Source organism: Rhinopithecus roxellana, chromosome 7 (genome assembly GCF_007565055.1).
Source record: "Rhinopithecus roxellana isolate Shanxi Qingling chromosome 7, ASM756505v1, whole genome shotgun sequence".
NCBI classification, from domain to species: domain Eukaryota; kingdom Metazoa; phylum Chordata; class Mammalia; order Primates; family Cercopithecidae; genus Rhinopithecus; species Rhinopithecus roxellana.
In genome coordinates this window covers 109,418,548-109,490,636 of record NC_044555.1, presented here as the reverse complement: position 1 = coordinate 109,490,636, position 72,089 = coordinate 109,418,548, and positions in this window count along the sequence as shown.

The following is a 72,089-nucleotide window of genomic DNA, read 5'->3' as shown; positions in this document are numbered from 1 at the left end:
TTAATATAAATAAATAAGGGATTGACTGCAGGAACAAACAGCCTGCTGGAAAAGCAGTTAAATGACTGAGGGTGTAAAAAAGCTGTCCTATTGGAATGGACTGGTGGCTTGCCATTCCATGTGTTCCAGGTAAAAAATATTTTAAAAAAAGAAAAAATAAATTAAAAAATTAAAACAAAAAAGCTGGCTATTGTTTATGAAATCAGAATACATTATGGTGCCTATTAAAATGCCAAGTCCCACTAGGTTAGAAGGGAAAAATTGCCTGAGAATAAAACTCTCTTTTTAGGTACCAGACAAGATAGAGTTAAATAAATGAAATATGCTGAGGAGAGTCTAATGTGGAGAGGAACCATCTGGCAAAATCTCCACTATACCCACTCTGCTTTCTCTCTCAATGCTCTTCCTTAGGGGGGTTGAAACAGCTGTGTTGAGATACTAGACCCTGAGTTTTTACATTTATATCAAAAGTGAAATCCAAAATGTCTGTGCTGCTGCTGATTAGAGAGCATTTGGGTGGTTCAATATTGAAAAGATTTGTGGCACACTGGACTCCTTTGCTTTGAAACACCCAACTTGTCATGTCATGTTTTTTGTCCACCCCTGCTACTTGGCTGAGCTTTTATTTTCAAATTTCCTTGCTTTACTACTGTGTTGTCTCTACTGGCAATAAATACAGAATTTCAAGTAAATGTCTTTTAGTCATTTTGTTAAGACAGTATTTCAGTGCTGCTCAGTATGGTGAAAAGAAGAAAGGCAGGTGAGTGAGGTCTGTGTGCCAATTCGTCACTTAGATGGGCAAATTAACCTATTTAATTTCTCTGACCCCAGTTTCATTATCTGTAAAATGGGAGTAGTCATAGTTATCTTGCATGGTTGCTGTGAACAATAAATTAATGATGCATGGAAAGTAAAGCACCTGTCATGGTGTCTGATGCATAGTCTTCACTCAATAAATGATCGTTGCTTTTATTGTTATTATTGCTTGCTTCTCCTAATGGAAATACACGCTTCCTAACTTGTTGCACAGATTTGTGTGTGTCTACATATAAAACAAACCTAAGTATTTGATTAGTGATAGTCGTCTGATTATTGTAACAGAATATAATTGAGCCATGAGTGATCTAAAATGCAAATACAGTTCATCACCTAGAACTGTTCTTAGAACATGTTTTCTTATAGTTCACACTTTTTAAACTTCTAGAAGTCTTTGGGGATTATATTGAATTACTATAAGGCCACTCTGGGTAAGGGAAAGTAAGTAGGTAACTCGGGGCAGGATCACTCCTACCTCTGCTTCAACCAAAGAAACTCCTTTTTTGTCACCAGAAAAGCATGGAAATCTTATGCTAGAAGCCAAGGCAAGAGAATTTTTCAAGGAGGAGGGAGTGATCAATCATTTCAAATGCTAGGAGCATTCAAATAGTCTCAAAGAAAAATGTGGAGCTTCAAAAGTTCATTGGCCTTTGTAGAGGAGGTAGGAATCCAAAACAGTGGTGATTTTATAACCTTTGCTCAGAGAATTGGGGCATTGGCCCAAGTGTCTGGTCGATGGGATGCCATGAAACCATCTATCAGGAGACATAGACAGGATCAAGAAACCAGGAACAGAGGAATAGTCTTCCTAGCACCCTGACATCCTATTTGCTGTGGGGATTCAGGCCTTTTGCTTTCTCTTAAATAAGATAAAGGACTAAAAGACGTTTACCTAAAGAAGAAAATGAAATGTTATAAAGTTTCTAAAAGGTATTAATTAAAGGAAAAATCATGGTAGAATGTCATACCAGAGCAACTAAGAAGATTAGGCAAAGTGGTGGAAGATCAGTGGCTGGTAAATCAGATGGGTCAGGAATCAAGTGTGTTCTTCAACATCAGCTAAATTATGCTACTGCAATCCATAGGGGAAAGTGGCTAGGACCAAGGACAATATCAAGGCAGTTATCAAGAAATGAAATTGTTAAAATGTACAAAAGACATCGGATTTTTGGACAAACGGAAAGATTGCCCAGGGAGCAGCTCAGTGGAGAGTGAGAATAGAGATCAAATAATTAGGCTGGACTCCATGATCCTTGAGTATCTCTGTAGTTCTGACATGTTATCATTCTTTGTCTAGTAAACACACTATGAAGCATTGTTTTAAAAATCTTTTTTTGGATGTGATCAGCAAGCATGCAGTCTATTGGAAAGAATAGGACAGGGGCTAAGCAACATTTTAGAAGATTTGCAGAGTTCGCCTTCCAGTGCTCCTTTGTCACCCAAATATGCTGTCATGTGGAAAGAATCTTACATATTTTGGTATAATGGCTGCTGTGGCACTCCAAGGGGGTCCTATGTTTTAGTATTCAAATGACAAAATTTATAGAATCAATGATAGATCAGTGACCATTGTAGAATACTTTAATTACATACCTACTATGCTTGCTTCTATTTTTCAAAGGGTGGCCCACTGACAAGCTACATTGAACTCACTTGAAGATCTGTATTAAAAATGTGGATTTATAGGTTGTCTCAGATTAGCTGATTCAGAATATCTGAGGATAAGACCTCAAAATCTGTACATCTTTGAGACAGGGTCTTACTCTGTGGCCCAGGCTGTAGTGGAGTGGCACAATCACGGCTCATTTCAGCTTCGAACTCCTGGGCTCTAACGATCTTCCCATCTTACCCTCCTGAGTAGCTGGGACAACAGGTATGTGCCACTATGCCCAGCTAATTTTTAATTTTTTGTAGAGACGAGCTCTCCCTATGTTGCTGAGGCTGATCTCAAACTTCTGGGCTCAAGTGATCCACCTGTCTTAGTCTCCCAAAGTGCTGGGATTATAGGTGTGAGCCACCACACCCAGCCACCCAGCATGGAAACCTGTGTTTTAGCGTACCTACCAGGTGATATTTATCCACAAGTTTGAGAACTACTGACACAAGAAGTCATCTACTCAGCTTCTTCATATGAAATGTGATAAATGTGAGATTAAATATAGCCCTTCCCTGTAGTGGATAGTACACATATGTAACATCCTAAATACAGATTTACTTATTTAACCCAAAGTGAATGAATGTAGATTGGCTGCTGTTGAATGACATCCTAGTTTCTAGATGCTTCTTAACAATATTCACATACTGGTGAATCTCATTTTTATTTTTTATTTTTGTTTAAGTGTGCTTTGAGTGCATAGGTCAGGGTGGTGGTTTTACTTTTAATTTTCTGTTTTTAGCAGATCTAAGGTTAATTCACCATAGTTCCTGTGAGCACAGGCAGCATACCAGCTGCACCTTACTTTTGTATGATATGCAACCAGGCAGAAGCTGAGGAAATGCACTCCAAATGTCTTTTTCTCTATAATCATGTTGTTATCTGAAGTTTTTGGAAATATCTGGGAGAAAGCATCTAAACCACACTGAAGTACTAAATAATGAAAACATTGGCCTCTGAATGGGTAGGATTGATCTCAAAATAGTGGAGAAGAACAAAAACTGCCATTATCATAAAGGTGATTTAGTGATAGAAGTCTGACCTTTCTTCCTTCTACAAAAGTTACATTATTAAAGATCCAGTGAATTATGACTCTACCAAAGTGAAATATTGGTATTATGTTCGATGGGTTTTTTTCTCCAAAGAAAAGTCTTGATCCTTTTATTTGCTGCACTATGAAATATAATAGACTAACTAAAAAGTGCAGACATTATGAAATACTAAGTGGCAGAACCCAGGAAGAGACAATAAAATATGTATAGAAAAACAACCAAATACCCAAAAGTTCATTTTACTTTGGCTCTATTCATGGAAATATGACTAAACTTTCCCCCAAAAGTTGCTAGGGTGGGCACTGAAGGTGATGTGAGAGGTTAGGCTACTATTTTGAAGATAATATTTTGGCAGATAAATCAGTCAACAATTATTTACTGAATGACTCTAGCATATCCAGTATTGTGGCAGATACTACATTAAGATCACCACAAGTTTATTCCTTTCTGCTTTTTTTTCTTGATAAGAAAGACAAAATGAAGACATTAGCTTTGCCTATGTGACACTGAATGTGAATCAAGAGGTCAATGTTTAAATAATTGGTCAAATTTGATTTGGGGCATTTATTAAAACTATCTCCAGTCTTTTCCACTCACTGCCTTCAGTTAGTTGAATTCAACCACTCAGTGCTCTGAATCTGGGCAACCTGATTTGTACCTGTAGACATAGCCTTTGATATTTGAAAAAAAAAATCCCTTAACAAAATACTGAGGTACCCAACTTCAATTGAATTGCTTCACCCTCAACAAGCCAAATGGAAACAGAAAAAAACTTCGCCTTGGCTCATTCAGCTCAAGGATTGAACTCCCAGACAATATCAACCCTGATAAAATATGAGGCTAGATAAAACAGAGTGTGAGAGGATCATTTCGAGGACTGATCAAGTGTCGGAAGGCACTCTTTATTGCTATTGAGATTTCAAGGGAGAACAGAAGCTAATAGCCTGGTAGTTATCTTGAGGTAGGTGTGACTTCAGGGTCACAGATAAATAAAGATGATTACCATCTGTATACCCAGACACAATACAGTCTCTCAACTCCGAAAATTCCCATTATGCCCATCCAACAAGATTTTATTACAGGTCAATAAATATGAGGGAAGGAGAGCGATTATAACTGGTGCTCTGAGGCAGAAGAAAAGGAACACAGCTGCATTTAATTGTGCTGTGACTGTTGTGTTTGGCTTCAAGTTTACATTCAGTTAATCATAATTTGTTTCTCAAGCAAGTTTTAGATCTCCTTTCATAACTGACTCTTCAATCTATCTCCTCAAATGGTATTTCAGTGCTTAATGAGCTTGCTACAGTGGTCTCCTGTGAGGTAATAGCAATAAAGTTAAAAGAAGGGAATCATGAATCACAAGCTTTCTTCATGGGCCATGGTTTTTCTTTGGTGTTAGCCTTAAGATGCTAATTAATGGACACCTCATCAATCAGCTAGGTAAGGCAGACACTTGCCTGCTTGCTCAGCACAGAGAAGAATGAAGCCCATTGCTTCTGCAGCCTGATGGCACTTTTGCCTTAATATGAATCTGACCACCATGCATGCCTGCTTCTTTATTTGCTTTGGTGGAATAAAGCAGGGACATGATAAAGTATGAATATACGATGGAGAGGAAGGAGGTATAGAAAAAAATAATGAGGTTGCCTACTGTTAGGGTCAAGGTTATATAGTTGGTAGGTAAGATAGAGACAGTTGGAGAGGTTGTCAACTTGCATGAATGTGGCAAAGAGTCTGAAAACACACATGGCCTATTATCTTGGAATACTGGGTCTCTAAAAATATAATTTTAAAAGAAAAAAAGGAGTCTAGCATAATGACTTCAGCACTATATTTTCTTTTTCTTTTTCTTTTTTGAGATAGAGTCTCACTCTATCGCCCAGGCTGGAGTGCAGTGGCACGATCTTGGCTCACTGCAAACTCCGCCTACTGGGTTCACACTATTCTCCTGCCTCAGTCTCCGGAGTAGCTGGGACTACAGGCGCCCACCACCACGGCCGGCTATTTTTTTTTTTTTTGTATTTTTAGTAGAGACAGGGTTTCACTGTGTTAGCCAGGATGGTCTCGATCTCCTGAGCTTGTGATCTGCCCGCCTCGGCCTCCCAGAGTGCTGGGATTACAGGCGTGAGCCACCATGCCCAGCCCAGCACTATATTTTCAACTCAGATCTTGCCACTACTGCTGGAAATCCCAGAGGGTGGTGTGGTGGCCCAGTTAGCAGTGGCCTTCTTCTAGTGGGAATATTAAAGTGAGGAAATAATTACTGTGCTCTCATTGTAGACCCAGAACTGTGTTATACACAGTAGGGATCTGGTGCATAAAATAATAAGAAAGATAAGATTCTTGCTACAATTAGCTTTTAGTGTAATGAGGTGGGGGGGCTTTATATACATACATAGAGAACAATGCAAAAAATCATTGGTTCTTAGAATTTTAAGGACCCTTAAAAACATCTAATTCAATTTAACACAAATAGTCATTAATACAGAAATGTAGAGAAATAAAAATTGTCAATAAAATTAATTGTCAAGAAATAATGAGGAGATTAAAAAAAGGAAAAATGAGGAGGTAGTACTGGAATTTTGATTTGTTTACCAATATATTTTCTGTCTCTTCTACTAGAACGTAAGCTCCATGAGGGCAAAGGCTTTGACTTTGTGTTATTTATTATTTTGTTCCCAGAATCTAATATCATGCCTGGTAAACAGCAGAAGCTCAATGAAAACGGGATGATTTAGAGAAAATCTACCAAGTAAAGTCTGTGTGGTCTATCTTATCAGAAGATAAACCATAAATTGAAGACCACTCTCTGAAAAGATACTTACTGGTACGGGCTTTCTGTATATAGTGATTAACTGACATAAGTACAACAGCTGAAGTAGCCAAAGTTCCCCAGAAAATGGACACCGACTTATACAGTTTGTAAACTAGTGGCTGTAAAATTTGTTAAAAGGTCTTATCTGCTGGGAGTCTCCAAGGGAGAATACCAAAGCAGTTGCTTTGTTATTCATTTCAATTTCACGTAGATTCTTACTAACTTGGAATTTACAAACGGAGATGAGCAAAGGATATGAAATCAGAATTTGTTCCTTTGGTCAATCTACCAAACTTTGCCCCTCAAACCTTCCCACTTCTAGTTAAAAGCATCATGTCTCTCAACCAAAGACTGCCAGGGTTATACCTGTGTTTGAGTAAGTTAGGTTTAATACTCATTGCGATGAAGGTAAACATAAACTGTGGAGAACCATGGGTAACCTCAGTAGGAGATTGTGAGAAAAGAACTTATTACAGGATTTGGGCTTTGGTTAGGTGATTTGGGGGAGTTTCAAAGAGACAGGGATTTGCTCTAGATTGGGTGCTGTCAGGAAGTGGTGACAATTCTGAGTGGGTGTCTCAATAAATCTTATCTACAGCAGGGTCACACTAAAGTGAGGCCAAAGTTGCAGCTGGTAAAGAAACAGTGGTCTTATTAACCAGGAGAAAGAGATATTTGCTATTTTGTGCTTTGGGTAATATTCATGTTTTTGTTTGTTCTTAGATGTAAATTGTGAAGTGGCCTTGTTTTCTCTCACTTTATTGTGGTCTCAGAGTGACTTTTTCTGACATTGGTGTTCTGTGAGATTGTTTATGTTCAACAGGAAACAATATAGCCAAGCTCTGTGTACCAGGCAAGCTTTTAACACTGAAGCATAGCAGTAAGTGTCAGACCTGTTTCTGATGTCAGAGCTGCCTTCTTTTTTTTTCTTTTTCAGCAGCAAAAACATTATGGACACAGGAAGTGGCTCCCACAGTGGTGATATTTTCTCTTCTCCAAATTAATCATGCACTAGGCACTAATCTTGTACTCGACCAAAGGAGAGTCTTGCTCAGAAGAATTTGCCAATGTATAATCTTGATTTTATTGATGAATTTTTGCACTTTACAAGGTCAATAGATACCCACAGGTGCTACTACCATATTTTGTCACAGTCTGTGTTCTGGAAGATGATATTGAAATGCATTTACATAATAGCTCTAGGTAGTCACTCTGTTCCCACTCGCTGTTCCAATGTTTGCTCTTCTCAATTGATTTTGAATGAAAAGATACAAGTCCTTCTGACTCTGCACACTGGGCTCCCTCCCACTGAGCACAAACTAATTGCTGTATTTACCTAGACATCCTGTGCTGCTGCAGTTATAAAGACTATTAGTGCTCACTGGAAATTCATCCTGAGTAATATATCAGGGCAAATTATACTCCCAGTTCATTCAGAAATGTCCTCACATTTATTGTAGATAATTAATATCATTTGACCACCTGCAAAATATTATAAACCAGCCAGTGAAGAGGCAGAAAGAACAATTAATTTATACTCATGGTAGGTCTTTTGGGTAAGACTTGCTGGGCCTTGGTGTTTGGACAATGATTAAGAGAACAGAAGATGTATCTGGTGGAACAAGATACTCCTCCTGCCTCTTTAATGTTCCATGATTGTGGGAGCATTGGACAATTTCACTGTCTCTCCCATCATGAATGAGCTTTCCAAAGCTAGGACTCAGTCTGTGTTAACAATGGGAATCTCCTGGTTCTCATTCACAAAAGACTGAGATGATAACATAAACAAAGGCCCCACAAACGTAATTGAGCCTTTGGAAGATCTGTAGCAGTGGAAAAAAGATAGCTGAGGTGACAGACTTGCCGGAAGATATGAACTCGTTCTAGGAAAGAAGTTAATTAGCATGAGAGTGGCCAGATTGATTCCATTGTAGCTCCTGAATAGCAAACTAATGTTTCTCAGTCTTTACCTTTCACCAGTCCATAGAAATAAGCCACAGAAAATGTTATTGACTCAATTGTTTGGTCAGCTTTGATCTACCTTGTCATACAACCAAAACAGGTTCAGGAAAAAATGATAAAATAGTACATATCCTTGATTAAGTTTTACTTATCCTTTGGATGTCATTTCTATATTTCATGTGTCTCTTGACTATTGTTGAGTGCCCTCAGTTGCCCTTAAAGTACCTCAGGATCAATTCCCAAAACACATATACACACATACAACCTCTGTGCTCACAACCTAGATCTTTTTATTTCCAAATTTCCCCTTCCCATTTCACATTACAAAGGGACTTTGTTTAAATCACCTTACAATTTATACAAACTATTTCATGTCAATGGTGATAAGGAGTTAGTGTGTTTGCCTTCCATAGATATTTGATAATTGCTTTTTGGTGCATGTCACCCATATTGCATTATCTCATAATAACTCTAATGGTGAAATTTCAGAAACTCTGGTAGGTTAGAAACTCAGGTGTTCAACCAATTGGATGATGTTCACACACACACACACACACACACACACACACACACACACACACACACACACATTGGGGAATATCTTTAGTTTGAGGGGACATCCTGATATGCAATTATACCACAGCGTTTAGGTTGCCACAGACTCCAGCTATAAATGAAGCTAGCTCATATCATATATATATAATACCTTTAAGGAGACAATATCACAGGGCTCCCTTAAAAGTCAAACAGCAGAAAATCAGTCAGGGAGAATATGATGGCTAATTTTACGTGTTGACTTTATTGGGCCATGTAGTGCCCAAACATTTGGTAAAACATTATTGGGTGTATCTGTGAGGGTGTTTCTGGATGAGATTAACATTTGAATCGGTAGGCTGAATAAAGCAGATTGCTCCCTTTAATGTGTGTGTGTATGTGTGTGTGTGTGTGTGTGTGTGTGTGTGTGTGTACCTCAGCCAACTGGTTGAACACCTGAATAATTAAGAAAAAGGTTGATTTATTGGTAAATCCTCCTGCCTTATTGTGTGAGTGAGCACAGACATTTGTCCTTTCTGCCTTTAGACTTGGTCTGAAACATTGGCTCTTCTTGGGTCTTGAGTTTGCCAATTTTAGACTTGAACTTACATAAGTTCTCTGGTTCTCAGGCCTTCAGACTCTGACTTGAACTACACATTGGCTCTCCTTGTTCTCCAGTTTGGCAACTGCAGATCCTGGTACTTCTCAAGCCGATGTAGTTGCATAAGCAAGTTCCTTATATTAAGTATCTATCTCTCTCTACTTCTATTGGCTCTTTTTTCTGTGGAGAACAGTGACTAATATAGAGTTCATTATTTTCTCAATAGATGGTAAGACTATGTGTAATTAGAAGAATTCAGTAAAGACTTTTTTTTTCAGGTTTCCCTAGCTGTTATATTTAAATTTAGACGGAATTGATTGATCAATTTAGGCAAATACTGATTTGTTTGTCCAAATAGCTGAATTGGTGTAGTGCAACAACCAAGAATTTTGGGAAAGCTAGTCATTTTAATCAAACCACTATACATATTAGTGCTTACTAACTAGCTCAAATCTTCCTCAGATGGTCAAGAAAGTCAAAACCAGGAAAAGAAATACAGGCATACCTCATTTTATTCGACTTTGCTTTATTGTGCTTTGCAGATCTTGTGATTTTTACAAATTGATGGTTTGTAGTAACCCTGTGTCAAGCAAGTCTGTTGTTGCTATTTTTCCAACAGCATGTGCTCTCTTCAAGTCTCTGCATCACATTTTGGTAATTTTCTCAATATTTTAAACTTTTAAATTATTATATCTGTTATGGTGATCTGTGATCATTGACCATTGATGTTGCCAATGTAATTGTTTTGAGGTACCAAAAAATGTGTCTATGTAAGATGGAAAACTTAGTTGATAAATATTGTTTATGTTTTGACTATGCCACCAACTGGCTGTTTTCCTGTCCCTCTCCCTCTCCTGGGGGCTATCTATTCCCTGAGATACAATACTATTGAAATTAGGCAATTTAATAAGCATACAATGACCTCTAAGTGTTCAAGGAAAGGGAAGAGTCACATGTCTGCCACTTTAAATCAAAAACTAGAAATGATTAAGCTTAGTGAGGAAGGCATGTCAGAAAGCCAAGACAGACTGAAAATTAGGACACTTGCACCAAACAGCCAAGTTTTAAAGGCAAACAAAAAGTTCTTGAAGGAAATTAAAAGTGCTACTCCAGGGAATACACGAATGATAAGAAAGCAAACCAGCCTTATTGCTGATAGGGAGAAAGTTTTACTGGTTTGGTTAGTAAATCAATCCAGCCAGAACATTCTCTTGAGCCAAAGCCTAATCCAGAGCAAGACTCTAACTTGCTTCAATTCTATGAAGGCTGAGAGAGTTATGGAAGCTGCAGAAGAAAAGTTTGAGGCTAGCAGATGTTGGCTCATGAGGTTTAAGGCAAGAAACCATCTCCATAAGAAAAAAGTGCAAGATGAAACAGCAAGTGCTGATGTCGAAGCTGCAGCAAGTTGTCTGTAAGACCCAGGTAAAATAATTGATGAAGGTGGCTACAGCAAAAACAAATTTTCAGTGTAGATGAAACAGCATGGTATTAGAAGAAGATAACATTTAGGACTTTTATAGCTAGCAAGAAGTCCGTGCCTGGCTTCAGAGCTTCAAAGGGCAGGTCGACTTCATTGTTAGGGGTTAATGCAGCTGGTAACTTTAAATTGAAGCCAGTGTTCACTTACCCTTCTGAAAATTCTAGGGCCCTTAATATTTATGCTAAATCTGCTCTGCCTGTGCTCTATAAATGGAAAGACAAAGCTCAGTTGGCAATATCTATTTATAGCATGGTTTACTGAATATTTTAAGCTTACTGTTGAGATCTACTTCTCATTTAAAAGGATTCATTTCAAAGTGTTACTGCTCATTGACAATGCACCTGGTCACCTGAGAGCTCAAATAACAAGGAGAGTAGTGTTTTGTTCATACCCACTAATACAATATTTATTCTGGCACCCACAGAGCAAGGAGTAAGTTCGACTTTCAAGTCTTACATTTAAGAAATACATTGCATGAGGCAATAGCTGCTATAGATAGTGATTCCTCTGATGGATCTGGGAAAAGTATATTGAAACCCTTCTGGAAAATATTTGCATTAAGAACATTCATGATCCATAGGGGAAGATAAAAATATCAATATTAACAGGAATTTGAAAGAGGTGGATTCCAACCCTTGTGGATGACTTTGAAGGGCTTAAAAATTCAGTGGAGGAGGTAACTGCAGATGTGTAGAAATAGCAAGGGAGCTAAAATTAGAAGTGGAGCCTAAATATGTGACTGAACTGCTGAAATCTCATGATAAAACTTGAATGTGTGAGGCATTCCTTCTTACGGATGAGCAAAGGAAGAGATATCTTAAGATGAAATCTACTCCTGGTGAAGATGCTGTGAGAGAGACCAACCCTTCTCTTAGCCCCTCCTCCTCCCTTAGTCTACTCAATGTGAAAATAACAAAGATGAAGACCTTTATGATGATCTACTTCTACTTAATGAATAGTAAATATACTTTCTCTTTTTTTGTGATTTTCTTAATAACATTTTATTTTCACTAGCTTAATTTATTGTAAGAATAAAATATATAATACATATAGCATTACAAAATATGTTAATCAGCTGTTTATGTTATACTAAAGCTTCTGATCAACAGTAGGCTATTAGTAATTAAGATTTACAGGAGTGAAAATTAGATGCAGATTTTTGACTGCACGAGGAGGGGTACCAGTACTCCTAACCCACAAATTGTTCAAGGGTCCACTAAACCTGTTTGATAAAGCAGTGGCAGAGTTTGAGAGAATTCACTCCAATTTTGAAGGAAGCTTACTGTGGGTACAATGCTATCAAATAGCATTTTATACTACAGAAAAATCTTTTGTGAAAGGAAAAGTCAGTTGATGTGACAAACTTCATTGTCTTATTTTTTTTTTAAATGCCACAGTTACGCCAGCCTTAGCAGCCACCACCCTCATCAATCAGCAGCCATCTGCATTGAGGCAAGACCCTCAGCAGTCAAAAAGATTACATAATTTGCTGAAAGGTTAGATGATTGTCAGGATTTTAAGCAATAATATATATTTAAATTGAAATATGTATATTGCTTGTTTTTAGGTATAACATTACTACACACCTAATATACTAAAGTATAGTGTAAATATAACTTTTATATGCACTGGGAAACCCAAAAATGTCTGTAATCTATTTTATTGAAATGGTGCTTTATTGAGGTGGTCCAAAATTGGACCCAAAATATCTCTGAGATATGCCTGTGGCTTGAATGGTCTATGCTAGGTAGGAGCTGTATAACTAGTTAAGTTAGGATATATAATACGACTTCATCAGGAGGAACAAAGGGCAAGCTTGGCTGATATGACTGATCAAATCTAGCAAAGCAGTTGAAGAGGTTTGTCAATCTGTGCCCATGTTTAATCAAACCCTGTGTAAGTTTAGTCCATTTTTCATTTTGATTGATTTTGAATTATTAGATCATTTTGGTTGGACTAAGTGACTAATACCATAGCTTCATAAGAAAACACATTTAGAATAAACTATAATTGTCAGCTTCTACTTAACAAGGGACCATAGACACAGGTAGCACTTGCATAAGGCGAGAGGTCTATAAATCTCTGAGATGGCCAAGGGAAATTATTACATGATTGAACCAAATGATATAACAGATGTGATCTGGTTCCTTCAGCTCTCCATACTGGAAAAAGACCTGCTGAACTGAATCTACTCAGTAAGGTGGTATTACACAGTCAGGCTGCTTTGTTTGTCATCGCTCACTGCCAGTATAAAGCCAAATATTCAAAGCAACAAATCGGAAAAGGTAATAAAAGAGAAAAATGATTACAACTTCCTACCTGATCTCAAAAGATTTTATTCATAAGAAGAGAATCCCATATCCTGAAGAAACATTAATTCAATTCAGGTTGTACTCCTTTGAGGATTACAGTATAAATTATTTCCCCATTGCCTGGCTCCTGCCCTGAATAAATTTCAAAGATTTTTTTTTTCATCAAAGAAAAGCAAATTAAGATTTTTGCTTCTCTCTCAAAAGTTAACCATGTTACTGCAGTCCAGAATGGTGTCAGAATACAAGTTAAATACTGTAGGTATAACAAAGCAAAATCAGCAAGGTTTTTTTCAAGTATTTGGGGTAGCGTTTCAAAAGCCATTTAGAGTATGATATAGAGAAAAACAATTTAGAGGCAAAGTGTGCAAATGCAATCCTGTAGTTTTCTACTTTGAAAATTCTAATGGCTAATGTTTAAACTCGGGCTGATATCTCTTTTTCATCCTACATTCTGTCCAACTGTATCTGGAAGGGAGAATGGTGGACTACACTATAGTGAACTGTTTTTCAAACTGTGGGTCCTAGCCCAATGATGAGATGTAAAATAATTTAGTAGGAAAATACCAACCTCTTTTTTCTTTTGTTTTTCTTATTTTAAAGTGAAACAGAGTACAGTAGAAAATACTACAGTGTCCACAGTAATGGTAATATTACCTTATAAAACTTATATCAGTTATGTGGTCACATTTTATAAGTCCACATATGGACATATAAATTATCTATCTATCTATCTATCTATCTATCTATCTATCTATCTATCTATCTATCTATCATCCATCTGCTTATCTGTCTATCATCTATATCTGTCTATGTAGAGTATGTGTTGTGTTTGCAATGGATAATGATGTCAAATGTATTTCTTTATTTTTTAAAATCTTTACTTAAATTCTTTTTATTTTATTTTATTATTTTTTATTATACTTTAAGTTCTAGGATACATGTGCACAACGTGCAGGTTTGTTACATATGTATGCATGTGCCATATTGGTGTGCTGCACCGATTAACTCATCACTTACATTAGGTATATCTCCTAATGCTATCCCTCCCCCCACCCCCTGCCCACAATAGGACCTGGTGTGTGATGCTCCCCTTCCTGTGTCCAGGCAATCTCATTGTTCAATTCCCACCTATGAGTGAGAACATACGGTGTTTGGTTTTCTGTTCTTGAGATAGTTTGCTGAGAATGATGGTTTCCAGCTGCATCCATGTCCCTACAAAGGACACAAACTCATCCTTTTTTATGGCTGCATAGTATTCCATGGTGTATATGTGTCACATTTCCTTAATCCAGTCTGTCACTGATGGACATTTGGGTTGATTCCAAGTCTTTGCTATTGTGAATGGTGCCGCAATAAACATACGTGTGCATGTGTCCTTATAGCAGCATGACTTATAATCCTTTGGGTATATCCCCAGTAATGGGATGGCTGGGTCAAATGGTATTTCTAGTTCTAGATCCTTGAGGAATCACCACACTGTTTTTCCACAATGGTTGAACTAGTTTACAGTCCAACCAACAGTGTAAAAGTGTTCCTATTTCTCCACATCCTCTCCAGCGCCTGTTGTTTCCTGACTTTTTTAGTGATTGCCATTCTAACTGGTGTGAGATGGTATCTCATTGTGGTTTTGATTTGCATTTCTCTGGTGGCTAGTGATGATGAACATTTTTTCATGTGTCTATTGGCTGCATAGATGTCTTCTTTTGAGAAATGTCTGTTCATATCCATTGCCCACTTTTGATGGGGTTGTTTGTTTTTTTCTTGTAAATTTAATTGAGTTCTTTATAGGTTCTGGATATTAGCCCTTTGTCAGAAGGGTAGATTGCAAAAATGTTCTCTCATTCTGTAGGTTGCCTGTTCAGTCTGATGGTAGTTTCTTTTGCTGTGCAGAAGCTTTTTAGTTTAATTAGATCCCATTTGTCAATTTTGGCTTTTGTGCCATTGCTATTGGTGTTTTAGACATGAAGTCCTTACTCATGCCTATGACCTGAATGGTATTACCTAGATTTTCTTCTAGGGTTTTTATGGTTTTAGGTCTAACATTTAAGTCTCGCATCCATCTTGAATTAATTTTCGTATAAGGAGTAAGGAAAGGATCCAGTTTCAGCTTTCTACTTATGGCTAGCCAATTTTCCCAGCACCATTTATTAAATAGGGAATCCTTTCCCCATTTCTTGTTTCTCTCAGGTTTGTCAAAGATCAGATGGCTGTAGATGTGTGGTATTATTTCTGAGGACTCTGTTCTGTTCCATTGGTCTGTATCACTGTTTTGGTAACAGTACCATGCCGTTTTGGTTACTGTAGACTTGTAGTATAGTTTGATGGCAGGTAGCGTGATGCCTCCAGCTTTGTTCTTTGGGCTTAGGATTGTCTTGCCTATGTGGGGTCTTTTTTGGTTCCATATGAACTTTAAAGCTGTTTTTTCCAATTCTGTGAAGAAAGTCATTGGTAGCTTGATGGGGATGGCATTGAATCTATAAATGACCTTGGGCAGTATGGCCATTTTCACAATATTGATTCTTCCTATCCATGAGCATGGTATATTCTTCCATTTGTTTGTGTCCTCTTTTATTCCACTGAGCAGTGGTTTGTATTTCTCCTTGAAGAGGTCCTTCACATCCCCTGTAAGTTGGATTCCTAGGTATTTTATTCTCTTTGAAGCAATTGTGAATGGGAGTTCACTCATGATTTGGCTCTCTGTTTGTCTGTTACTGTTGTATAAGAATGCTTGTGATTTTTGCACATTAATTTTGTATCCTGAGACTTTGCTGAAGTTGCTTATCAGCTTAAGGAGATTTTGGGCTGAGACAATGGGGTTTTCTAAATATACAATCATGTCATCTGCAAACAGGGACAATTTGACTTCTTCTTTTCCTATCTGAATACTCTTGATTTCTTTCTCTTGCCTGATTGCCCTAGCCAGAACTTCCAACACTATGTTGAATAGGAGTGGTGAGAGAGGGCATCCCTGTCTTGTGCCAGATTTCAAAGGGAATGCTTCCAGTTTTTGCCCATTCAGTATGGTATTGGCTGTGGGTTTGTCATAAATAGCTCTTATTATTTTGAGGTACATTCCATCAATACCGAATTTATTGAGAGTTTTTAGCATGAAGGCTGTTGAATATTGTCAAAGGCCTTTTCTGCATCTATTGAGATAATCATGGTTTTTGTCTCTGGTTCTGTTTACATACTGGATTACGTTTATTGATTTGCATATGTTGAACCAGCTTTGCATCCCAGGAATGAAGCCCACTTGATCATGGTGGATAGGCTTTTTGATGTGCTGCTGGATTTGGTTTGCCAGTATTTTATTGAGGATTTTTGCGTCGATGTTCATCAGGGATATTGGTCTAAAATTCTGTTTTTTCATTGTGTCTCTGTCAGGCTTTGGTATCAGGGTGATGTTGGCCTCATAAAATGAGTTAGGGAGGATTCCCTCTTTTTCTATTGATTGGAATAGTTTCAGAAGGAATGGTTCCAACTCCTCCTTGTACCTCTGATAGAATTTGGCTGTGAATCTGTCTGATCCTGGACTTTTTTTGGTTGGTAGGCTATTAATTATTGCCTCAATTTCAGAGCCTGTTATTGGTCTATTCAGGGATTCCACTTCTTCCTGGTTTAGTCTTGGGAGAGAGTAAGTGTTCAGGAAATTATCCATTTCTTCTAGGTTTTCTAGTTTATTTGCATGGAGGTGTTTATAGTATTCTCTGATGGTAGTTTTTATTTCTGTCAGTGGTGATATCCCCTTTGCCATTTTTTATTGCGTCTATTTGATTCTTCTCTCTTTTCTTCTTTATTAGTTTTGCTAGTGGTCTATCAATTTTGTTGATCTTTTCAAAAAACCAACTCCTGGATTCATTGATTTTTTGGAGGGTTTTTTGTGTCTCTATCTCCTTCAGTTCTGCTCTGATCTTAGTTATTTCTTGCCTTCTGCTAGCTTTTGATTGTGTTTGCTTTTGGTTCTCTAGTTCTTTTAAGTGTGATGTCAGGGTGTCAATTTTAGATCCTTCCTGCTTTCTCTTGTGGGCATTTAGTGCTATAAAGTTCCCTCTACACACTGCTTTAAATGTGTCCTAGAGATTTTGGTATGTTGTATCTTTGTTCTCATTGGTTTGAAAGAACATCTTTATTTCTGCCTTCATTTCGTTATGTACCCAGTAGTTATTCAGGAGCCCGTTGTTCAGTTTCCATGTAGTTGAGTGGTTTTGAGTGAGTTTCTTAGCCTGAGTTCTAGTTTGATTGCACTGTGGTCTGAGAGACAGTTTGTTATAATTTCTGTTCTTGTACATTTGCTGAGGAGTGGTTTACTTTCAACTATGTAGTCAATTTTGGAATAAGTGTGAAGTGGTGCTGAGAAGAATGTATATTCTGTTGATTTGGGGTGGAGAGTTCTGTAGATGTCTATTAGGTCCACGTGGTACAGAGTTGAGTTCAATTCCTGGACATTCTTGTTAAATTTCTGTCTCGTTGATCTGTGTAATGATGACAGTGGGGTGTTAAAGTCTCCCATTATTATTGTATGGGAGTCTAAGTCTCTTTGTAAGTCTCTAAGGACTTACTTTATGAATCTGGATTCTCCTGTAATGTGTCCATATATATTTAGGATAGTTAGCTCTTCCTGATGAATTGATCCCTTTACTATTATGTAATGGCCTTCTATGTCTCTTTTGATCTTTGATGGTTTAAAGTCTGTTTTATCAGAGAGTAGGATTGCAACCCCTACCTTTTTTTGTTTTCCATTTGCTTGGTAGACCTTCCTCCATCTCTTTATTTTGAGCCTATGTGTGTCTCTGCATGTGAGATCATCTCCCGAATACAGCATACTGATGGGTCTTGACTCTTTCTCCAATTTGCCAGTCTGTGTCTTTTAATTGGACCATTTAGACCATGCACATTTAAGGTTAATATTGTTATGTGTGAACTTGATCCTGTCATTATGATATTAGCTCTTTATTTTACTCGCTAGTTGATGCAGTTTCTTCCTAGCATCGATGGACTTTACATTTTGACATGTTTTTGCAATGGGTGGTACCGGTTGTTCCTTTCCATGTTCAGTGCTTCCTTCAGGATCTCTTGTAGGGCAGGCCTGGTGGTGACAAAATCTCTAAGCATTTTCTTGTCTGTATAGGATTTTATTTCTCCTTCACTTATGAAACTTACTTTGGCTGGATATGAAATTCTGGGTTGAAAATTCTTTTCTTTAAGAATGTTGAATATTGGCCCCCACTCTCTTCTGGCTTGTAGAGTTTCTGCCAAGAGATCTGCTGTTAGTCTGATGGGCTTCCCTTTTTGTGTAACCAGACCTTTCTGGCTGCCCTTAACATTTTTTGCTTCATTTGAAGTTTAGTGAATCTGACAATTATGTGTCTTGGAGTTGCTCTTCTCGAGGAGTATCTTTGTGGCATTCTCTGCATTTCCTGAATTTGAATGTTGTCTTGCCTTACTAGGTTGGGGAAGTTCTCCTGAATGATATTCTGCAGAGTGTTTTCCAACTTGGTTCCATTTTCCCCCTCACTTTCAGGCACACCAATCAAATGTAGATTTGGTCTTTTCACATAATCCCATACTTCTTGGGGGCTTTGTTCATTTGTTTTTACTCTTTTTTCTCCACACTTCTCTTCTCACTGCATTTCATTCATTTGATCTTCAATCGCTGATACTCTTTCTTCCAGTTGATCGAGTCGGTTACTGAAGCTTGTGCATTTGTCACGTATTTCTCATGTTATGGTTTTCATCTCTATCAGTTATTTTAAGATCTTCTCTGCATTGATTATTCTAGTTATCCATTCATCCATTCTTTTTTCGAGGTTTTTAGTTTCTTTGCGCTGGTTACGTAGTTCCTCCTTTAGCTCTGAGAAGTTTGATCAACTGAAGCCTTCTTCTCTCAACTCATCAAAGTCATTCTCCCACCAGCTTTGTTCCATTGCTGGCGATGAGCTGCATTCCTTTGGAGGGGGAGATGTGCTCTGATTTTTTAAATTTCCAGCTTTTCTTCTCTGCTTTTTCCCCATCTTTGTGGTTTTATCTACCTTTGGTCTTTGATGATGGTGACATACTGATGGGGTTTTGGTGTGGGTGTCCTTCCTGTTTGTTAGTTTTCCTTCTAACAGTCAGAACCCTCAGCTCTAGGTCTGTTGGAGTTTGCTTGAGGTCCACTCCAGACCCTGTTTGCCTGAGTATCGGCAGTGGAGGCTGCAGAAGATAGAATATTGCTGAACAGCGAGTGTTGCTGTCTGATTCTTGCTCTGGAAGCTTCATCTCAGAGGTGTACCCCACCATGTGAGGTGTGAGGTGTCGGTCTGCACCTAGTGGGGTATGTCTCCCAGTTAGGGTACTCAGGGGTCAGGGACCCACTTGAGCAGGCAGTCTGTCCATTCTCAGATCTCAACCTTCGTGCTGGGAGATCCACTGCTCTCCTCAAATCTATCAGACAGGGGCATTTACCTCTGCCGAGGTTTCTGCTGCTTTTTGTTTAGCTATGCCCTGTCCCCAGAGGAGGAGTCAACAGAGGCAGGCCGGCCTCCTTGAGCTGCTCTGGGTTCCACCCAATTCGAGCTTCCCAGTGGCTTTGTTTACCCACTTAAGCCTCAACAATGGCGGGCACCCTTCCCCCAGTCTCGCTGCTGCCTTGCAGTTAGAACTCAGACTGCTGTGCTAGCAATGAGGGAGGCTCCGTGGGCGTGGAACCCTCCGGGCCAGGTGTGGCATATAATCTCCTGGCGTGCCATTTGCTAAGACCCTTGGTAAAGCGCAGTATTAGGGTGGGACTTACCCGATTTTCCAGGTGTTGTGTGTCTCAGTTTCCCTTGGCTAGGAAAAGGAATTCCCTTCCCCCTTGCACTTCCCAGGTGAAGTGATGCCTCACCCTGCTTCAGCTCTCACTGGTCGGGCTGCACCCGCGGACCAGCTCCAACTATCCAGCATCCCCCAGTGAGATTAACCTGGTACCTCAGTTGAAAATGCAGAAATCACCCCTCTTCTGTGTCACTCGTGCTGGGAGCTGGAGGCTGGAGCTGTTCCTATTCGGCCATCTTGGGTGCCCAAACCCGTTGTCAAATATATTTCTTACTGAATGCTGTGGTCAAAAAAGTTTGAAAGACACCACTCTAATGAGAAGAACATGAACTTTTTAGTCATACAGTTCTGGAGTCCAGACATGTACTCAGGGTTGGAAGTGGGAGGGAGATTGTGGAGTGATCCTCTTGGGCAGGAAGAGGAATTATTTCTTTGACATGTTTAGAGTTGTCAACTCATGTTAATAAAAAAAAAAGAAGAATGACTAAAGTCAGCATAATTATTATTTTAAAATTCTTTACTGATGATGTACTTTCTTATTGCTTGAACCGAGAATATAGTTCCTGATGCATGGCACGTGTGCGACAAATAGTTTTGAGCAAATAAACCTAAGATTTCTTTAGGGTTTTTGGCAGTCATGTCATAATTTTGGTGCATATGGATACTGTGGTCAACATAGACTTCTAGTCCTTCTAGTCTTTTTATGTGAATCTCTAGAATGTTTTCTCTCATTTTTCCATTGTCCATTTGACTTTTGATTCTATATATTAATTTATCTTATTTTATTTTAATTTTGCTCTTTTGATTTGGGTTATTGTATCTTATTGAGTAACTTGAATTTTAATTCTTACTTTTCCTTTCCAGTTTTATGAACTCTAGGGCAGAAAATGACACAAAACAAAAACAATCACTAACACTAAGAAATCTGAACTATAGTGACAACATGCCCTTTATATCTTTATCCAGACTTAACTCAGAACTATTTAGGCCAAACAAAATCAAGAAATGTGCTGTAAAAATTATTTGCATTAGTAATCAAGTATTCAATGCCTTACTCTGTTTGGGTAACTATAACACAATTACCAGAAACTGAGTGGCTTAGAAACAACAGAAATTTATTTCTCATGCTTCTTTCTGGAGGCTGGAAGTCTAAGATCAAAGAACACAAAGATTCAGTGAATGGTAAGGGTGCACTTTCTAGACTGTGATCTTTGCTGTAACCTCACATTGCAGATTTGGGGAGGGATCTCTCTGGGGCTTCTTTTATAAGAGCACTAATTTTATTTATAAAAACCCCACCCTCATGACCTAATCACAAGGACCCACTTCCCAAAATACCATCACCTTGCAGCCTAGGATTTCAACATTTAGATTAGAGGTGTCCAATCTTTGGCTTCCCTGGGCCACATTGGAAGAAGAATTGTCTTGCACCACACATAAAATATACTAACACTAATGATAGCTGATGAGCAAAAAAAAAAAAAAAAAAAAAAAAAAAATCGCAAAAAAAATCTTATAAATTGTATTTTTTAAGAAAGTTTACGAATTTGTGTTTGGCCACATTCAAAGCTGTCCTGGGCCACATGTGGCCTGTGGGCTGTGAGTTGGACAAGCTTGGTTTAGATTTTGGGGGGATACAACATTCAGATCATAGCAGATATTTTGTATTTAATTCACAAATTTTTGAATTGACAATTCTGTTTTCTGCCTATAAAGTGGATTCTCAAGGGTTCAAGATGGCACCTTTTGCCCTAACTTGTCTCCCAAATGTGCACCCTCAGTTAAAAAGGGTGCCCTAACTTAGCACAGAGTCAGTCTTGCTACGAAGCAATCAATCCTAAACACTGCTGATGAGGATGAAAAGGCCCCAAACTGTGGTTTGCACATCACAGAGTGAATCAGGAGGGGGCTGACTTAGACAGCTGCTGAGCCAGTGGTTCCAAGATGGCCAAATAGGAACAACTCCAGTCTACAGCTCCTAATGTGAGCAACACAGAAGATGGGTGATTTCTGCATTTCCAACTGAGGTACCGGGGTCATCTCACTGGGGCATGTTGGACAGTGCATGCAGGACAGTGGGTGCAGCCCACTGAGCGAGAACTGAAGCAGGGCAAGACATCATCTCACCTGGGAAGTGCAAGCGGTCAGGGAATTCCCTTTCCTAGCCAAGGGAAGCCATGACAGACAGCACCTGGAAAATCAGGTCACTCCCACCCTAATACTGCACTTTTCTAAGGGCCTTAGCAAACGGTACACCAGGAGATCATATCCCATGCCTGGCTTGGAGGGTCCCACACTCACACAGCCTTGCTCGTTGCTGGCACAGCAGTCTGAGATCGAACTGCAAGGCAGCAGCAAGGCTGGGGGAGGGGTGCCCTCCATTGCTGAGGCTTGAGTAGGTAAACAAAGCTGCCAGGAAGCTCGAACTGGGTGGAGCCCACCACAGTACAAGGAGGCCTGCCTGCCTCTGTAGACTCCACCTCTGGGGGCAGGGCATAGCTGAACAAAAGGCAGCAGAAACCTCTGCCGATTTAAATGTTTCTGTCTGACAGCTTTGAAGAAGGCAGTGGTTCTCCCAGCATGAAGTTTGAGATCTGAGAACAAACAAACTCCCTTCTCAAGTGGGTCTCTGACCCCTGAGTAGCCTAACTGGGAGGCGCCCCTCAAGTAGGGGCAGACTGACACCTCACATAGCCGGGTACCCCTCTGAGGCAAAGCCTCCGGAGATATGATCAGGCAGCAACATTTGCTGTTCAGCAATATTTGCTGTTCTGCAGCCTCTGCTGCTGATGCCCAGGCAAACAGGGTTTGAACTGGACCTCCAGCAAACTCCAACAGATCTGCAGCTGAGGGTCCTGACTGTTAGAAGGAAAACTAACAAACAGAAAGGACATCCCCACCAAAACCCCGTCTGTACATCACCATCATCAAAGACCGAAGGTAGATAAAACCACACAGATGGGGAAAAAATAGAGCAGAAAATCTGAAAATTCTAAAAATCAAAGTGCCTCTCCTGCTCCAAAGGAACGCAACTCCTTGCCAGTAACGGAACAAAGCTGGACGGAGAATGACTTTGACGAGTTGAGAAAAGAAGGCTTCCGACAATCAAACTTCTCCCAGCTAAAGGAGGAAGTTCGAATCCATCGCAAAGAAGCTAAAAACCTTGAAAAAATATTAGATGAATGGTTAACTAGAATAACCAGTGTAGAGAAGTCCTTAAATGACCCAATGGAGCTGAAAACCATGGCATGAGAACCACGTGACGAATGCACAAGCTGCAGTAACCAATTCGATCAACTGAAAGAAAGGGTATCAGTGATTGAAGATCAAATGAATGAAATGAAGCAAGAAGAGAAGTTTAGAGAAAAAAGAGTAAAAAGAAAAAAGCAAAGCCTCCAAGAAATATGGGACTGTGTGAAAAGACCAAACCTACGTCTGATTGGTGTACCTTAAAGTGACAGGAGAATGGAACCAAGTTGGAACACTCTTCAGGATATTATCCAGAAGAACTTCCCCAACCTAGCAAGGCAGGCCAACATTCAAATTCAGGAAATACAGAGAATGCCACAAAGATACTCCTCAAGAAGGGCAACTCCAAGACACGTAATTATCAGATTCATCAAAGTTGAAATGAAGGAAAAAAATGTTAAGGGCAGTCAGAGAGAAAGGTCCAGTTACCCACAAAGGGAAGCCCATCAGACTAACAGCGGATTTCTTGGCAGAAACTCTACAAGCCAGAAGAGAGTGCAGGCCAATATTCAACATTCTTAAAGAAAAGAATTTTCTTTTTCTTTCTTTCTTTTTTTTTTTCAGATGGAGTTTCACTCTTGTTGCCCAGGCTGGAGTGCAATGGTGCGATCTCAGCTCACTGCAACATCCGCCTCCCAGGTTCAAGCAATTCTCCTGCCTCAGCCTTCCCAAGTAGCTGGGATTATAGGCATGTGCCACCTGCGCCACCAAGCCTGGCTAATTTTGTATTTTTAGTAGAGATGGGGTTTCTCCATGTGGGTCAGGCTGGTCTCAAACTCCCGACCTCAGATGATCCGCCCACCTCGGCCTCACAAAGTGTTGGGATTACAGGTGTGAGCCACTGTGCCTGGCTGAAGAAAAGAATTTTCAACCCAGAATTTCATATCCAGCCAAACTAAACTTCATAAGTGAAGAAGAAATAAAATCCTTTACAGACAAGCAAATGCTGAGATATTTTGTCACCACCAGGCCTGCCCTACAAGAGCTCCTGAAGGAAGCACTAAACATGGAAAGGAACAACCAGTACCAACATCTGCAAAAACATGCCAAAATGTAAAGACCATTGATGCTAGGAAGAAACTGCATCAATTAATGAGCAAAATACCCAGCTAACATCATAATGCCAGGATCAAATTCACACATAACAATATTAACCTTAAATGTAAATGGGTTAAATGTTCCAATTAAAAGACACGGACTGGCAAATTGGATAAAGAGTCAAGACCCATCAGTGTGATGTATTCAGGAGACCCATCTCACATGCTGAGATACACATAGGCTCAAAATAAAGGGATGGAGGAAGGTCTACCAAGCAAATGGAAAACAAAAAAAGGCAGGGGTTGCAATCCTATTCTCTGATAAAACAGACTTTAAACCAACAAAGATCAAAGATCAAAGAAGATCAAAGGACAAAGAAGGCCATTACATAATGGAAAAGGAATCAACATTAGACAGATCAACGAGACAGAAAGTTAACAAGCATATCCAGGAATTGAACTCAACTCTGCACCAAGCAGAACTAATAGATATCTACAGAACTCTCCACCCCAAATCAACAGAATATACATACTTCTCAGCACCACATCACACTTATTCCAAAATTGACTACATAGTTGAAAGTAAAGCAATCCTCAGCAAATGTAAAAAAACAGAAATTATAACAAACTGTCTCTCAGACCACAGTGCAATCAAACTAGTACTCAGGATTAAGAAACTCAATCAAAACCGCTCAACTACATGGAAACTGAACAACCTGCTCCTGAATGACTCCTGGGTACATAACGAAATGAAGGCAAAAATAAAGATGTAATTTGAAACCAATGAGAACAAAGATACAACATACCAGAATCTCTGGGACACATTTAAAGCAGTGTATAGAGGGAAATTTATAGCACTAAATGCCCACAAGAGAAAGCAGGAAAGATCTAAAATTGACACCCTAACACCACAATGAAAAGAACTAGAGAAGCAAGAGCAAAAACATTCAAAAGCTAGCAGAAGGCAAGAAATAACTAAGATCAGAGCAGAACTGAAGGAGATAGAGACACAAAAAACCCTTCAAAAAAATCAATGATTCCAGAAGCTGGTTTTTTTGAAAAGATCAACAAAATTGATAGACCACTAGCAAGACTAATAAAGAAGAAAAGAGAGAATAATCAAATAGATGCAATAAAAAATGATAAAGGGGATATCACCACTGATCCCACAGAAATATAAACTACCATCAGAGAATACTATAAGCACCTCTACGCAAATAAACTAGAAAATCTAAAAGAAATGGGTAAATTCCTGGACATATACACCCTCCCAAGACTAAACCAGGAAGAAGTTGAATCCCTGAACAGACCAATAACAGGTTCTGAAATTGAGGCAATAATTAACAGCCTACCAACCAAAAAAAAAAGTCTAGGACCAGATGGATTCACAGCTGAATTCTACCAGAAGTACAAGGAGGAGCTGGTACCATTCCTTCTGAAACTATTCCAAGCAATAGAAAAAGAGGGAGTCCTCCCTAACTCATTTTATGAGGCCAACATCATCCTGATACCAAAGCCTGGCAGAGACACAACAAAAAAACAGAATTTTAGACCAATATCCCTGATGAACATCGATGCAAAAATCCTCAATAAAATACTGGCAAACCAAATCCAGGAGCACATCAAAAGGCTTATCCACCATGATCAAGTGGGCTTCATTCCTGGGATGCAAGGCTGGTTCAACATATGCAAATCAATAAACGTAATACAGCATATAAAGAGAGCCGAAGACAAAAACCACATGATTATCTCAATAGATGCAGAAAAGGCCTTTGACAAAATTCAACAGCCCTTCATGCTAAAAGTTCTCAATAAATTCGGTATTGATGGAATGTATCTCAAAATAATAAGAGCTATTTATGACAAACCTGCAGCCAATATCATACTGAATGGGCAAAAACTGGAAGCATTCCCTTTGAAATCTGGCACAAGACAGGGATGCCCTCTCTCACCATTCCTATTCAACTTAGTGTTGGAAGTTCTGCCCAGGGCAGTCAGGCAGGAGAAATAAATAAAGGGTATTCAATTAGGAAAAGAAGAAGTCAAATTGTCCCTGTTTGCAGATGACATAATAGTATATTTAGAAAACCCCATCGTCTCAGCCCAAAATCTCCTTAAGCTGATAAGAAACTTCAGCAAAGTCTCAGGATACAAAATCAATGTGCAAAAATCAAAAGCATTCTTATACACCAATAACTGACAAACAGAGAGCCAAATCATGAGTGAACTCCCATTCACAATTGCTTCAAAGAGAATAAAATACCTAGGAATCCAACTTACAAGGGATGTGAAGGACCTCTTCAAGGAGAACTATAAACCCCTGCTCAACTAAACAAAAGAGGACACAAACAAATGGAAGAATATTCCATGCTCATGGATAGGAAGAATCAATATCGTGAAAATGGCCATACTGCCCAAGGTCATTTATAGATTCAATGCCGTCCCCATTAAGCTACCAATGACTTTCTTCACAGAATTGGAAAAAACTACTTTAAAGTTCATATGGAACCAAAAAGCATCCTGCACTGCCAAGACAATTCTAAGGCAAAAAAACAAAGCTGGAGGCATCACGCTACCTGACTTCAAACTGTACTGCAAGGCTACAGTAACCAAAACAGCATGGTACTGGTATCAAAACAGAGATATAGACCAATGGAGCAGAACAGAGCCCTCATAAATAATACCACACATCTACAGCCATCTGATCTTTGACAAACCTGACCAAAACAAGAAATGGGGAAAGGATTCCCTATTTAATAAATGGTGCTGGGAAAACTGGCTAGCCATACATAGAAAGCTAAAACTGGATTCCTTCCTTACACCTTATACAAAAATTAATTAAAGATAGATTAAAGACTGAAATGTTAGACCTAAAACCATAAAAACCCTAGAAGAGAACCTAGGCAATACCATTCAGGACATAGGCGTTTGCAAGGACTTCATGTCTAAAACACCGAAAGCAATGGCAACAAAAGCCAAAATTGGCAAACAGGATCTAATTAAACTAAAGAGCTTCTGCACAGCAAAAGAAACTACCATCAGACTGAACAGGCAACCTATAGAATGGGAGAAAATTTTTGCAATCTACTCATCTGACAAAGGGCTAATATCCAGAATCTACAAAGAACACAAACAAATTTACAAGAAAAAAAACAAACAACCCCATCAACAAGTGGGCAATGGATATGAACAGACACTTCTCAAAAGAAGACATTTATGCAGCCAACAGACACATGAAAAAATGCTCATCATCCATGGCCATCAGAGAAATGGAAATCAAAACCACGGTGAGATACCATCTCACACCAGTTAGAGTGGCAATCATTAAAAAGTCAGGAAACAGCAAGTGCTGGAGAGGATGTGGAGAAATAGGAACACTTTTACACTGTTGGTTGGACTGTAAACTAGTTCAACCATTTTGGAAGACAGTGTGGAGATTCCTCAAGGATCTAGAACTAGAAATACCATTTGACCCAGCCATCCCATTACTGGGTATATACCCAAAGGATTATAAATCATGCTGCTATAAAGACACATGCACACGTATGTTTATTGCGGCACTATTCACAATAGCAAAGACTTGGAACCAACCCAAACGTCCATCAATGATAGACTGGATTAGGAAAATGTGGCACATATACACCATAGAATACTATGCATCCATAAAAATGGATGAGTTTGTGTCCTTTGTAGGGACATGGATGCAGCCGGAAACCATTATTCTCAGCAAACTACTACAAGGACAGAAAACCAAACACCGCATGTTCTCATTCATAGGTGGGAATTGAACAATGAGATCACTTGGACACAGGAAGGGGAACATGACAGCTGCTGACAATATTACCAGAAGTTTAATAATTATGTAATTTTTAAATACTGATGTTCTAATGCCATATAATTGAGAACTCATTAGGATTCTCTTCTAGCTGTTTACCTTCTCAGCTTACTGGTTTCTGTTAAGTTCAAACTTTCAGTTAACAAACAAACAAACAAACAAAAAACCCCCAAAAACCTTGAAGTTATTCTACCATCTCCTTCATTGTCCCTTACATCTGATCAGAGGAAAAAGAGTTAACTTTGGAGTCAAGCAGAACTAGGTTCAAATTCTGCCTTTGATTCTTACTAGCTCATTTTCCCCAACAATGAAATGAAATGAAGTAGCATGTCGTTAGTATCAGAGAGTTTGGTCAAATGGTACAAACTTTCAGTTATAAGATGAATCAGTTCTGGGGTTCTAATGTAACGTGTGAGTGGTAATGGATGTTTTCACCACTTTAATCATGATGCATTACACAATATATACATATACCAAGTAAATACATTGTACACTTTGAAAAATACAATTTTGTCAATTAAATATTTTAAAATAAAATTAAAAATGTTTCCTGTCTTCTTTTTCATCTTCTGTCATAATGGCTTTCAAATTTGTTCTTTTTTTCCATTGCTGCTGCTACCAATCATCATCTAACCTCATACTCAAAATACTGAAATAAGTTCCTAGATAAATAATATTTTAACCTTTCTACTGCCCCAAAATAACTGAGGGATGTGACTATCAGCTCATCAGTAATGTGGTTCCCTACTGCAGTGATTATCATCTGGCTGTGTATGGAGGAAAGGAGTTTATCAGAATCTAAAGAAGTTGTGTTTTTATTTTTATTTATTTATTTTGCAATTCAATTTTTTTCTTGGAGTAGAGTATGTTACAGAGAATAAAAGAGCTTTTAGCTATTCTGTTTTTATAAACTCCAAGATGTATAGAATTTTAAAGCTCCTTCTTAAAAATAATTCAGCTACTCTTCTTGCCTTGAGGATAAAATCCAAACTTCTAAACATGATTCATATGTTCTTGTTCACCTCTCTGTTTCATCCTCGCATTCTATGCACCAACCACTCTGAATTCCCTTCCATTTATCCAGTGTTCTTTGCCTTCTCTTATCGCCCACCTTTGCACACACAGTTCGCTCTGCCAAGGTGTAGTACCCACCTCCTCCCTCCCTCTCTTTTTTCTTAGCTTACTTCTTTTCTTAAAATTTTATTTTAATTTTCCATAGGTTATTGGGGTACAGGTTGTATTTGGTTACATGAGTGAGTTCTGTAGTAGTGCTTTGTAAGATTTTGGTGCACCCAGTTTACAATAGCAAAATCTTGGAACCAACCCAAATCCCCATCAATCGAGGAGTGGATAAAGAAACTATGGTGTGTATACACACACACACACACACACACACACACACACACACACACACAGAATGGAATACTACTCAGCCATAAAAAGGAATGAATTAATGGCATTTGAAGCAACTTAGATGAGATTGGAGACTATTATTCTAAGTGAAGTAACTCAGAAATGAAAAACCAGATACCATATGTTCTCACTGATATGTGGGAGCTAAGTTATGAGGACTCAGAGGCATAAGAATGATACGATGGACTTTCGGGACCTGGGGGGAAGGGTGGGAGGGGGGCGAGTGATAAAAGACTACAAATAGGGTGCAGTGTATACTGCTCAGGTGATGGGTGCACCAGAAGTTGTATTTTTAAACAAACAATAAGTCCCCAAAAACATTCTTCTTTACTCCTGTAGGCAGCTTCCCATATGTCACATTGAGAATCACTGTAAACCTATCTTGACTTCAAGACCTTCCATGATATGGTCCTGCACTACATGTAACAGCAGCTTGTAATAACTGACACTAACATAGAACTTTATGGTATTAAAATGTTTTCATATATATGGTCTCATTTAATTTCCCAATGATGTAACACATGGTAGGTATTATCTTCATTCCACTGATGAAGAAATTGGCTCAGAAGAGTTCGATAACTTGACCAAGCTTACATAGCTGGTAAGTGGCAAAGTAGAATTCAATCCCAGGTCAGTGTGTTCACAAAACCCATGGCCCTGGGTCTTGGTACCTGCTGGTACTCTCTCATTCTCAATACTTGTTTCTTTTTCTGGTCTTTAGCTTCCAGGCTCCCTAACTTGATTCATGTGTTTAATTAACACATTTGCTTCTCAGATCACATTGGTTGATTTGAGACCCTGGCCTGACATATTTACAGTTTTGGTTCAGGTCCCTGTACCACGCCACTGACCTATAAAACCTGTGTCAGACTCTTCCTTCAGACTAGGCATGCCTTTGCTTCTCTTCTCTCCCATCACTTCAGGTCCTCCATCCTTCAAGGCCTAGTTCAGGTTTGCAGTCTCTGGAAACACTAAACAATTCACTCAGTTCTCTACCTTATCTGACCTCCTGAAGAATTTATTGTTTGTACTGCATAAGTGAGCATTTTATTGTAAAATGCCTTTTCTAATCATTATTTCATGAAATTTCCTTGTCTATTCACTAGATTGTAGATTCTTGTTGATATGGATTGTGTCTTGTGTGTTATTGTATAACTCATAGTGTCTGATACCATGTTAGATGCTCATACATACTTATGGGTTAAATGATTTCAAGTGGGACAAAGTTGATAAAAATAAAATGGAAATAACCATTGCTTGAATACAATGGTCTTAAGTGCTTCTCAACCATGAGAACTTTCATGGGGATCTTAAGGATTTTAGAACCTTCCCAGAGATTCTTTTTGTGACTACATTCATCTTGTGCCATCTTGATAGACTTCAAGATGAAGTTTTGCTGCTGAAACAGAGACCAAGGAGTATTAACTTCATGATATAGCAAATGTCTTTTTCTAGTTTTCCCATGACCTTTTTAGAAGCTTGTATTAAGATCATCTTGAAGACCCTCTAATCTCCAAGATATCTGGAAATCCCTAGCAAACCTCTTCAGTTCTGTGCTTCTCCTTATACTCTCCATGTTCATCATAGTGGTAGACACTGTGCATGTGCTCAATAAAAATTTTTTGAATTGTGTTTTAATATTTACACTTTTGGCCATGAGAGACAGTATAAGAGAGTGGCTAAGAGCATACTGCAGACCCGATTGCCTGAGTTCATGTACCAGCTCTACCACTTATCAATCCTATGACTTTTGGAAAGTCAATGTATTATTCTATGTCTCAGTTTCTTTTTTTTTTTTTATTATTATACTTTAAGTTCTAGGGTACATGTGCATAACGTGCAGGTTTGTTACATATGTATACTTATGCCATGTTGGTGTGCTGCACCCATCAACTCGTCAGCACCCATCAATTCATCATTTATATCATGTATAACTCCCCAGTGCAATCCCTCCCTCCTACCTCCTCCCCATGATAGGCCCCAGTGTGTGATGTTCCCCTTCCCGAGTCCAAGTGATCTCATTGTACAGTTCCCACCTATGAGTGAGAATATGTGGTGTATGGTTTTCTCTTCTTGTGATAGTTTGCTAAGAATGATGGTTTCCAGCTGCATCCATGTCCCTACAAATGATGCAAACTCATCCCTTTTTATGGCTGCGTAGTATTCCATGGTGTATATGTGCCACATTTTCTTAATCCAGTCTGTCACAGATGGACATTTGGGTTGATTCCAAGTCTTTGCTATTGTGAATAGTGCCGCAATAAACATACGTGTGCATGTGTCTTTGTAGTAGAATAATTTATAATCCTTTGGGTATATACCCAGTAGTGGGATGGCTGGGTCATATGGTACATCTAGTTCTAGATCCTTGAGGAATTGCCATACTGTTTTCCATAATGGTTGAACTAGTTTACAATCCCACCAACAGTGTAAAAGTGTTCCTATTTCTCCACATCCTCTCCAACACCTGTTGTTTCCTGACTTCTTAATGATTGCCATTCTAACTGGTGTGAGATGGTATCTCATTGTGGTTTTGATTTGCATTTCTCTGATGGCCAGAGATGATGAGCATTTTTTCATGTGTCTGTTGGCTGTATGAATGTCTTCTTTTGAGAAATGTGTGTTCATATCCTTTGCCCACTTTTTGATGGTGTTGTTTGTTTTTTTCTTGTATTTTTGTTTGAGTTCTTTGTATATTCTGGATATTAGCCCTTTGTCAGATGAGTAGATTGCAAAAATTTTCTCCCATTGTGTAGGTTGCCTGTTCACTCTGATGGTAGTTTCTTTTGCTGTGCAAAAGCTCTTTAGTTTAGTTAGATCCCATTTGTCAATTTTTGCTTTTGCTCCCGTTGCTTTTGGTGTTTTAGACATGAAGTCCTTGCCCATGCCTATGTCCTGAATGGTACTACCTAGATTTTCTTCTAGGGTTTTTATGGTATTAGGTCTAACATTTAAGTCTCTAATCCATCTTGAATTAATCTTCGTATAAGGGGTAAGGAAAGGATCCAGTTTCAGCTTTCTACTTATGGCTAGCCAATTTTCCCAGCACCATTTATTAAATAGGGAATCCTTTCCCCATTTCTTGTTTCTCTCAGGTTTGTCAAAGATCAGATGGCTGTAGATGTGTGGTATTATTTCTGAGGACTCTGTTCTGTTCCATTGGTCTATATCTCTGTTTTGGTACCAGTACCATGCTGTTTTGGTTACTGTAGCCTTGTAGTACAGTTTGAAGTCAGGTAGCGTGACGCCTCCAGCTTTGTCCTTTTGACTTAGGATTGTCTTGGCAATGCGGGCTCTTTTTTGGTTCCACATGAACTTTAAAGCAGTTTTTCCAATTCTGTGAAGAAACTCATTGGTAGCTTGATGGGGATGGCATTGAATCTATAAATAACCTTGGGCAGTATGGCCATTTTCATGATATTGATTCTTCCTATACATGAGCATGGTATGTTCTTCCATTTGTTTGTGTCCTCTTTGATTTCACTGAGCAGTGGTTTGTAGTTCTCCTTGAAGAGGTCCTTTACATCCCTTGTAAGCTGGATTCCTAGGTATTTTATTCTCTTTGAAGCAATTGTGAATGGAAGTTCATTCCTGATTTGGCTCTCTGCTTGTCTGTTACTGGTGTATAAGAATGCTTGTGATTTTTGCACATTAATTTTGTATCCTGAGACTTTGCTGAAGTTGCTTATCAGCTTAAGGAGATTTTGGGCTGAGTCGATGGGGTTTTCTAAATATACAATCATGTCATCTGCAAACAGAGACAATTTGACTTCTTCTTTTCCTAACTAGATATCCTTGATTTCTTTCTCTTGCCTGATTGCCCTAGCAGAACTTCCAACACTATGTTCAATAGGAGTGGTGAGAGAGGGCATCCCTGTCTTGTGCCAGTTTTCAAAGGGAATTTTTCCAGTTTTTGCCCATTCAGAATGATATTAGCTGTGGGTTTGTCATAAATAGCTCTTATTATTTTGAGGTACATTCCATCAATACCGAATTTATTGAGCGTTTTTAGCATGAAGGGCTGTTGAATTTTGTCAAAAGCCTTTTCTGCATCTATTGAGATAATCATGTGGTTCTTGTCTTTGGTTCTGTTTATATGCTGGATTATGTTTATTGATTTGCGAATGTTGAACCAGCCTTGCATCCCAGGGATGAAGCCCACTTGATCATGGTGGATAAGCTTTTTGATGTGCTGCTGAATCCGGTTTGCCAGTATTTTATTGAGGATTTTTGCATCGATGTTCATCAGGGATATTGGTCTAAAATTCTCTCTTTCTTGTTGTGTCTCTGCCAGGCTTTGGTATCAGGATGATGTTGGCCTCATAAAATGAGTTAGGGAGGATTCCCTCTTTTTCTATTGATTGGAATAGTTTCAGAAGGAATGGTACCAGCTCCTCCTTGTACATCTGGTAGAGTTCAGCTGTGAATCCATCTGGTCCTGGACTTTTTTTGGTGGGTAGGCTATTAATTGTTGCCTCAATTTCAGAGCCTGCTATTGGTCTATTCAGGGATTCAACATCTTCCTGGTTTAGCCTTGGGAGAGTGTATGTGTCCAGGAAATTATCCATTTCTTCTAGATTTTCTAGTTGATTTGCGTAGAGGCGTTTATAGTATTCTCTGATGGTTGTTTGTATTTCTGTGGGGTCAGTGGTGATATCCCCTTTATCATTTTTTATTGCGTCTATTTGATTCCTCTCTCTTTTCTTCTTTATTAGTCTTGCTAGCGGTCTGTCAATTTTGTTGATCTTTTCAAAAAACCAACTCCTGGATTCAGTGATTTTTTGGAGGTTTTTTTGTGTCTCTATCTCCTTCAGTTCTGCTCTGATCTTAGTTATTTCTTGCCTTCTGCTAGCCTTTGAATGTGTTTGCTCTTGCCTCTCTAGTTCTTTTAATTGTGATGTTAGAGTGTCAATTTTAGATCTTTCCTGCTTTCTCTTGTGGGCATTTAGTGCTATAAATTTCCCTCTATACACTGCTTTAAATGTGTCCCAGAGATTCTGGTATGTTGTATCTTTGTTCTCATTGGTTTCAAAGAACATCTTTATTTCCGCTTTCATTTCATTATGTACCCAGTAGTCATTCAGGAGCAGGTTGTTCAGTTTCCATGTAGTTGAGCGGTTTTGATTGAGTTTCTTAGTCCTGAGTTCTAGTTTGATTGCACTGTGGTCTGAGAGACAGTTTGTTATAATTTCTGGTACCGGTTGTTCCTTTCCATGTTTAGTGCTTCCTTCAGGGTCTCTTGTAAGGCAGGCCTGGTGGTGACAAAATCTCTAAGCATTTGCTTATCTGTAAAGGATTTTATTTCTCCTTCACTTATGAAACTTAGTTTGGCTGGATATGAAATTCTGGGTTGAAAATTCTTTTCTTTAAGAACGTTGAATATTGGCCCCCACTCTCTTCTGACTTGTAGAGTTTCTGCCGAGAGATCTGCTGTTAGTCTGATGGGCTTCCCTTTGTGGGTAACCCGACCTTTCTCTCTGGCTGCCCTTAAGATGTTTTCCTTCATTTCAACTTTGGTGAATCTGGCAATCATGTGTCTTGGAGTTGCTCTTCTGGAGGAGTATCTTTGTGGTGTTCTCTGTATTTCCTGAATTTGAATGTTGGCCTGCCCTACTAGGTTGGGGAAGTTCTCCTGGATGATATCCTGAAGAGTGTTTTCCAACTTGGTTCCATTTTCCCCCTCACTTTCAGGCACCCCAATTAGACGTAGATTTGGTCTTTTTACATAATCCCATACTTCTTGCAGGCTTTGTTCGTTTCTTTTTCTTCTTTTTTCTTTTGGTTTCTCTTCTTGCTTCATTTCATTCATTTGATCCTCAATCGCTGATACTCTTTCTTCCAGTTGATCGAGTCGGTTACTGAAGCTTGTGCATTTGTCACGTATTTCTCGTGTCATGGTTTTCATCTCTGTCATTTCGTTTATGATCTTCTCTGCATTAATTAGTCTAGCTGTCAATTCTTCCACTCTTTTTTCAAGATTTTTAGTTTCTTTGCGCTGAATGCAGAAATCGGGAGCGGAGCAAGATGGCCGAATAGGAACAGCTCGTCTCCAACTCCCAGCGCGAGCGACACAGAACACCGGTGATTTCTGCATTTTCAACTGAGGTACTGGGGTTATCTCACTAGGGAGTGCCGGACAATCGGTGCTGGTCAGCTGCTGCAGCCTGACCAGCGAGAGCTGAAGCAGGGCAAGGCATCGCTTCACCTGGAAGCCAAGGAGGAAGGGAATCCGTTTTCCTAGCCAGGGGAACAGAGACACACAACACCTGGAAAATCGGGTAACTCCCACCCCAATACTGCGCTTTAAGCAGACAGGCACACCAGGAGAATATATCCCACACCTGGCCGGGAGGGTCCCACGCCCACGGAGCCTCCCTCACTGCTAACACAGCAGTCTGTGGCGATCCATCCGCAAGACAGCAGCGAGGCTGGGGGAGGGGCGCCCGCCATTGCTGAGGCTTAAGTAGGTAAACAAAGCCGCTGGGAAGCTCGATCTGGGTGGAGCTCACAGCAGCTCAAGGAAGCCTGCCTGTCTCTGTAGTCTCCACCTCTGGGGACAGCACACAGCTGAAGACCAACAGGGGAAGCAGCGGGGGCCAGTGCAGACGCGAACGACTGTGTCTGACAGCTTTGGGGAGAGCCGTGGATCTCCCAACACGGAGGTTGAGATCTGAGAACGGACAGACTGCCTGCTCAGGTGGGTCCCTGACCCCTGAGTAGCCTAGCTGGGAGACATCCCCCACTAGGGGCAGTCTGACACCCCACACCTCACAGGGTGGAGGACACCCCTGAGAGGAAACTTCCAAAGGAAGAATCAGACATGTACACTCGCTGTTCAGCAATATTCTATCTTCGGCAACCTCTGCTGCTGATACCCAGGCAAACAGGGTCTGGAGTGGACCTCAAGCAATCTCCAACAGACCAACAGACAGACCTTCTGACTGTCAGGAGGAAAACTATCAAACAGGAAGGACACCTATACCAAAACCCCATCAGTACGTCACCATCATCAAAGACCAGAGACAGATAAAACCACAAAGATGGGGAAGAAGCAGGGCAGAAAAGCTGGAAATTCAAAAAATAAGAGCGCATCTCCCCCTGCAAAGGAGCGCAGCCCATCGCCAGCAACGGATCAAAGCTGGTCAGAGAATGACTTTGACGAGATGAGAGAAGAAGGCTTCAGTCCATCAAACTTCTCAGAGCTAAAGGAGGAATTACGTACCCAGCGCAAAGAAACTAAAAATCTTGAAAAAAGAGTGGAAGAATTGACAGCTAGACTAATTAATGCAGAGAAGATCATAAACGAAATGACAGAGATGAAAACCATGACACGAGAAATACGTGACAAATGCACAAGCTTCAGTAACCGACTCGATCAACTGGAAGAAAGAGTATCAGCGATTGAGGATCAAATGAGTGAAATGAAGCGAGAAGAGAAACCAAAAGAAAAAAGAAGAAAAAGAAATGAACAAAGCCTGCAAGAAGTATGGGATTATGTAAAAAGACCAAATCTACGTCTGATTGGGGTGCCTGAAAGTGAGGGGGAAAATGGAACCAAGTTGGAAAACACTCTTCAGGATATCATCCAGGAGAACTTCCCCAACCTAGTAGGGCAGGCCAACATTCAAATTCAGGAAATACAGAGAACGCCACAAAGATACTCCTCCAGAAGAGCAACTCCAAGACACATCATTGCCAGATTCACCAAAGTTGAAATGAAGGAAAAAATCTTAAGGGCAGCCAGAGAGAAAGGTCGGGTTACCCACAAAGGGAAGCCCATCAGACTAACAGCAGATCTCTCGGCAGAAACTCTACAAGCCAGAAGAGAGTGGGGGCCAATATTCAACGTTCTTAAAGAAAAGAATTTTAAACCCAGGATTTCATATCCAGCCAAACTAAGTTTCATAAGTGAAGGAGAAATAAAATCCTTTACAGATAAGCAAATGCTTAGAGATTTTGTCACCACCAGGCCTGTCTTACAAGAGACCCTGAAAGAAGCCCTAAACATGGAAAGGAACAACCGGTACCAGCCATTGCAAAAACATGCGAAAATGTAAAGACCATAGAGGCTAGGAAGAAACTGCATCAACTAACGAGCAAAATCACCAGTTAATATCATAATGACAGGATCAAGTTCACACATAACAATATTAACCTTAAATGTAAATGGACTAAATGCTCCAATTAAAACACACAGACTGGCAAACTGGATAAAGAGTCAAGACCCATCAGTCTGCTATATTCAGGAGACCCATCTCACATGCAGAGACATACATAGGCTCAAAATAAAGGGATGGAGGAAGATCTACCAAGCAAATGGAGAACAAAAAAAAGCAGGGGTTGCAATCCTAGTCTCTGATAAAACAGACTTTAAACCATCAAAGATCAAAAGAGACAAAGAAGGCCATTACATAATGGTAAAGGGATCAATTCAACAGGAAGAGCTAACTCTCCTAAATATATATGCACCCAATACAGGAGCACCCAGATTCATAAAGCAAGTCCTTAGAGACTTACAAAGAGACGCGGACTCCCATACAATAATAATGGGAGACTTCAACACTCCACTGTCAACATTAGACAGATTAACGAGACAGAAAGTTAACAAGGATATCCAGGGATTGAACTCATCTCTGCACCAAGCGGACCTGATAGACATCTATAGAACTCTCCACCCCAAATCAACAGAATATACATTCTTCTCGCACCACATCCCACTTATTCCAAAATTGAGCACATAATTGGAAGTAAAGCACTCCTCAGCAAATGTAAAAGAACAGAAATTATAACAAACTGTCTCTCAGACCACAGTGCAATCAAACTAGAACTCAGGACTAAGAAACTCAATCAAAACCGCTCAACTACATGGAAACTGAACAACCTGCTCCTGAATGACTACTGGGTACATAACGAAATGAAGGCAGAAATAAAGATGTTCTTTGAAACCAATGAGAACAAAGATACAACATACCAGAATCTCTGGGACACATTTAAAGTAGTGGGTAGAGGGAAATTTATAGCACTAAATGCCCACAAGAGAAAGCAGGAAAGATCTAAAATTGACACTCTAAGATCACAATTAAAAGAACTAGAGAGGCAAGAGCAAACACATTCAAAAGCTAGCAGAAGGCAAGAAATAACTAAGATCAGAGCAGAACTGAAGGAGATAGAGACACAAAAAACCCTCCAAAAAATCAATGAATCCAGGAGTTGGTTTTTTGAAAAGATCAACAAAATTGACAGACCACTAGCAAGACTAATAAAGAAGAAAAGAGAGAGGAATCAAATAGACGCAATAAAAAATGATAAAGGGGATATCACCACCGACCCCACAGGAATACAAACTACCATCAGAGAATACTATAAACGCCTTTACGCAAATCAACTAGAAAATCTAGAAGAAATGGATAATTTCCTGGACACTTACACTCTCCCAAGACTAAACCAGGAAGAAGTTGAATCCCTGAACAGACCAATAGCAGGCTATGAAATTGAGGCAACAATTAATAGCCTACCCACCAAAAAAAGTCCAGGACCAGATGGATTCACAGCTGAATTCTACCAGAGGTACAAGGAGGAGCTGGTACCATTCCTTCTGAAACTATTCCAATCAATAGAAAAAGAGGGAATCCTCCCTAACTCATTTTATGAGGCCAACATCATCCTGATACCAAAGCCTGGCAGAGACACAACAAAAAAAGAGAATTTTAGACCAACATCCCTGATGAACATCGATGCAAAAATTCTCAATAAAATACTGGCAAACCGGATTCAGCAGCACATCAAAAAGCTTATCCACCATGATCAAGTGGGCTTCATCCCTGAGATGCAAGGCTGGTTCAACATTCGCAAATCAATAAACGTAATCCAGCATATAAACAGAACCAAAGACAAGAACCACATGATTATCTCAATAGATGCAGAAAAGGCTTTTGACAAAATTCAACAATGCTTCATGCTAAAAACGCTCAATAAATTCGGTATTGATGGAACGTTCCTCAAAATAATAAGAACTGTTTATGACAAACCCACAGCTAATATCATTCTGAATGGGCAAAAACTGGAGAAATTCCCTTTGAAAACTGGCACAAGACAGGGATGCCCTCTCTCACCACTCCTATTGAACATAGTGTTGGAAGTTCTGCTAGGGCAATCAGGCAAGAGAAAGAAATCGAGGGTATCCAGTTAGGAAAAGAAGAAGTCAAATTGTCCCTGTTTGCAGATGACATGATTGTATATTTAGAAAACCCCATTGTCTCAGCCCAAAATCTCCTTAAGCTGTAAGCAACTTCAGCAAAGTCTCAGGATACAAAATTAATGTGCAGAAATCACAAGCATTCTTATACACCAGTAACAGACAAGCAGAGAGCCAAATCAGGAATGAACTTCCATTCACAATTGCTTCAAAGAGAATAAAATACCTAGGAATCCAGCTTACAAGGGATGTAAAGGACCTCTTCAAGGAGAACTACAAACCACTGCTCAGTGAAATAAAAGAGGACACAAACAAATGGAAGAACATACCATGCTCATGGATAGGAAGAATCAATATCGTGAAAATGGCCATACTGCCCAAGGTTATTTATAGATTCAATGCCATCCCCATCAAGCTACCAATGAGTTTCTTCACAGAATTGGAAAAAACTGCTTTAAAGTTCATATGGAACCAAAAAAGAGCCCGCATTGCCAAGACAATCCTAAGTCAAAAGGACAAAGCTGGAGGCGTCACGCTACCTGACTTCAAACTATACTACAAGACTACAGTAACCAAAACAGCATGGTACTGGTACCAAAACAGAGCTATACACCAATGGAACAGAACAGAGTCCTCAGAAATAACGCCACACATCTACAGCCATCTGATCTTTGAGAAACCTGAGAGAAACAAGAAATGGGGAAAGGATTCCCTATTGAATAAATGGTGCTGGGAAAATTGGCTAGCCATAAGTAGAAAGCTGAAACTGGATCCTTTCCTTACCCCTTATACGAAGATTAATTCAAGATGGATTAGAGACTTAAATGTTAGACCTAATACCATAAAAACCCTAGAAGAATACCTAGGTAGTACCATTCAGAACATAGGCATGGGCAAGGACTTCATGTCTAAAACACCAAAAGCAATGGCAGCAAAAGCCAAAATTGACAAATGGGTCTAATTAAACTAAGGAGCTTTTGCACAGCAAAAGAAACTACCATCAGAGTGAACAGGCAACCTACACAATGGGAGAAAATTTTTGCAATCTACTCATCTGACAAAGGGCTAATATCCAGAATCTACAAAGAACTCAAACAAATATACAAGAAAAAAACAAACAACCCCATCAAAAAGTGGCCAAAGGATATGAACAGTCATTTCTCAAAAGAAGACATTCATACAGCCAACAGACACATGAAAAAATGCTCATCATCACTGGCCATCAGAGAAATGCAAATCAAAACCACAATGAGATACCATCTCACACCAGTTAGAATGGCAATCATTAAGAAGTCAGGAAACAACAGGTGTTGGAGAGGATGTGGAGAAATAGGAACACTTTTCCACTGTTGGTGGGATTGTAAACTAGTTCAACCATTATGGAAAACAGTATGGCAATTCCTCAAGGATCTAGAACTAGATGTACCATATGACCCAGCCATCCCACTACTGGGTATATACCCAAAGGATTATAAATCATGCTGCTATAAAGACACATGCACACGTATGTTTATTGCGGCACTATTCACAATAGCAAAGACTTGGAATCAACCCAAATGTCCATCTGTGACAGACTGGATTAAGAAAATGTGGCACATATACACCATGGAATACTATGCAGCCATAAAAAAGGATGAGTTTGCGTCCTTTGTAGGGACATGGATGCAGCTGGAAACCATCATTCTTAGCAAACTATCACAAGAAGAGAAAACCAAACACCACATGTTCTCACTCATAGGTGGGAACTGAACAATGAGATCACTTGGACTCGGGAAGGGGAACATCACACACTGGGGCCTATCATGGGGAGGGGGGAGGAGGGAGGGATTGCACTGGGGAGTTAAACATGATATAAATGATGAATTGATGGGTGCTGACGAGTTGATGGGTGCAGCACACCAACATGGCATAAGTATACATATGTAACAAACCTGCACGTTATGCACATGTACCCTAGAACTTAAAGTATAATAAAAAAAAAAAAAAAAAAAAGAGAAAAGAGAAAGAAAGTCAAAATCACATTTTCAGAGAAGAAAGCAGGGAAGAATTTAAAGCTCCCTGCCACCTTTACGAGAGTGTTGTGGAAATTATAAAATGTTACTCATAAAAAGTACCTTGCAAATCCAAAAAAAAAAAAAAAAAAAAAGAAAATGCAGAAATCACCGGTCTTCTGTGTCGCTCACGCTGGAAGTTGGAGACTGGAGCTGTTCCTATTCGGCCATCTTGCTCCATTCCCCTGTCTCAGTTTCTTTACCTCTGAAATGTAGATAGTAATAATAAGTATATCCAAGGGTTTTTGTTTATATTAGCTACAATAAATCCATATAATAAATTAATATAATAAATCCAGTACCTGGAACATAGCAAGTGTTTGTTGTTATTAGCTTTTCCCTTTTCTCTGCAGGTGATTTCTCTGTCTTCTTTCACTACTTGTCCATTTCTTCCATATCAGATATAATTTATAAAAATGTGACAAGTGTTTATATATAGTATCTTCTAATCGTGTCCCATGTCTCTCACTGAGATATTTCCTCAGTGTGCTGAATCCTTAATATCTATAATTACTATAGAATCAACTGCTGAAATGCACCCTCATATAGCAGTGTGAATGTGCAGCTGAAAGTTGGTTCATTAGGAGAACAGTACAGAAAAAAACAATAAAGTAATTGATTTGCATTATTCATGCATCATCCTTAATGTCTTTAAACAGTCCCACTTATTTGGTTTAATAAACTATCAGAGCAAGGTTGATATGTTACCTGGATATTTTAGTGATTTTCCAACTTTAAACTAACTGTTCTCTAAATCTTCCTCTGTAGCTGCCAGTGGAAGCCAGTCTAATACATTCATTGATGGATATCAAACTAAATCATTGTCCTGACTGGAGAAGACCCCAAAATTACTGTATTTAAAAAACATGTTTTTTGAGTGAAGCATTTGAGTGATAGATACTACATATGTCCTGACAGTGTATCTTCCCTCCCAATTTTGAAGAGTTAATATGATACTTTTCCCCCTACTTCCCCTTGTGATATTCTTGATAGAAATCTAAGTGATTCTGTGAGCTGGAAGGCAAAGAAGTGTGCTTTAACTACCATTCATACCTCTTCAGTTGCCCTGACAAACCTTATTGTGGCAATACCAATGGAAGATGATTAACTTCTGGCTTCTTGAAGAAACAGTAAAGGTGCTTAGCCCTGTAGTATTTTCCCATTTAAGGATTAAAATTCCATTAAAATGGGATCAGGGATGAGAATAGGTAATGCAAGTAAATATGGGTAGCATAATTGTTAAGCCCATGTGCTTTAGAGTCAGCCTGCCTATAGAAACCCTGGTTCTGCCATTATTTGTGTGGCCTTTGGCAAGCTACTTAACCTCTATGTGCCTCAGTTTCTACATCTGTAACTAATAATGCAAAATATTTGCAAGAATACCTGGTACATAGTGTGCAGTAAATGGAGCTGTTAATACTTATGAAAGTTGTATAAATCCCTGTTGATGAGAAAGAGTTGTATCTAGAACACTTTCTAAGGAAGCTTCTGACAATTTCTTTATTCTCATCTGGTGCTGAATTAGAATTTATCTGTAGGCATAAGCTGGTTGTAATGCATCTATGCAATCTATGCAATTGGGGAGTCCAATTACTCAATAGAATGTGGTGATGAAGATGAGCCTGCAGAGCATTTTCTTTCTGTGGAGATTTTTTCCGGCCTGCCCTCACTGGGGGATAGTTGCTATAGATTGATTTAGGAAAAATACACTCTGGAAATCTCACTGTAACTGTAAACATGAACAATAGCATAGTATAGTGGAAAGGAAATAGATTTGACTTCCATTTCTAGCAATATCGTAGACTAGATAATCTGGAAACTCTTATCCCACTCCCAGCTATAAAAAAATCATAAATGCTGGATAAAATTAACTTATCAATTCACCAAATATTATGGAACACCTTTACCATATGCCAGAGAGTGTTCTAGGTGTTGAAGAAGTGAAAGAGACACAAATGCCTGAACCTGTGCAGTTTCCATTCTGGTGAATAGAACACACAGAGTTTTCAAGGAATAATTAAGTTTTCAAGACAGTAAGGACATTTCCAGGAACCAAAAACAAAATGGAAACTATGAACCAGAGTGGTACCTATGAGATACACTGGTTTTCAAGGGTATGTTGGAAGTTCAGGTATTTGTAACCAAGGCTTGGATTTTAACACTCATGCATAATATGGGAGTTAAGACTACATGTAAGACCTCCCTATAAAACTGGGTCTCTGAAAGTGCTCTATGTACAGTAAAAAAAATTGTACTCAGAAAACTTTTTTCCTTCACAGAAGATGGCAAGGCAGTTTGTCTATCTCAACCTGAGTTCTTGGCAGAGAAAATATGTTTCTCCTGATAATTCATAATCATGGGCCTGCCCTCATATGATTTTGAAGTATGAATTTAAACTTTATGCAGAAGTATAAAAGTAAAATCTATACCACAGACGTGTTGGCATTTGTTGCCAGATGTTCCATGTGAGAAATTCTGATGTCATTTCCAAAGTCAAGCAAGCAGGAATAAGGAAAGAAGGTTGTCAAACTCTTTGCTATGGCAGGAGCTGTAGTGGACATTTTAAATCATGAGGGAGAAGGATAAAGCTGAAAATTATGTAGCAACAAGATAGATCTGGTATCTGGGTTATTGATGATCATGGAGTCACCATACTGGCCCTTTATTGCTCACATTAAAGTAAGAGAAAAATACATTTATATTTTGTTTGCACAATTTTGTGTCTCACAGCTGTACCTAATACTAATACAAATAATGAATAAACCCAATATTTGGGAATAAACACTTCTCAAATAGGATAAAACAAAGGCAGTTTCAAATAGACAGAAACTTAGAGTTTACCTCTACAAGACTCTCACTGAAAGAACTACTAAAGGATCTATTTCAGGAAGAAGGAAATTGTATTGCAAAGGAAGCCATAAGATGCAAAACAGATATTTGAGTAAACAAATATATGTGAGTAAATGTAAAGAGGCATTGATGAAATAAAACAACTGTAATAGTTTTGAATAGACCAGAAATTCTCTGCTTTTAGGGTAACCTGCAAGGGAAAGCAAATAATAATCAGGGTACCAGTGTATTAAATCACAATGAGACATAAATTTTACAGGAACTGGAATGTATAAAGTCGTTTGGACCAACACATCTCTCTTTCTGGACAGATGAATATGAGAAGCCAAGTCAAAATTGTATGACCTTAACCAAGTCACTTAACAGTGATGCTTGATAAGTTTTGCATCAGATTAAGTTGAATCTAGATGAAATGAATATTTAATTATTTAAAACTAAGATAGATTGACACATCTCAAATAAAGGGAGGTCTTGCCAATGGGAATAACACACTTGATATCCATTCTCTCAAACTTCCTATAGTCATTTTCACAATAGAGAAGAATGGTCTTATTAATGGAATCAGAATGCAAAATCCTTTGGCTAAGGTGCTTTTCCCTAGACAGTGCTTGGATGGGCATTGCCAAAAGGCAATATTTGTTCATTGACTATCATTTTTCCCACGTCTGTTTGCCCAGTTTCCCCTTCTCATAGATACATTCTTCCTGTGGATATATTAATACAGTTAATCAGGTTAAGAGTCTAATTCTGCTGGCCTACAAAAAATTTGTTTCTTGAAAACGACTTTGCTTATTCTTATTCTCAAAGCAATCTCGTTGCCTTCATTTTCAAGTTCCTGTGTATGTGTGTGGGAGCTGGAGTAGCTCATTGCAGGCTGCCATGTGAAGTTGATATTACTGATCCACCACTAACTATTCAATTAAAATGTATTTTGGCTTAGTCTCATCACTATGGAAAATACTGGTGGCATATGCTTTGTATTGTTCTTCCAATAGTGGGGAATAATTTTCACTAAGCCATCCATACATCTGTTGCCAAATTTCCAGTTGCTCAATTGCTAGACGTGCATGGTACTTTAGCAGCTCAAACCAGTCGGGAAAGAGAAAAAACATGGGATGAACAATGCCAAAATCTAAGATGACTGATCCATCTGTAGTACTGCACTCTGTGGGAGGGGGCTAGAGGTCCAAAGTTATCTGGTTTGGGGAAAAAAATAGTTATCTGGTTTGGCTCCATTGGTGATCATCATTAATGTCCAAGGATGATCTCATGGGTTATGCTTAGCAGTACTGTAGGTGTTAGTAATATCTCAAGTCATGCAGGAGCCAGGGCCATAGTTTGAAAAATCATTCAGGTTTGTAGCAGGTCTCCAAGATAGAGCTCAAAGCATAGAGATAAAATTTAGCCCTTAAGTAAAAGAAGCTGGCAGTTGTTCAACATAGAATCAGGATCACAGTCAATGGGGTTGAGGTTCATGCAGTGTCTGCAAAGTATTATTTGGTACCCACCTACCCATCACCAGAAGCAGAAAGATGAACTAGATGACTTGAAGGTAACTGTATTAGTCTGTTGTCATACTGTTAATAAAGACATATCCAAGACTGAGTAATTTATAAAGGAATGAGGTTTAATTGACTCACAGTTCCACAGGGCTGGGGAGGGCTCAGGAAACCTACCATCATGGTGGAAGGGTAAGCAAACACATCCTTCTTCACATGGTGGCAGAATGAAGTGGGGGAAAAGCCCCTTATAAAACCATCAGATCTCATGAGAACTCATTCACTCACTATCACAAGAACAGCATGGAAGTAACCACTCCCATGATTCAATTACCTCCCACAGGGTCCCTCCCACAACATGTGAGGATTATGGAAACTAGAGTTCAAGATGAAATTTGGGTGGGGACACAGCTAAACCATATCATTCTTCCCTCCCCCCTCCCAATCTCATGTACTCACAATTCAAAACACAATCATGCCCACAATAAGATTTTTGGGGAAATCTTAACTCTTTCCAGCATTAATTCAAAAGTCCAAGTCAAATGTCTCATCTGAGACAATGCAAGTCTCTTCTGCCTATGAGTCTGTAAAATCAAAAGTGAGTTAGTTACTTCCTAGATGCAATGGTGGTACAGGCTTGGGGTAAATACACCCATTCCAAATGGGAGAAATTGGCCAAAAAAAGGGGGCTACAGACCCCACGCAAGTCCAAATCCAATAGGGCAGTCATTAAATCTTAAAGTTCCAGAATAATCTCCTTTGACTCCATGTCTTACATGTAGGTCATGCTGATGCAAGAGGTGGGCTCCCAAGGCCTTGGGCAGCTCTGCTTCCATGGCTTTTAAGGGTACAGGCCCCCTCCTGGCTGCTTTCATGGGCTAACATGAGTGTCTGTGGCTTTTCCAGGTGCACGGTACAAGCTTTTGGTGGATCTACGATTCTGGGGTCTGGAGGACAGTGGCCTTCGTCTCACAGTTCCACTAGGCAGTGGTCCAGTGGGAACTCTGTGTGAGGGTTACAACACCACATTTCTCTTCTGTACTGCCCAAGCAGAGGTTCTCCATGTGGGCCCCATCCCTGCAGCAAACTTCCTCCTGGACATCCAGGTGTTTCCATACGTCCTCTGAAATCTAGGTGAAGGTTCCCAAACTTCATTTCTTGACTTCTGTGCACCTGCAGCCTCAACACCATGTGGAAGCTGCCAAAGCTTAGGGCTTACACCCTTTGAAGCCATGGCCTGAGCTGGACTTTGGCTTCTTTTAGCCATGGCTGGAGCAGTTGGGATGGAAGGCACCAAGTCCCTAGCTGCACATAGCATGGGGGCCCTGGGCCTGGCCCAGGAAAACATTTTTTCCTCCTAGGCCTCTGGACCTGTGATGGGAGGGGCTGCTATGAAGGTCTGTGACATGCCCTGGATACATTTTCCCCATTGTCTTGGTGATTAACATTCAGTTTCTTGTTACTTATGAAAATTTCTGCAGCAGGCTTGAATTTGTTCCCAGATAAATGGGGTTTTCTTTTCTATTGCTTGTCAGGCTGCAAATTTTCCAAACTTTTATGCTTAGCTTCCTCTTGAACACCTTGCTGCTTACAAATTTCTTTTGCCAGATACCCTAAATCATCTCTCTCAAGTTCAAAGTTTGACAGATCTCTAGTGCTGGGGCAAAATGCCACCAGTCTCTTTGCTAAAATATAACATGTATCACCTTTGCTCCAGTTCCAAACAAGTTCCTCATCTCCATCTGAGACCACCTCATATCACTATTATCCATATCACTATTAACATTTTGGTCAAAGCCATTCAACAAGTCTCTAAAAAGTTTTGAACTTTCTGACATATTCCTGTCTTCTGAGCCCTCCACGTCTCTAGGAAGTTCCAAACTTTCCTTTATTTTCCTGTCTTCTTTTGAGCCCTGCAAGCAGTTCCAACCTCTGCCTGTTATACAGTTCCAAAGTTGTTTCCACATTTTCCAATGTCCTTATAGCAGCATCCCACTCTACTGGTACCAATTTACTGTATTAGTCCTTTTTCACACTGCTAATAAAGACATACCTGAGATTGGGTAATTTATAAAGGGAAGAGGTTTAATTGACTCACAGGTCAGCATGGCTGAGGAGGCCTCAGGAAACTTACAATCATGGCAGAAGGGGAATCAAACATGTCCTTCTTCACATGGTGGCAGGCAGAAGTGCAGAGTGAAGTGGGAGAAAGACCCCCTTATAAAACCATCAGATCTCATGAAAACTCAGTATCATGAGAACAGCATGGAAGTAACTACTCTCATGATTCAATTACCTCTCACCAGGTCCCTCCCATGACGCATGGGGATTATGGGAACTACAGTTCAAGATGAGGTTTGGGTTGGGACACAGCCAAACCATATCAGTAACTCTTTAACCTGATATGCCAGATCTCCCTAAGAATTTAGAGCATATGGTGAGGGTTGAGGGTCTAAGAAGCCCAACTTTATTCACTACTTCTGATTAGAAGAGCTCCCCAATATAAACGGATTTATGGGGAAAAGCTATTACTCTGTGAGAGTATTTTTAAGATGTTTTTTGAGACTTGAATAATTTACAGTAGGATTCAAAAAGCATGAATTAACTGTAGATGATGGTGATAAAAATAAAAATTGTGCATATAATCTGGTGAATGATCTCAATAGAGATGTTTGACTTCTGTGATGGGAGGAAGTACAGGTTTGGGTGGCTAAAAAGAAACAAGATTGCATATTTCTGAAATTGGTGTGGGGAGCTGGTTTCTCCATGGATACAAGAGTATCCTGGAAGAGAAAGCTAATAATGAAAGGACAGCCTGATTTTATTTACTCTTCAAATATATTGAAACGAATGAATCTAAATAGATCCAAATCATTTTTGAACAAATTCCTTTTCCAGATATTGACTTTGAATACTCTTTCTCAAAAAGTGTGGGTTCAACTACCTGTCCTCTGTTTATGACTCCCAAATTACTATTTCTAACCCATCTCCATTTCTTTTTAATTTCCAAAATGTCACTAATATTTACAGGAATCTCCTCTTGAATGTCATATGTGGACCTCAAATTTTACAGACATAATTTTTGTATATTGTACCAATGATTCACAGTCTCCAACAACCAGAGTTTAATAGTTTTCCTTAAGTTACATAGCTGACAAATGGCAGATCTAAGACTAGAATACAGATCTTTGGATTTCAAATCCTGTATGTTGTAGTTCATTGGATCAGGTGTCAGATGATCAAACCCCTGAATCTGACAGTCGAGGCCCTTCACACTTTAGTCTTAACCTACATTTTCAACCTCACCTCCCCTTACTTCCTCTCATTTTCTTTTGTCTAATCACACTGTGCTCCTTTCATTTTAACAAGCATGCCTGGCATTTTCCATTTCCCCTTTTTTCACACTGTTCACTTCACTTGGCATGTCTTCCGTCAAGCCCACATGCAATCTTGTCTGACCTTCATAGACCAGCACAAAGGGAATCATTTCCTAACCTTTCTCTGATTCATCTCAGTTTGAAGTACCCGCTCCCTGACATAAATGAGCATAGTAGCTTATCTTTATGTCACTCATAGTGCTTATTACTTTCTACCTTGTATTGTTAATTCATCAGACTTTTATTGCGTGCCCATCATGTGCCATTTTTATTTGAAACGTGGAGATTCTTCAGTGAACAAGCTGGTCAGTGTCACTGGCCTTATGGGACTCATTGTGTAGTCAGGGAAGAAAGACAAGGTAAAAAGCAATGACCAGGCTGGGAGCGGGGGCTCACGCCTGTAATCCCAGCACTTTGGGAGGCCAAGGCGGGCAGATCAACTGAGGTCAGGAGTTTGAGACCAGCCTGGCCAACGTGGTGAAATCCCGTCTCTACTAAAAAAAAAAAAAAAAAAAAAAAGAAAAATACAAAAATCAACCTGGCGTGGTGGTGTGTGCCTGTAATCCCAGTTACTCAGCAGGCTGAGACATGAGAATCGCTTCAACCTGAGAGGTAGAGATTGTAGTGAGCTGAGATTGCACCACTGCACTCCAGCCTGGGCAACAGAGCAAGGCTCTGTAAAAAACAAAATAAAACAAAGCAAAACAAATAAAAAACAAGCAATGGCCTAGAGTCCCTGAGTCATAGAGAGATGAACAGGTGCCATGGGACTCCAGAGAAGGATGTCTTGGATCCCTAGACTTGGAATAATGGAGACAATCAGAAAAGGCCTCTTGTATTGAGGGGATGAAACTATAATTTCTTTAGGATACAGTCCTTACTTTATTGGAGTTCCCCTCCACGACCCATCCAGCCCTATGCCATATACCAAACAGATCATCCGTGGGATTGTGTTGTATTGGCTTTTTGGATTGCCTACCTTTTTTAATGTAGTCAGTAACACTTCATTCCTTCCCTGATATTGAGAGTGCAGTTATAATTGGGAGTTCATTAGACAACAAGAGTTGCCTAATAACACATTGGAAATCTGAGTTAAGATATTTCCTATGTGGGTTTTCCCCTTTCACTTGTGTCACAATCTTAATGTCACCACAGATGACCATATATTCATTGCAAAACATTTATATGATAGATAAGCCTTGTAGAGCAGCCCATTTTCCCTCTATAGCATTTATCATGGCTTGTGATTATGTATGGGCATATTTCATAAACGTCTGTCTTCCACACAGGATTAAAAACTCTATGAGGGAAGGAACTATTCCTGTTTTGGTTGCAATTGTATCCCCAGGGTCTAGCACAGTGCATAGCACTCGGGAGCCACTGCATAAACATTTGTTGAATGAATGAATGAATAAATTGACTAAATAGCCAAAATTTGGTATAATTTCTTACCATTTACTATGAAGTATAATTTTATTGCTCTATATTAGAACAAAAATCGACAAGTGATTGGACAGTTTTTACACTATAAGTTCTCTTTTTTCTTCAAGCTGGAAACACTGTGTTTTTCCGTAAAAATTCAAGAGATATATTGTATTTATAGCCTCCTAAGAGATCTCCCTTTACTCTTGCACCTCTAGAGTCTATTCTCAGCACAGCAACTAGAGTGATCCTTTAAAAAATGTGAATTAAATCATGTTATTTAAAAAACTCTTTGATACACTCAGAGTGAAGCCAAACTCCTTACCATGACCTACAGAACCCTCCATAGCTTGTCTTTGTCTACTTCTCTATGTTCTACCTCTCTTCTTCTTGCTCATTCTATTCCAGACATACTGGCTTTTTTCTATCCTTTTAACTTGCCATGTTATTTTCTTTTGGAGGACCTTCATACTTGCCTTTCCTTTTGCTTGGTGGACCTTTTCTTTAGGTATTTTATGTGATTCGCTCCCTCCTCAAGAAGCCCTTTCCTGGAAACCCTATCTAAAGTAAACCACATCACCGCAGCCACTTTATTCTGCTACCTAGTTCCACTTTTCATTACAATTATTCCATGAAATTATTCTATCTGTTTACTTTTGGGGAGTCAATCTACTCTACTAGAATATAAGGATTTTTTTTATCTGTTTTGCTCATTGTTGTGTTACTAGCACCTAGAACATACTCTAACATAGAGTACATGTTCATGAAATATGTTTTAAATTAATTACTCTCAGATTATTATCGAGCTATTTAATTTGGAAGAGTAAACATTTTGTTTTGGTTTATGCTTATTTTTGCTTACCAGTAAGTACTAAGGGGAGTTCTTTGTGTGGTAATTTTGAGCTAGGTGTAAATTTCTATCTACAGACATTCAGTACCCCAGATTTTTGTTGTTGTTCTCTTATTTTTTTTAGATTCACAGGGTATATGTGCATGTTTGTTATATGGGTACATTGCATAATTGTGGGGACTGGGCTTCTAGTGCACCCACCACTCAAACATTGAGCATTGTACCTAAGGTAATTTTTTCAACCCTCTCTACTTTTGGAGTCCCCAATGTCTATTGTTTCCATCATTAGTCCACAAGTATCCATTGTTTAGCTCTTTCTTATAAAATAGACTATGCAATATTTTATTTTCTGTTTCTGAATTTGTTCACTTAGGATATTGGCCTCCAGCTCCATCCATGTTGTAGGAAAGGATATGATTTCATTATTCATTATGGCTGCTGGATAGTATTCCATAGTGAATATATACCACATAATCTTTATCCAATCAACCATTGATGTAAGCTTAGGTTGATTCTATGACTTTGCCATTGTGAATGGTGCTGTGATGAACACATGAATTCAGGTGTCTTTTTCATATAATGACTTCTTTTCCTTTGGGCAAACACCCAGTAGTGGGATTGCTGGGTTGAATGGTAGTTCTACTTTTAGTTCTTTGAGATATAGAAGACTATAAACTTTTAAAGGCAGGAGCCGTGCCTATTTTCCTTCACCATTTTACCCCCGTGCCTTGAAGAGTGCTTAGGGCATAAAAGAGTTTCAATAAGTATGTGTTGAATTGAACATAGTCATATCCTTAGATATATGGATTATATAAACAACTCATTTCTTTTTAATGTTGCTGTGCCATTTCTCAAATGAGAGGCTCTTTAGGGAACTCTCCGATATTGAAATAAACTTTATTTACATTTTTTATTTATAACTAATGTGTAAAGTATGATTCTTTCTTCCAGCCCACCTTTGTCATCCTGATTTCTTCTACCTAAAATTTGTGATTTTCCAAATCATGCAGATTTTATTGTTGGACCTATGTACTTCTTTCCATGCCTTCTGACACTCTCCCTCTATAGGCCTTCATTGCCTTTTGTCTTGACTGTCATAGAAACCTTCTAATGCATCTCCCTGCCTTCTGTTTTTCTCATTTCCTAGCCATCCTACACACAGGATGTCAGATTAATCTACTGAAAGTTTGTATTTGCTTATATCATTTCTTTCCTCAAAAATTCTAAACATAGCAAACATATAATTGAATCTGTCTACTGAATTAAGTATTGAATTCTTACCCTAGCATTCAAGGCTTTCTTTAGTATTCTATCAATTGAATTTCCAGCTTTTTTTTTTTTTTTTAAATTCACTTCATGAACTCTACTATCCTTCCAAACTTGACTATTTGTAAATTTTGGATACATCCATCACTCTAGTCATGCTTGTGTTTACTGATTCAAATGTCTTCTTTTTATTCTTGCTTTATGAAATCCTTCCAACCTTATATTACATATCCTCTTCTCCATTGATGCCTCTCCTAAGGGAGACATAAAACGAATGCCCAAATAAATGACTTTCATGCTGGGTAAACTAAGATTAGCTGAACCTCACACCAAAATAAATCACAAATGTCGGTGAGACACAAAGCTCTCTGAGGGCAGAGAATGTGCTTGTCTTGTTTTCTGCCTACTCAATTCCTAGGACAGTTTCTGACACAATAGATACTAATAATACAATAAAAAAACAAATATTGAATAATGTGTAGTAGAGGGACACAATATTTCACATAATATGTTTCTTGAAGGCAGGGATTACCTTTAAATTTATGCTCATGTCCTCTATAGCCCTACATAGTAGATGCTGAAGAACTATTTGTTAAATTTAATGAAGAACATAGTGTTCTACAAGCAGTGTAATTACATGAATACTTATCTTTGAACTCAGTTTGTACTAGACTAATGTCATTAACAAGAGGTAGAACTGGGACAAAATGATGCATTGTCATTTTACTGACAGATTCAAGGAGGATGTAGTCAAAGAAATCAAACTGAAGGCTTCACAGAGAAAATTAAAATATCCATATAAAGAAGGTTAGTTAGAAAACATTCAAAGGCCAAATAAAGTCCTCAGTAAGAGAATCAGTCCAATGAAAAAGTTTTTATTGTTTATCAACAATCTTTTCAATCAGTTGCTTATGAAGGGAGTTAGAACAGCTTCATGTTGTCATTCTGCATCCTCTATCTTGGAACTTCCATTGTGAGACAATGAAGCAACAAAAAAAGTCCCACAGTGAAGGAGAAACAAATTTAAATTTTGAAATTGGTGTTGTTTAATGTCGTTCTTCATGTCTTTTTTTTTATGCACAGGATCGTTGTACTGATTCACTTTGTGATACTTTGCCCTGGGCAGCAGATCCTCCATGATTCAGACCTTTCTCTATATAATCTTTCCAAATCCAAACTGACATGGTCCCAGGTCCTCAGAATCTAATGTAGGAAAACAGTAAGTCAAGGTGTTATTTGATTGCTTTTGACTACAGTTCTGACACACTTGTATTTTAATGGCTCACTAAAAGCAAAGCCTTTACCCAATAGAAGACCTTAACCAAAGGGATTTCAAGTGCCAAGGCAAGTTAGAACAACTATGAGACCAAAGAATATTCCATCTGACTCTGAGTCCTCTGAGGACCAAATGCGTTTATATTAGCCAAGCCTCTCAGGAGAAGAATTGGAATGTTCATTTGTCATTGGGTTATTTTGGTATATCTTTAAAGCAAATGGAACTCATCAAAGAGAAGTACTATTACTTGGAGCTAAAGGTGGTAGTTTGAATGCAATAAAATAAAAATATCACTTTATCCAGCAGGTGGTAAACATATGGAACTGGTTACCTTAGGAAGTGATGCAGGCTGAAAATAGAAAAAATGTCAAGAAGGGCTGAGAGAGACTTTTGGGTGCTAGACATAAGGGAAAGGTACATATGTGGTGGGTCTTACCATTCACTTTGTAAAGGGATGCCATAGGTGACAATCATCTTATCCTCTTATAAGGTTTCTATTTGGCTGGATGATAGAACTAAGAATCGTATTTCTTACATTCTTATCTCAGTTATTTTGGAAGTTTCATTCCTTTTCTTTGTATCACCTTTAAAATTTTCCCTCTTTTTTATCTCTTTGCTTTTCCCCCGTTCTGAATCCAGAGGTATTTCAAATATTTTCTCTCCACATGAGTCCCAGAATTCCGAACACCTAGAGCTGCATCACCCAACTTGGTAGTTAGTAGCCACATATGGCTCTTTAAATTTAAATGTAAGCTGATTAAAATTTAATGAAATTAAAATTTCAATTCCAAAGTTGCATCAGCCATACTTCAAGTGCCCAATAGCCCCATGTGACTGGTGGCTAAGCTACTGGACAGCTCAGATAAAGGATATTTTCATTATTGCAGAAAGTTCCACTGGATAACACAGAACTAATTAACTTGTCTTAAGCTAGGAAGTGGCAGAGCTGGGTCTGGAACCTGAGTCTGATTTCAAAGCTTATGCTATTAACTGCTCAACTAGATTGTTTTCCATCAATTTCTTACTCTTTCTCTCAAGTTCATCTTTTCTTTATCTTTCTGATATCGCACAAGGAGCAGATGACATGGCTTATGGAAAGATCCTGGTATGCATGGATGTGAGCTCCATAAATTCAACTTGGATATTCCCATTCCCTTTCACCTAGTACTCAGATATCTCTTCTTACTCGCTTCCCTATCTTCCTTTCCTCTTCTGAAAGATTCATATTGCAATAAATAAGTGTATTACTGATTGGTTTCTTAAAGCAAACCACACAAACATAAGTCTTGGTCAAGCTGTTTTTCCTCCAGGACTTTCTATGAGCAAATATTTGGGAGAAGACCAGGTAAAATAGAAGTCTTCTTGAAAACAAATAGTAGAAGCATTTGAGATGAGAAAATATGGTTATTTTATAAGGATATAAAACTTCCTTCTCTCAAAACCCAGCCCAACCCTATGAAATATTCAGTACCCTGTGATATATTCAGTACCCTGTCTAAAACTAGGGCTAAAAGGTCTGTATTCGTATACTTCATCTGTCTCCCTGTATTCATCTCTATTTTCCACACATTCTCAAACATCTTATATTACTGCAAAATGGATGTTTCATTCATAAATTTGTCTCAACAGGTATTTCCTAAAATGGTGAGCTATGGGATGTTATTATGCAAGATGTTAAAATGTGTTCTGTAGGGATAAAAGTCTCTAGTGACCAATTATGCTTGGGAACTACTAGATTTAAAATGCTAAGCAGATTTCTCTAAGATAGTACTTCTCAAAATCTTGATGTAAATCGAATTAAGTCACTTTCCTGCTGAAAACGGCTCAATCTCTATCAAGGCTACTAGGTCCTACATAAGCATCATCTGGCATCATTCTTCCCCTTATATTACCCTGCTTCAGCTATATGGACTCTCTTGTTATTCCTTGATGACACTAAACTGTTTCCTGCCTGAGGGCATTTCTAGTATTCATTGTTCCCCATGCCCATTCTTCTCCTTGCTATTCCAGTTTTAACAGTCTAGGTTTCAGGTCAGTATCAGCTTCTTGGAGATCCCTTCGCTAATAATTCTATCTAAAGTGCTTCCAAGTCATTCTCCTGCCATACTCAATCTCATTCCCCTGTTTTATTGAATTCAAAGCATTTATTATTATATGGTTATCTCATTTATTTATTCATTGACTTGTGTATTTTATATGTCCCCGGTTAGGTAGGATGTTAGGTCCATGAGGGCAGGAACCATATTTGCCGTATTCACCTCACCATTTTATTCCCAGAACTTACAATAGTTACTGAACACAGTGGGTGCTCAATAAACATTAACTTAATATGTATTATAAAGGATAATTGAAATTGTAAATAATTGTAATTATTAAAGTTATTTAAAATTAAAATTATAGAAAATATTTAATAATAATTAATAATAATTAAAATGGACTGAAATTGTAAATGTTTACTTATATAGAAAATATGTAAAAATTTCTCAAAACTTAGTTGTGTATACAGTTACTTCCTCCTTAAACACACTTAAAAAAATTCTAAACTCATGGTCTATAGTACACAAGTTGGAAAATGATCATCTAAATATTTTTAGGATTTTCTTTTTCAACTTTTGGGGTTAAGAATTCTCATAAAATGGATAGAAATGAACAATTTTGACCAAAAATCTGCTGTAGTTCATAGCCAAGAATCAAAGCCAGCAATTTATTTCTATTCTTCTCACTCTCCTACCCCCCGCCACCCCAATCAAATGCTCACATAAAGTTTCTCCATGGAAAGTTAGCAGAAAGACAAAAGGAAAACAATAAAAGGAAATAACAATAAATAGCTTTTTCTGGGGGCAATCTGGTAAGAGATCCTATTAGGGACAGGGTGATAAAAACAGAAGGGTCATTCTACTTTCTCAAAATGTCAGTGAAATAAAATAGCAATGCAGAGCATTCCTACCTGCAGGCACACAGGAGGAGACTAGAGCTAACAGGAATAGCAAGCCAGCACATCAACAGTTTGAATTTCATCTTGTGAACAGAAGGTGGCTAGACAGATGCGTGGTCCAATGTGATAATTACAAGTTTCTGCTTGGAATACAAACTTTCTTGTCTTCTGTTTCATTTTATTTCTCAGTGAATGAGTTTAAAGAGCTATTTTTGAGATTTTAGTTAGGTTTTCTGCCTTTCTGTCAAGGACACTCATTAAATATTTAGTGGAATTCTGAAAGTTGACTTTAAATTACAATATGCAAGCAGTCTTCTTAGTCATAGGTCAGAAAACACTATATTAATCCAATTAGAGGGGTCGCTGGCTGAATGCAATTACAAAAGTACTCATAATTTTATTTTTTAAAAAGGAAGGGATAAGATTCTAGAAATGATAGACTAGTGAGCTTAACATCAATCCTTAATGGAATTATCTAGATGATTCATAAAGAAATAGATTGCAAGTACTAAAAGAAAGGCAGTGTTGGTCACCAGGAACCAGTATGGCTTCACCAAAGATTATGACAAATTAATTCCATTTTATTAGGTCAATAACAAACTCATATCATAGTGATTGCTTGTGGACTGTAGCACTAGACTTGTGAATTTGAACCCATAGCTCTATCACTTACTAGTTGTGAGAGCTCAGGCAATTGAGCTCATCTATTAATGTCTCAGTTGTGTGATCTATAAAATCAAACCAATGTAGTACCTATTTCTTATGAATTTTGTGAAGGTAAAATGTGTTTATACATGCAAAATATTTAGAACAGTGTTTAAGGACTTTAGAGCAAAATCTAGTAATTGCTCAATAAACGTTTGTTGTTATCATTTGAGTGCCTGGAATGTGAGCTGGATGGTGACAGTGTTATGTGGCTCCATAGCTAGTTGAATAACTCTAGTCCAAACATACTAATTAGTGAATTTATGGCAATCAGAATGGAAGTTTCTAATCATATTCTCTTCATCATTTTAATCAATTAATTGGGTAAAGTGTAGATAAAATGCCTATCAACTCTGTAGATCTTAAAAACTTGTTTCGTTCTAGAAAAATGTTGTGAAATAAAAATTGGGCATTTAATAGGTGTAAATTTCAAGTTCTTGCTGTCAGGTTTTAAATCAACAAATGCAGGGTGTGGACAATCTGGTTTAATAGAAGTTTTTATCTATAAGCCTTAGAGGGTTGTAACCTGGCACTTATATATAAAAAGGTTATATGGCCAATATGAATCAACACCAATCAACCGTGCTAATGAAGCCTTGGGCTATATACATAAAAATGTATCAACAGAACAGGAGAAGGGCATTGGACCAGTGAGTTTTCTTTTTGTAACATTTGTTGCTGACGTCATTCTTTTAAGAAGGGTTTTGACCACTGGACATTTTTTTGAAGACAGGAGCTGTTTTATTCATGGTTGTATCACCAATGTGTAGCATAGTGCCTAAAATGTGATTGGTGTCCATGAAATGTTTGATAAATTTAAAACTAGAATGAATGAAAACACATCTATAAAAATATGACTAAGATGATTAAGAGGCCATAGCTATGTAATATAAGAAATTGTTGAAACACTGAAGTTGCTAAGCCTGATGGTACAAAATAAACTGTCTTCAGATATGTAGAAAAAGTACAAAATTTAGTCTGGGCACTCTGAGGTTAGATTTAGAACTAACAGATTTCAACTAAATCTGATAATGTTTATATGGTAGTTTATTAAGCACATTATCATACATCATGTTATGTGATTTTTATTGTTATACCAACTCTATGAGGTAGTTACAGCAGGTATTTTACCCCAATTTAACATAAAATATTAATAGCAGATACATTGTACTTACTATGTGTCAAGCATGTTGCATATATAGACTCATTTACATTTCACCATGAGTTAGTTACTCTTATTATCAGGTGCACCTTCAGACAACTAACCTGAGGCATGGAAAGGTTAAGTAACATGCCCAAGATCACACATCTAGTAACTAGCAGAGCCAAAGTTTGATTTGAATCCTGTCAATTTGGGCTCTAGTTCATACTTTTAACTATTACACTGTACTGCCTTCCACGTTCGTGCCTTTCTACAGAATAGTATACTGAGTCTCAGATAGATCAAGTGATTTGCTCAAGATGACAAAGCACCTAAATTCTGACTAGACTCAGTGCTCTTGTCACCATCCCTGGATGTTCCTCTTATTGGATGAAATTTGGACTTTTTAGAGTCTTTCAACTGTGAGATCAGATGCAGAGGCTGGTTACTTATCTGTGAGACAAGCTATGGAGGGGATGCCTACATAGAGTGCGAAAGGTATTTTGTTTGTTGTTTGTTTTTTGAGATGGTGTCTTACTGTTTCCCAGGCTGTCCTCGAACTCCTGGGCTCAAGTGATCCTCCCACCTCAGGCTCCTGAATAGCTGAGACTACAGGCACACACCACAGTGCCCAACTGGAACTTAGATTATCTTTAAGGCTTATTTCAGCTTTTAAAATTTTATGAGTCTATGAACATGTTTCAGATATTATAGGTTCCAGGCATCTCAGACTTACTGAATCTATTGCTGGGATAGGACCAACATGCCAAGCGATTCTCGTCAGCACAAATTTTGAGAGACACTCATTGAAAATTGACCAGGGTCATATTAGCAAGAGTTTTAGAAATCATGCTAAGGATAAATGGATAAATAAATCATTTTAAGGAAAGAGTAGCATAAAAGGATTTTCTAATTAGGAAATTTACTCTAGCTATACCGAGAAGGATGGATAAGAGAAAGGTGAAAATGGAGGTGAAAGGCAAGATAGTGATCTATTTTAGCAATCGAGACATGATATATTTCTAATTTCAGAACAAGAGTTATAGGTAGGGTTTTGATCAGCTCAGAATGGTATTATAGACCATGCAGTTTAAAAGAAAACAACCAAACCTTCACATGAACCTCTCATACTTTGCAATTTTTACCCTATTCACATCTAAGTTTTTTTGAGTCCCCACCTCTCCTCTGACAAGTTCCAGTGTCTGCCTCCTCACCTCAACCTTTGCACCCTTTCTTCAGTAACCCAGGTCCAGGTGCTTTCAGGACATCACTTCATTTCAGATTCAACATGTCTGAAATGGAACTCATTACATTGCCTGAGAAATGGATAACTTTCACATTGTGAATGCTGTATTGGTTTCCTTAGGGCTGCTGCACAAAGTACTATAAGCTGGGTGGCTCAAAACAACAGAAATCCATTATTTCACAGTACAGGAGGATGGAAGTCTGAAATCAAGATGTCCTCAGAATTGTCTCCTTCTGGGGGCTGGGGACTCTGAGGGAGGGTCTGTTTCATTATTTTCTATCTAGTTTCTGGTGGGTGCTGACAATCCTTGGTGTCTTTTGGTTTGTGGTTGCATCACTCCAATCTCTGCCTCTATCTTGACATGGCCATCTTCCTTCTGTGTGCATCTGTGTCTGTGTCCTAATAAGGACACCAGTCATTGAAGTTTTTTGTTCCTACCTTCTCAGTGACTTCCTTCTTGCAGGGTTCTGTGTCAAGGAAACTATGTGTACAATAACAAAATGGTAATCTAATACTTAATAGCTGAGCCAGTATTCAATAATAAACAACATAGGGTTTTTGAAGAAAACTGAGTTGGAGGCTTAATGGAGCCTTTACTCATTTCTACACTCCTAATCTTGGGACCTGTATATTCAGGTGTGGCTGTTTGGGACAGAAGGTAGCTGGGAGAGAAGGGAGAAAGCCAAATCTCGAGAAGGGCCCTCTGTCCGTTGATCCAACCAGGTACATGAACCAGCACATAGAGGAGACAAAAAGAATGCCAGGTTTGTTCCTGAGGGGAAAAAGTAAGTGGAAGAAGTTATGGAAGTAGAGGATGACTGAGTCTGCACCAATGATATAGATCCTTTATAGAGTACAAATGAGACAGTGTCATGAATGGGTTCTGGAAATAAACCTATGTCCAATGTTCAACATTCACATTCTGTGTTTCAGGCTTTGATAAGCATACCAACTTCCCTTCTCTTGTGGAAGTGTTGTTAATGGGACAGACAGAGGCAGAAGCTTGATAAGAAGGGCAGAATTTCCCTCTGAAAGGCTCAAAATAAGGAAGCTTTTATTATATAGTGATCATATGTTCTCTAGCTCCTGGCAATGATTTTAAGCAGAAGGACTAAAGAAGAAAGCAAGAGAATAAATTGGAGGATGTGGACAGATGATTTTGAGCAAGTATGTCACTGGAGAAAAAGGAGTCTGTCTATTCAGGTCCTCAAGAAGCATTTTGAATCTTTACCCTTCAGAACAAGAATAAACCAGTAGCAATGCTATGTAACCTATTTAACCTGAGTTTTGCAACCTTTCTCACCAAATACAACTACTTTTCACAAATCAGATTGCAGCCTTATCACTGCTCTCTCAGTGACACTACAGAAAATGTCACTTATTGTTCCCTTTATTCTGCTATTTGTTGATTAAAATGAATCACTCTTTTTCCAGAGGGATCTTATGTTCCTTTTGTGAACTTGGTTGCAGTGGTTTTGAGCTGCATCCCAGCTCTAAATCCCAATCCAAATTGCTCCTGAAACTTTTCTTTCTTGAGGGAGCAGCCTTCTTGGGTATGAGCCTGGGAATCATTGCAGCCTAATCAGCTTGTCATCACTTAGTGCCACATATTCTTGTCTTTGGCAAGCATTTATTCTGAAGGGCATCATGTAAAGCTCATGATGCTGTCTCCATTGAACTTATGCTTATAAGAAGAAAATAAGGGGCTATAGAAAATTTATTTTTAAATTGAATTTAAGTAGTTTTGCCACATTTTAAATGTCAGACGGAACTGTTCCACAGTACAAATCTGCCAAGTCTATGCAGGCGGCTGTTTTCAATAGGACTGTTCGTGCCCTATTGTACTAATCTTTTTTTAAACACACACCTTGCTGGAAAAGGCCAAAAACACCCACACAGGCAGTGGGCACTGTTACTTTTTTCTTGCTCCAAGTGGATGAATAGGCTCTTATTCCATTTGGTGTGTTGCACTGTTAAGCATTTCTCAATCGTTTTCTTCCCTTGATGGACATTGAGCCTTCCTGTGACACAGCAGGCAACAGTCCTTGTACTTTCCCACATGGCCATCCACTCCCCCAGCCATCTGCCCATCTATCTGCCTCCCCTTGATCACCCTCCTCACCCCCCCCCCCCGAGATTAAATCCTCAATTCAAGAATGATCAGGAATTACATGCACTGGATAAGTATAAGGATGGTCTTGTCTAGAATTTACTAGTTCTTTTCAACCATGAATGCTGAAAATCTTCCTAATATGTGCACATTTCCATCTTAGAAAGGTGAAGTCTGGTTACTGACAATGACATTACCTTTGGCAATTTGCAAGGTCCTTATGACATTCTATGTCCCTAGTATACTTGTTGGTTTAGAACACAAAATCCAGAGTAAAATGATCTAGATTTGTATCTTGGCTCCTCCACTTATGATGTGACCCTGAAAAATTTATATAATCTCTCTGAGACTCAGTTTCCTCATCTGTGAAATAAAGCTGGTAATACCTACCTCACTGTGTTGCTGTGATGATGAAATGACACAATATTTGTCATGCGTCTGGCAGAGTGTCTGCCATATAGTAAGCACTCATTACATATTGTATTTAATAATAGTAAGTGTTCAATAAAATGATAGCTGCAAGCATTATTTATTATATAATTTTATTACCTTTCAATCCCTATGTCATCACTGTCAATAAGTGATTACTGATTTTGCATCTATAATCCTAGACAATCAACAAATGTTTTGAGAGTTCTCCTTCTGTACCAAAGATTATCTTGGAGAATACAGAGACTGACATAGTCCTAGCCCTACACGAGCTTTCAGTGTAGTTGGGAACATAAAATATTTTTATCTACAAATAAAATGAGCAATGAGCAATATTAAAGTGCTAAACATGTGATATATATGCTATAAAATATTAGAGTTCAGAAAAAGTGGATCTATCTTCATGGGCTGTGATGGAAGTTGAGTTATGAGCTATAACTTAGAAAATGAAAAAGGGTGATCATCATAAGAATAATAAACCCCAATTATTGGAAATCTAATATTGGATAGGTGCCTTACATGCATTATTTCATTTAACCCTTGTAATATTTCTACAAAGTAGGCAACATTAATATTTTCACTTTTCAGGTGAAGGTATTAAGGTTTAAAACTAAGCAACATTGCCTAAAGGCATATGACTGTTAAATGGCAGAGCCTGGATCTGAACTCTAGGCTTTTCTGACTCCAGAAACCATTCTTCTTACGCCATAACAGGCTTCCTCTTGTTAGTGAAGAGAAGCAGTCTGACACAATCAGGCAGGGGAGATGATGCAAGCAAAGACAAACAGGCACTGATATTTAGGGACCAATGAAGGGAACATCTGACTGGTGTAGGAAGAAAGAGAGGACAGCCTAGAAAGTTAAACTAGGGCCTGTTTGTGAAGGGCCATGTAAGCAAGGCTAAGAAAATCAGTCTCTTTCCTGCAAGGGTTGATACAGGAGATGGAGATTAATTTGTGTGGTATTGACATCCTCATGAATAGTCTCTGACTAAACTTTTAATCTAGGTTTTGGTTTTGTCTCTTCCCTTTGCTTGAAAGGGAATGTCATTAATATTTCCATTTGTTTGAAGTTTCCAGGTAGATTTTATTTATTTAGGGTGAATATGTGGAAGGCAAGAGAAAATTTGACATCTCAAAAATGGCTTGACTTACCAAGGATATTTTTGTAATGCACAAAGCACACTTATAACCCAGTATGGGAGATGGTGGTCTATGTCTCTCACTACATGTTGGAAATAAGAGATAAATATAACCATGGAAAAGATTTAGATTTCTTCTGATTAGCAAAGAATCTCAAGATCTTCTCCAGCTAAGTGTTTAAAAAGCTGGGAAACTGCCACTTGCATAACATAGGCAGTTCCTAACTTGCAAATGAGTTGACTTCCAAAAGTTCATTTATCAAACAATTTTTTGTAACTTGGAACACACTATGCCTTGGAAACAATGCTATATAAAAATGGTACTTGAGTTTTCTTTCCATTTTTCATGGAGATGATGGAATATTTAAGATTCTTTTGGGTAATCTTAAATTCCACGGGAACTTGATAATCTGGCCATACTTATGCTTTTAAAGGTCTAAAGGAGAAACCAGTCAGAAGATACTAGTGCGGGCAATAGGAAAAGTTGTGCACTTTCCCATTTGTTAAGCTATTGTCCACTTATTTTTTAAAAAAGCAAAAGCTTTTTAGAGAGACTCCTGGGTTTCCAAAGATATGTCCAAATATTTAGACCTCTGTCAGCAGGTTAATGTGATATAATGCTTTTATAGAGCAACTTCGTTTCAGCTTAGATGTCATACAAAGGGCTGGCCCTTTGTGTAGGTGAAGCAGAAGGCCACCTTTAGTGACTTAAAGGATACCACGATTATGTCTTTATATCCCAAGTAAAATTCCCACTATTTTGCCAGAAGGCCAGAAATTCACTTTGTGAACTGGCATATTTATCTTTGGTAACTAAAGTGGGGATACTTTTTCGTATAGTGTAAGTCATCAAGATATTCCCAGTGATCAATAGCTCAGCATGAATTAGTTTGGTAGGTGGAGAGAGAGCACTGAGGGCACTGACTAGGGAACACATAAAGCTGATGGTACATGTAGAGAATTAGAAATAACGTATTTGTTTCATACAAAGCCTAGGCAGAACAGGTTTGGGTGAGGTTGTGAGAAGGGGTCTGCGCCCAAAGACACTGATTTCCTGATAGAGGCAGTGAATTTCCTTAGAGTGAAAGAGGGTAATTTTTACAATATGGAATTGTGGCAGCAGGACAGAGGATGGACAGGAGAAACCAGGATTTGTGGTTTGCTTAGACAAAGTAGGATCAGCAAACTGTTGTATTTTGGAGGAACAACTGGTTAAGAAAAATCAAATTTAATTTGCTGATAGGCAAGCTTAGTTAACAAAAGGCAGCAAACGATGTCAGGCAGCTACTACTAGTCTAAGCAGGTCAGAGGTCCATACTTATTAGCCAAACTAAGATAGGAAAGAAGAGTTAAGGAGATCCATGCAGGCCCAGAGTCCAGAAACTTGATAATATTGAAAGCAATTAGCAGGAAATACTAGAGTAAGCGCTGGTTTGACTCTTTTTGCCAGTGAATGTAGCTCTGTTTCCACATGTATTGATTATATATAATACATGCTTAGAGGCCTGTGGTTGTACCTGCCCCTACTTGAGGCAGGGAAAAAGTGTCATCAACCTTGTCTATTCCAAATTCCACATATATCCTACTATTATTTGCCTATATGTGTGTCTTAAAACAACTGACTTGGCCAGGGATTACGTTGGCTCACGCCTGTAATCCCAGCACTTTGGGAGGCGGAGGCGGGTGGATCACGAGGTCAGAAGATCAAGAACATCTTGGCTAACTCGGTGAAACCTCGTCTCTACTAAAAATACAAAAAATTAGCCGGGCGTGGTGGTGGGCACCTGTAGTTGCAGCTACTCGGGAGGCTGAGGCAGGAGAATGGCGTGAACCTGGGAGGCAGAGCTTGCAGTGAGCCGAGATCATGCCACTGCACTCCAGCCTGGGCGACAGAGCCAGACTGTCTCAAAAAAAAAAAAAAAAAAAAAAAAAAAAAAAAAAAAAAAAAAAAAAAAAAAATTAATAAATAAAATAACTGATTTGGGTCTCAGGCAAGAAGACCTCCTTGTGCCAGGCAAGATTACTTAGGAAAGTCTACCTGGAGCTAAGTCAAGAGATGTCTTTTGAATAATGAGACAGAAATGATGACAGGGTAAGGAAAGAATGGTCTAGTTTTATAGCATGTTTTAAAAGCCTCCCTGGCAAGTGAAAAATCTGTGTAAAGAAAACTACAAAACACCGCCAAAATAAATCATATATGGCTGGGTGCGGTGGCTCACACCTATAATCCCAGCACTTTGGGACGCCAAGGCAGGCAGATCACGAGGTCAGGAGCCAGGATGGCTAACACGGTGAAACCCCGTCTCTACTAAAAAATACAAAGAAAAAAATTAGCTGGGCGTGATGGTGGGCGCCTGTAATCCCAGCTACTTGGGAGGCTGAGGCAGGAGAATGGTGTGAACCCGGGAGGTGGAGCTTGCAGTTGAGTGGAGATCTCACCACTGCACTCCAGCCTGGGCGACAGAGTGAGACTCCGTGTCAAAAATAAATAAATAAATAAATAAAAAATAAAGAAATCATATATGACACAAACAAATGGAAACACATCCCATGCTCATGGATGAGTAGAATCAATATTGTGAAAATGACCAGACTGTCCAAAACAATCTATAGATTCAGTGCAATTTCCAGCAAAATACCATCATCATTTTTCACATAACTATAACAAACAATCCTAAAAATTAATATAGAACTATAAAAGAGCCTGCATAGCCAAAGCAACACTAAGCAAAAAGAACAAATTTGGAGGCATCACATTACCCAACTTCAAATTATACTACAAGGCTATAGTTACCAAAACAGCATGATATTCATCTAAAATAGGCACATAGACCAATGAAATAGAATAGAGAATCCAGAAATAGAGCCAAATACTTACAGCCAATTGATCTTTGACGAAGCATACAAAAATATAAATTGGGGAAAGGACACCCCATTCAATAAATGTTGCTGGAAAAACTGGCAAGACACATGTAGAAGAATGAAACTGGATTCTCTTCTCTCATCTTATCCAAAGATCAACTGAAGATGGATCAAAGACTTCAATATAAGACTTGAAACCATAAAAATTGTAGAAGATAACACAGGAAAAACTCTTCTAGACATTGGCTTAGGCAAATAATTAATGACTAAGACCCCCAAAGCAAATACAACAAAAACCAAAAATAAATAATTGGAATCCAATTAAAGTAAAAAGCTTCTGCAAAGCAAAGGAAATTATCAGCAGAGGAAACAGACAACCCACAGAGTGGGGAAAAATATTAGCAAACTATGCATCTGTCAAAGGACTAATATCCAGAATCGACAAGGAACTCAAATAGAGCAAGAGAAAAATAATCTCATCAAAAAGTGGGGAAAAGACATGAATAGACATTTCTTAAAAGAGAATATACAGCCAACAAACATGAAAAAATCCTCAACATGACTAGTTATCAGGGAAATGCAAACCAAATCACATTGAAGTACCATCTTACTCCTGCAACAATGGTCATAATTAAAAAAAAAAAAAAAACAAGAAATAATAGATGTTGGTATGGATGTGGTATATAGGGAACACTTTTACACTGCTGGTTCGAATGTAAACTAGTATAACCACTATGGAAAACAGTATGGAGAGTCCTTAAAGAATTAAAAGTAGAACTACCTTTTGATTCAGCAATCCCACTACGGGGTATGTACCCAAAGGAAAATAAGTCATTATATGAAAAAGACACATGCCCATGCATGTTTGTAGCAGCACAATTCACAATTGCAAAAATATGGAACCAATCTAAGTGCCTGTCAATCGATGAGTAAAGAAAACGTAGTATATGTATTCACATACATAACATATATATGAGAGACAAAAGAGAACATATTGGGTACTGTGTATACTACTCAGGTGACAGGTACACCAAAATTCCAGAAATCACCTCTAAAGAACTTATCCATGTAACCAAAAACCACATGTACCCCAAAATAATGAAAATAATAAAGGTCAAAGTAAAATCGTAATTAGCTTGTGTTATTAGACTTAGTGTCTGAATCTCAGTACAAGAGTTTCTTCTAAATTCAATATTACAGGTACTCTACTACCTGAGGACAAGCCAGACCAGTGATTTACTGGCAGACTAAATTCAGAGTGTCCTGCCTTTAGATGATGTTAGTGACTATGCAAGGCAGCTTCAAAGATGACCCTCAAAATCAACAAATAAATATTGGACTTAATCTGCACTATAGACCAAATAAATCTAATAGATATTTACAGAACATTATATCCAAGAACTGTAGAGTACACATTCTTTTCCTCAGCACTTGGATCATTCTCAAGGATAGACCATATGTTAGGTAACAAAACAAGTCTTAAAACATTCAAAAAACTTGAAATAATATCAGACATCTTCTCTGACCACAATGGAATAAAACTAGAAATTAAAAACAAAAGGAATTTTGGAAACTATATAAATACATGGAAATTAAACAACATGCTTCTGAATGACCAATGGATCAATAAAGAAATTAAGAAGGAAATTGAAAAGTGTATTGAAATAAATGATAATTGAAGCAATATAACAAAACCTATGGGATACAACAAAAGCAGTACTAAGAGGGAAGTTTATAGATGTAAGTGTCTACATCAAAAAAAGTGGAAAAACTTCAAACAATCCAATGATGCATTTAATGAACTAGAACAGCAATAGCAAACCATACCCAAAATTAGTGGAAGAAAAAAAATCATAAGGATCAGAGCATAAATAAATAAGACTGAAATGAAGAAAACAATATAAAAGGTCAATGGAACAAAAATTTGAATTTTTTAAAAAGTTAAACAAAATTGACAAACTTTCAGCTAGACTAATAAAAAAGAGAGAGGATCCAAATAATTATAATCAGAAAAGGAAAAGGAGACTTTACAACTGATGCTGCAGAAATTCTCGGGATCATTAGTGGCTACTATGAGCAACTATATGCCAATAAATTGAAAACCCTAGAATAAATGCGCAAATTCCTAGATACATAAATTTAACTAGATTGAACGAGGAAGAATTCTAAAACCTGAACAGACCATAACAAATAACAAGATCAAAATTGTCATAAGTCTCCCAGTAAAGAAAAGCCCAGGAACCAATGGCTTCACTGATACCAAACATTTAAAGAACAACCAATAATAACAATACTACTCAAACTATTTTGAAAAACACAGAAGGAGGGAATACTTCCAAACTCATTGTACGAGGTCAGTATTATCCTGATACCAAAACCAGATAAAGACATATTAAAAACAAGAAAACTACAGGTCAGTATCTCTGATGAATATTGATGGAAAAATCCTCAACAAAATACTAGTAAACCAAATTTAACAATACATAAGAAACATTATTCATCATGACCATGTGGAATTTTTCCCAGGGATAGAAGGATGATTCAGCATATGGAGATCAAACAACATGATACACCATATCAACAGAATGAAAGATAAAAACCCCATGATTATTTCAATTGATGTTGAAAAGGCATTTGATAAAATTCAACATCCTTTTATGATGAAAACCCTGAAAAAAACTTGGTATGGAAGTAACATACCTCAACATAATAAAAGCCATATATGACAGACACACAGCTAGCATCATAATGAATGGGGAAAAAGTGAAAGCCTTTCCTGTAAGATATGGAACATCACAAGGATACCCACTGCCACCACTGATATTCAAAATAATACTGGAAGTCCACAATACAGCAGTCAGACAAGAGAGAGATATAAAGGGCATCCAAATTGGAAGGAAGAAGTCAGATTATCCTTGTTTGCTAGCAGTATGATCTTATATTTGGAAAAACCTAGAGACTCCACCAAAAAACTATTAGAACTGATAAAATCAGTAAAGTTGCAGGATACAAAATCAACACAAAAAAGAAGCATTTCTATACGCCAACAGCAAACAGTTTGCAAAAGAAATAAAAAACTAATCCCACTTACAATAGCCGCACATAAAACTAAATACATAGGAATTAACCAAAGAAGTGAAAGAGCTCTATAATAAAAACTATAAAACACTGATGAAGGAAATTGACAAGGACACCAACAAATGGAAAAAGATTTCACGTTCATGAATTGCAAAAATCACCATTGTTAAACTGTCCATCATACCCAATGCAATCTAGAGATTCAATGCAATCTCTATCAAAATACCAATGACATCCTTCACAGAAATAGAAAAAATAATGCTAAAATTTATATAGAATCACAAAAGACCCAGAATAGCTAAAGTATCCCAAGCAAAAAGAACAAAACAGGAGGACTCATATTACCTAACTTCAAATTATACTACAGAGGTATCAGTAAGCAAAACGACATGGCACTGTCATAAAAACAGACACATAGACCCACGGAACAGAATAGAGAACCCTATTCTCTATTCACACATCTACAGTAAACTCATTTTTGACAAAGGTGTCAAGAACATATACTGGGGAAAAGGCAGTCTTTTCAATAAATGGTGCTGGGAAAACTGGGTATCCATAGTCAAAAGAATGAAACTAGAGCTTATCTCTTACCATATACAAAAATCAAATCAAAATGGATTAAAGACTGAAATGTAAGACCTCAAACTATGAAAATACTACAAGAAAACATTGGGGAAAATCTCCAGGATATTGGTCTGGGCAAAGACTTCTTGAGCAAACCCTACAAGCACAGGCAACCAAAGGAAACATGGACAAATGGAATCACATCAAGTTAAAAAGCTTCTGCACAGCAAAGGATACAATCAATAAAGTGAAGAGACAGCCCATAGAATGGGAGAGAACATTTGCAAACTACCCTTCTCACAAGGAATTAATGACCAGAATATATAAGGAGCTCAAACAACTCTGTAGGAAAAAAATCTAATACTGTGATCAAAAGATGGGCAAATAATTTAAATGAGCATTTCTCAAAGGAAGGCATACAAATGGCAAACAGGAATATAAAAAGGTGCTCAACATCACTGTTCATCAGAGAAATGCAATTCAAAACTACAATGAGATATCATTTCACCCCAGTTAAAATGGCTTATAACTAAAAAACAGGGAAGGACAAATGCTGGTGAGTATGTGGAGAAAAGGGAACCCTGGTACACTTTTGGTGGGAATGTAAATTAGTACAACCACTATGGATAACAGTTTGGATGTTCCTCAAAAAATTAAAAATTGAGCTACCATATGATCCAGCAATCCCACTGCTGGGTATATATCCCCCAAAAAGGAAATAAGTATATCAAAGAGGTATCTGTACTTCTATGATTGTTGCAACACTGTTTACAATAGCTAAGATCTGGAAGCAACCTAAGTGTCCATCAAAAGATGAATGGAAAAAATGTGGTACGTATATACAATGGAGAACTATTCAGCCATAAGAAAGAATGAGATCCGGTTATTTGCAACAACATGGGTAAAACTGAAGATCATTATATTAAGTGAAATGAGCCAGGCACAGAGAAACAAACATCACGTATTCTCACTTATTTGTGAGATATAAAAATCAAATCAATTGAACTCATGGACATAGGGAGTAGAAGATGGTTACCAGAGGCTGGGAAGGGTAGTAGAGAGTTGGGGGGGAGGTGGGGATGGTTAATTGGTACAAAAAATATAGAAAGAATGAATAAGACCTGCCATTTGATAGCACAATAGGGTGACTATAGTCTATAATAACTTCATTGTATATTAAATAATGCAATTGGATTGTTCATAACTCAGAGGATAAATGCTTGAGGAAATGTATACCCCATTCTCCATGATATGCTTATTTTACATTGCATGACTATATCAAAACATCTCATGTAGCCTGTAAATATATACACCTACAATGTACACACAAAAATGTTTTAAAAATAAAAAATAAATTGGAAAACAAAACAAAAACAAAGATAACTCTCCCCAAATCCCCAACACCTGGTCTTGTGTAATCCTCTACCCTTCAGTATAAGCTGAACTCAATGACTTTCTTCTAACAAATAGAACATGTCAGAATTAAAGGGATCCAGTAGCTAGATTAGGTTGTAAAAAGATGGTGTCTTCTGTCTTG